Source organism: Octopus sinensis, linkage group LG1 (genome assembly GCF_006345805.1).
Source record: "Octopus sinensis linkage group LG1, ASM634580v1, whole genome shotgun sequence".
NCBI lineage: Eukaryota > Metazoa > Mollusca > Cephalopoda > Octopoda > Octopodidae > Octopus > Octopus sinensis.
In genome coordinates, this window is record NC_042997.1 from 182,699,930 (window position 1) to 182,772,018 (window position 72,089).

Below are 72,089 nucleotides of genomic sequence, written 5' to 3' on the forward strand. Positions count from 1 at the left end.
AATGTGAAAAATATGAAAATATTTAAGCATTTAAAAGTTAAATGGTTATTCAGTGTAGAAAGAAAAAATATTTTTAATGATATATCAGAAATAAGGGGATATGAAAGTGCAGATGGACAATGACAGGGGACAAGCTAATTTGATTAAGATCAACTTAATCTTAACAGACATAACAAATCAAGCAAAATGCAAAAAAAAAACAATTTAAGTTGGGAAAACAAAAGAGATGGAAATAGCAGAATCATTGAAGAGATAGAGAGAACTCATGAGAGAAATAGAGAGTGGGAGTAAAAAAATGGAAGATTCTAAGAGTGAGAAGCAGAGTAAAAGTGGGAGTAGAAGTAAACATGCAAGAGGAAGAGTGAAAGTAATATTAAGATTTAAACATAATAAGGGAGAAGGAGAAGGAAGAATATCAAAATATTGTAAAATTTGAGACATCACTGTGTCTTTAGTTATCTCATTGTCTTATTCTTTCACTCTCTGCATTTGTTTGAAGTGTTTTTGAATTGTATCTTGGTATATAAAATAATGACATGTATAGTCAAAAGCATTATTTCAGTATAAAAATGAAAAAAATTATGAAAGCCTCACTCCATGCAGACTTTTAAGCTAGCTCCTGCAGAGGGCTAATTGGACCTGCAGCTCAAAACTAAAAATAGCTAAATAGCATGACTATAATACGTCTATAATGACTATATCCCCTGGTGGTGTTTGATCAGAGGTTAAGGACGGATGAGAATTAACTGTGTAATGCAATCATTCTATTGTTCCAGTCCTAAGTTGAATCCCAACTATTGGACAATTTATCCCAAGGTTCTTATCTCAAACGTAAACTTAACACAGATTTCATTTATCTCCCCCTTGATCTCTGACAAATGCCAACGAAGATGGCATAAATCAGCCAAGCTTTACCTGCTAGAAATAGCAACCCAAATGCTTTTAAATCAGATCCCAATGCTGGATGTTCAAGAACCAAATGAAGGACAGATTTTCAATCCTGTGATCATCATGATTCCAAAAAGGTATAATATGTCTATGTGGAGCAAATGTAAACTGAGAAACAGGGATCCAATATGGACAGACATAATTTCACCTCTATTAATATAGATATGCATATACATTTATCTAGGTCTGTCTATCTGAAATCAGAACCATGTGATAAGGAAGCAAACTTTTCACCACACAGCCATGCCTGTCATCATCGTTTAACGTCCGTTTTACGTGCTAGTATGGGTTGGACGGTTCGACTGGGGTCTGAGAAGCCAGGAGGCTACACCAGGCTCCAGTCTGATCTGGCAGTGTTTCTACCGCTGGATACCCTTCCTAACGCCAACCACTCTGTGAGTGTAGTGGGTGCTTTTTACGTGCCAGGGGAGGCTAGCAGCGACCATGATCAGTTGGTGCTTTTTACGTGCCAGGGGAGGCTAGCAGCGATCATGATCGGTTAGTGCTTTTTACGTGCCACCAGCACAGAAGCCAGTCAAAGCAGCGCTGGCATCAGCCAAGTTCAGATGGTGCTTTTTACATGCCACCAGCACAGGTATCACAACTACAATTCCCATTTGATATTTATTTTGATGTTGATTCACTTGACTCAATCAGAAATCATATATATATAGAGAGAGATAGAGAGAGTAGGGGGGAGGGAAAGAGAGATAGTGTACATATATATATATTGGGTCATCCCATAAATAATGCAGTGTTTTCATTGCATGAACTAAAAATTGGAGTGGGCAGGATAAACTACCTGCATTAACATGCTATAAAAGCAGATAGTATTTTTACCTTGTCCTTATTCTTAGTGCAAGATTTGAAGAGTGCAGTTCGATTTTAACAGTTATTTTTTCAAAACTATAATGAAAGTAATAAAGGAGCATGTTCAGCATATTTTGCTTTATGGGTTCAATAAAGACAAAAACGCAATGGAAAGTGTGAGGAATATTAATATGTGGAGATTAGACAGTAAGTGTAAATGAGTGTCAACGGCCGTTCCAGAAATTTCGAGTTGAAAACTACAACCTAGAAGATGAGCCTCATCCTGGAAGATCTGTAGAGCTAGATGAGGATGTCCTGCAAACCCTAGTGGAACAAAATCCCATCGTAACTGTTGAAGAACTAGCAGAGAAGCTTGGATTTGGTCATTCAACCATTCATCAACACCTATGTGCCGTCGGAAAAGTCAGCAAATTGGATCAATGGGTTCCTCACAAACTTTCTAAGTCTAATCACACACAGAGAGTGAATGTGTGCTCTTCGTTGCTATAACATCTTGAAAATTAACCTTTTTTGGACTGAATAGTGACTGTTGATGAGAAATGGGTTCTCTATAAAAATGTCAAGTGCCGAAGACAGTGAGTAGGGAAAGGAGAAACACTGGCACCCCAGGCTAAAGAAGGTCATCACCCACATAAGGTATTGTTATCTGTTTGGTAAGATATGAAAGGTTTAGTCCACTTTGAACTTTTAAACCCAAACCAAACAATAACAAAGGAGATCTACTGTGAGCAGCTTGAGCAATTTAAGTCAGTGCTAGAAGAAAATAATCCTCTTTGGTTTCAAAACGAAAGGTGTTCTTCCATCAGGATAATGCCACATACAGCAAGGATGACATTCCAAAGGCTGGAGCAGTTTGAATGGGAAACAATGCCCCACCTACCATATTTGCTGGATATTATCCCATCTGATTATCATTTATTCCACAGTCTTCAAAATCATTTGGACAGAAAAAATATGAATTCTGTAGACAAGATCAGAACTGTATTTTTCATCATGAGCAAGTCAATTTTGGAAGAGGAGCCTTGCAAGTCTACCAGATAGATGGAAGAGCATAAAATGCAAGAGACACACAATCTCATATACTGCATTACTTACCCCAACTGCAAGGAAAATTACATTTGTGATACAAACAATTCCCTCTGCCAACGTGCAAGAATCTACAGACAACACATCCAACAAGAGGAATTGTGAAAGACTCCACTGAGCAAGCATCTAGAAACATGCAGTAAAAGAAAGTTCAAAATCTTTCCCTTTTACAAATGTTCGAGAGTTGACTCAGAATTCTGAAAAGCAAAGGAGCTACAGCTTGTCAAAAAATTCTCTCCAAAATTTAATGTTTGAAAGAGAACCAGAGGAGCTACATTTTTTCAAAAAGATTGGAAAGAGAAAATATATACTTTGGATGGGGCTATGCGAAACTTGTGCAGGGCTGGGGCTATCCTGCACCAGTTTTGCATAGCCCCAGCCCATCCAAAGTACCTTAGATTGCAGAATGACCTGCTGTGCTTACTTTGGATTGTAGGGTGACCTGCTGTGCTTGAGGAGACCTATTGAGTCAAGTACATCAATATCAAAATAAATATCAAATGGAAATTGTAGTTACGATACCTGTGCCAGCGGCACGTAAAAAGTACCATCCGAACGTGGCCGATGCCAGCACCACCTTGACTGGCTTCTGTGCCGGTGGCACATGACCTACTGTGCTTGAGGAGACCTATTGAGTCAAGTACATCAACATCAAAATAAATATTGAATGAAAATTGTAGTTGTGATACCTGTGCTGGTGGCACATAAAAAGCACCATTCGAATGTGGCCAATGCCAGCGCCGCCTTGACTGGCTTTTGTGCCATTGGCACATAATAGGCACCAACCGATCATGGCTGTTGCCAGCCTCCCCTGGCATGTAAAAAGCACCTACTACACTCATGGAGTGGTTGGCATTAGGAAGGGCATCAAGCTGTAGAAACACTGCCAGATCAGACTGGAGCCCGATACAGCCCCCTAGCTTCCCAGACCCCGGTCAAACTGATTTGACTAAGGACTGTGAAACAGATGGCTGCACCAGGCTCCAATCTGATCTGGCAGAGTTTCTACAGCTGGATGCACTTCCTAATGCCAATCACTCCGAGAGTGTAGTAAGTGCTTTTACGTGCCACCGGCATGAGGGTCAGTCAGGCAGTACTGGCAACGGCCACACTCAAATGGTGTTTTTTAAGTGCCATATGCACGGGAGCCAGTCCAGTGGCTCGAATGTTTTTTTCACATGCCACCGGCAAAAGTGCCAGTAAGGCAGCGCTAGTAACAATCATGCTCGAATGGTGCTTTTTACATGCCACCAACATGGAAGCCAATCAGCTGCTCTGGCAATGATCACACTCAGAAGGTGCTCTTAGCATTCCACTAGCAAGGATGCCAGTCCTCAAATTTGATTTCAATTTCAATTTCACTTGCCTCAACAGGTCTTCGCAAGCAGAGTTTAGTGTCCAATGAAAGAAAGGTATGTATAAGTGGGCTAGTTACACCCCTGGCATAGGCCACATGTTATGGTCTTACTTAGCTTGCACAGCATATTTCCAAAGGTCTTGGTCACTAGTCATTGACTTGGTGAGGCCTACTATTCAAAGGTCATGCTTCATCACCTCATCCCAGGTCTTCCTGGGTCTGCCTCTTCCACACATTCCCTCAACCACTAGGGTGTGGCACTTTTTCACACAGCTATCCTCATCCATTCTCACCACATTATCATACCAGTGCAGTCATCTCTCTTGCACACCACATCTAATGCTTCTTAGGTCCAACTTTTCTCTCAAGGTACTTACACTCTGTCAAGTATGCACACTGACATTACACATCCAGTGGATCATACTGGCTTCATTCCTTGCAAGCTTACACATGCCCTCAGCAGTCACGGCCATGTCGCATGGCTGTTCATACACATGCATCATACAGTCTACCTTTTACTCTGAGCAAGAGGCCCTTTGTCACCAGTAGAGGTAAGAGCTCTCTGAACTTTGCCCAGACTATTCTTATTCTAGCAGCTACACTTTCAGTGCACCCTCCCCCGCTACTGACTTGGTCACCTAGGCAACCGAAGCTATCAACTACTTATAGTTTTTCTCCCTGGAATGTGGCAGAAGTTGTTCTCTGCACATTTCCAGTGTTTATTGCTCCTGAGCATCTGCCACATACAAAAATTATCTTCCCAGTTAGCCTTCCTTTGATATTGCTGCACCTTTTATGTGTCCATAGCTTCATACTCTTTTATAGCACCTTTTATGTGTCCCTGTCTTCATACTCTTAATTTCTTTATCTACCAAGGTACTGTCAATTCGGATATATGGTCTCTCTGTTGATATTATATATATATATATATATATACACACACACAGGGGTTGGACAAAATAATGGAAACACCTTAAAATTTCAAACAGTAATTACAGCTTGAATTCTATGAGATAAGGACTCATACAAAGTTTGAATTGTTTCCGAAGGAATTTTTGTCCAATCTTCAGCTAAAACAGTCTCCAGTTCTTGTAGTGATGATGGTGGAGGATATCGACTCATTACTTGTTTTTCTAAAATGTACCATAAATGTTGAATAATATTGAGATCTGGGGACTGTGGTAGCCAGATAAGATGTTCAACTTCACTAGAATGTTCCTCGTGCCATAACTTTAGCTGTGTCAATTGGTTCATTATCATCCTGAAAGATTGCGCTTCCCTCCAGAAACAGTTCCGCAACCATTGAATGAATTTGATCAGATAAAATGCTTAAATAGTCTTGACTATTAATTCTGCCATGAAGGGAAACCATTGAACCAACGGATTTCCAAGAAATAGCCCCACAGATCATCAGAGATCCTCCTCCATGTTTAACAGTTGGAAGAAGGCAGTCCAGATCAAATGCTTCTTTTGTCTGTCTCCACACGTATACTTGGCCAGTGGCCAGAAATATGGTAAAGGATGACTCATCCGAGAAAATAACATTCTTCCACTGCTCTAGGAGCCAATTCTGTAGGTTTTTACTCCACTCTAAATGTTTTGCAATGTTTGTTTTTGAAAGTAGTTGTTTTCTGATTGCAGCCCTCTCGTGAAATCTGGCTTTGTGCAGCTCCCAGCAAACAGTTTTTGTAGAAACTGGGTTCTCAAGGTGATCATTAAGCTCTGCAGTAATTTTGGGAGCTGTACTTTTGTGATCCTTTCTAACAATTCGTGTAAGAGTTTAACGGTCCCTATCTGAAAGTTTTGGTTTGGATCAAAGGAAACATCTAAATCAACTTTTGACAGATTAGTAGAAACAGTGAATTGCCAAAAAGTATCAATGAGATTTTTCCTAAATTTATCAAGAGTGTGATCATCACAGCCTCGAGATATTCCCAATCTATCATCCTGGTATTGGCCAATATCATGGCATTGGAACTTGGATTTAAGTGTTTTTAATATAAACAGACCTACAAGATTGTAGATGTCAGCACTACATCAATACATCAAACAATTCATCTTTATCTGATTTTTTAACCTATGCTGAGCTCTTACAAAACAGAAGTGTTTTTCTCACATGCATAATGTCTAAATCTATGTAGTCTATGTCAACATATGTTTTTGCAAACTCAATTGCCTTCACAGACATCAAGGGATAAAAATCTATAATATCAAACTGTGTAAATCTGGCCCTATGCTTATTCTTTAAATCTTTAAACTGATCCATTACAGTATTGCTATTATCCCATTGCTGTAGCATAGTGGTCTCTCTGATTCTCATTCCTTAGTACTTTTTTGAATACCAACCCCATTTCAGTCCTCACTGGGTTTAACAATCTTTTAGAGTAATGAAAGCTTACTCTTTTGATAAGCATTCTAATCTATCATCAATAGCAGTATTACCCCTGCTCCATGTAGATCTCTCAGATGTTTTGGTAAAGTATTAAATAACCATGTGTCCTTCAATCCCAAGCTACAGCAGATCTTCACTCTAGATTGGACAGCCGAGACCTTTGGATCAGAGCAGTGACATCCAGTTCAGGGGCTGGTATAGTTCTCAATGCTAAAGTTTGGTGCCAACCCCTCCAGGATCTTCCATACGTATATCACAGTATATCTCTCCCATCTTTGCTCTAGGGAGTAGAGTGTAGCTCTTTCAGTCTCTCTCAGTTGTTCAGCTGTTCCATTGATGCAAGTCTTCCTGATGTAGCACTGATGAACTGTCTCAAGTTCTGCCATTAATCTGATACTGTGGGGTGACCACAGTTGAGAGCAGTAGTTGAGATGGCTGAGGACAAATGTCCTTCATAGTTTCCAGTCCCTTGTTCTGAAAGTTCTCAGAATCCATCCAGTCATTAACCTGTACACTGCCACCATCTTGATGATACACACCAGCCTAATATATCATTATGTTGCCTTAATCAGTATTATTAGGGAAGGTTTCAAAAGATCATCTAAATAAATGCATACAGCATAACAATAATGAGTTTCCCTCCATTAAACAGTAGCATACTACTTGTAGAACATACAATACTGTTCCTAACATTCTTTACTTTTACGCTCCTGATAAATTTACATATAGCAGTGAAGTTTTCTAAATTTTTAATATTTAAGCAATGATATATGATTATATAATTTTGATTTAAATCTAGTTGCACAAGTTCCTATTTCCCCTGATTTAATGAATATTTATGAATTATAAATTATGCATTTTCTTAAGCACTGGCTATTCAACATATGGTTTAGATGATTGTTACTACATTGCTGGGTAAGACTATTTCAATTATTAATTATATCATTATTATTATATGAATGCTAAACCCATTTCAACAAACTCTCTTAATTTACAAGCATTGTGTGCCACTATAATTTCAGCCAAATTTCTGGTGGCTGAATATGCTACCTACTAAATAACTTACCATATTTACTTGACAGTGGGAGAAGCTTGGTGAGGCCTTGAAAAATTTACTTTGTATATGTGTGGCTACTTGGGCTCAATATGGAGCATTATATCATGCAACCTTTCATAAGCAAGTCCTTCACTTTCTAGCAGGTAAATATTATAGTTATTATTGCCTCACATATTCCCTGTGTGCATATAACATATAAAATATATATATTTGTATAATGCATAATGTATATATGTGTGTGTGTATATATATGTATATTAAGAGTTATTAAGATGGAACAAGCATCTATACATGGCATTTTATCGGTCATAAAACCTATTACATAAATGTAACCATAGATATATTTAGAGAAGAAAAATAGTCTTTGATATATCTTTACAGCTATTTCAAAAAATCCAGTGATTTGTGAAGGTAGTAATGTGTATTATGCTAACAAGTATATTTGTTTGCATAATAGTATACAGTGAACAGGTAGAATTTATTATTAACACCTATACATGATACATTAATATGATCAAGCTGGAAACACTGAGGTGCCAAATTCTTTTGTTCAGATGGATGAGTGGCAAAAGGCAAAAAGCAGATTTTATAGAAACCTCTATATATGAGTATAGAAACATCAATAAAAAGATAAAGGAAGAGGGGGTTAATGTATCATGTTTATCATTGATTATAATTTCTATTTGTTTGATTCTTTGTAATGTCACTTATGAATAGTACAATGCCATATATACATGTTAGTTCATCTTTTATCACTTTATTATACATTTCTTATAGCCAACTCTTCTGTGGAATTATTTCTACAATTATTAGGTTGGATTTTAAGAACCTGACTATTCTGAGTACTAATCTGGTGTTCATTTACAATACACTTATATTAGCATCTTTTCACCCACTATGTGTGTATGTGTGTGTAGTGAATTGGGGAGAAAGAGATGTATGGAGATGGAGGAGAGATAATTTGGTGGCATACAAGGGTGATCAATATAAAATGTGGGTGGAGAAGACAGTATTAAGAATAAAGATGGATAACAGTGAAATGGTTTGGATAATAAAAGGCTGTAAATGATATCAAAGAAAATCTGAAGTATGTATTCTGCTCACATTTCAGCAGCAGAATATTGTAGTTAGAGGGATCATGGCTGGTGTGAGTGTCTTGAGGAGGGAATTTGGTGAGTAGTGCAGTTGCACACACATACACACACATATTAAAAAATACGTAATCAACTGCAGAAAACTAAAGAATAAAAAATCAAAATACTTCTGCTACATAATAGTTTTTATTGTCTAATTAATGTTCTTGAGCAGAATGCTGATACCATTGAAAGGAATAACATTGTAAGAACATAATCTATGACAATTAGTATCACATATAACAGTTCTTTCTCTGGTATTTAAATGGATCCATTTCTGCTGTTTAACTAGCATAACACCATCAGTTGTGCTATATACACAGTGCATATAATGTTGAATCATTCAGATTACAGCTTCACTTTGAAGGAAAAGAAGGAAAGAAAAACTTTCAAAAACTAAAATAAGCCATTATTTTTAAAATGTTTGAAGGAATAATTTTGTTGTTTCAAAAATAATTGTTCACAACTGAATTTTCTTTTCTTTAATAGTAACCATAATAATTTCATTACTTTTTCTTGTTTTTAGAAAGACTCATTGTTGAAATGATTTCTTTAAATCTTGAAACATCACAATTTTCAAAATTTTTTTGTAAAAATTTTCTTGATTCTCTGTTTGTTTTGAGGTTGGGTTAGCAAATTTTTTACTGTTTTTATTATATTTTTTTTTCAGCAAGTATCAACAAAGAAAAACAAAATATTGAGCTAACCATTCCAGTTATAAGGTAGGGTTTTAAAAAGACATATATTTTGGGCTGAACTTTTCACAACCCCCCAAATGCTCTTTTTTTTTCTTTTAAAATTAAAACACAACCATTTTTTCAGTTTCTTCAATTGGTGCTACAATAAATATTGGTGCCACAATAAATATTGGTGCCATAGTAAATAAACAATAATAATCTAGTTTTAACTAACCAAGTTTTTTTATTTTACCTAAAGGTTATTCAACTTTAACTGATCTTTGTTTTTTGTCTATTATTAATAGAAATCGATAAGAATATATTGTTTTTCTTCACAAAGAAAAGAACTAATTAAAAAAATTTTAGGATTAATAACTGAAAAGAATAACCTTGAAATAATGCTATGTAGAATCTAAAAACAAGACACACAAAAAAAATATATATCTCAATGACAGAAGTAAACTTTAGCATAAAACCCTGAAAATATTAGTCATAAAACATTGGGTATAAAATTACTCAACCCAGAGCTCATAACAAAAAAATATCTTACTTAGTCTCTTCTATCTTGTATACTTTTTTACCCAAGTATCATACTTAGCCAACTTTTTTTTCCGTAATCTAGCCTCTTCATGTCACACACATACCAGTGACATATTTACATTTTTTTTTTCCTCAATGAATTTATCTTTTGTAAGGACACTTTTCCCAATTTAATGGGATTATTACTAATAAACAAAACTTATTCAAATGTTTTCTTTTTGGTATTTCTTCAACCCTTTGTGGTAGTGGTGTTGGAGATGCTGAAGTCTTGGCCTTTCAAAATTAAAACACAAGACCAATGTTTTTCTTTCTTTAGAAAAGAAATTTGATATGCTAATTTTGACATTTTCAAATAGCAAAGCACATATTGAACAACAAAATGAAAATAGTTTCTATGAGCACTACAACTAGACACAAGAAACAGATTTTAATACTAAGGAAAATAGTTTAAGAAACAAAATCTAAGGTGACAAACTAGTAAAATGCTTGCTCTATCCATATTGTATTTTGCTCATTTGCACACAATAATTTGACAGGCAGCAGTAAAGTGTAATGACAAGATGATAGCAAGAAAATCTCTCTGTCAGGATATATTATATTCCAATTTGCAGAGAAATATTCATATATTGCTAATTAATGGATTATCCTCAGTTTTCTCAAATATATACAAACTCGTTTTTGATTTATAAATTGAAGTTATAAAAATCAACACCCTGACAATAAACTTCAAATGTCTAATTATATAAATGCATAAAGTCATGAAACATGGAACCAGTGTTCAATAAATAGTAACAAACAAATTATTTCGACTAGATAGGCACAGCCTGTTGACATCGATTCGTTTGTTGACTTTTATCTGGAGACAGAAGTAGGCTTTCTTCTTGTCTAAGATAAATTTGACCATTAAACATATTTGCCAGCATACAAGCATCACAAGACTTATTCTATGTACAACTTTTTCCAAGAGTATTTTGATAGAAGAGATGTACTTTCTACCTATAGTTACTGGAATAAATAATGTCCCATGTCAAAAAATTTTGAGAGAAACATTTTTTGGAATAAAAATGTGTCTTATATGCTGTCAGATATAGAATCCAGTTTTATTACTGGTACTTGTTTTATCGACTCCAATAAATTGAAAGGCTAAGTCGACATTAACAGGAATCAAACAGTATGATAAGGTGCCAAATTTGGTGCTGTATCAATAAGCACCAACCAATTTTAATTTTAAAAAATTAGTTTCATTTTATATTTTTTCAACGTGCTTTAAAAAATATTTGTTTTAAAATTCAATAACAATGTGATATCTCTAGTAGTTGATCTATAGCAATGGCTAAGGGATATATTAACAGTTAGAAAACTCTTAAAGAGATTTAAATTGTATTATAGTTGTTAAAGAGAGTGAAATTTTAAAATTTAACTGAAATAAAATTGTACCAAATACATATTAAATAAATATTGATAAATATATACTTATGCAGGGACTCTGTAGTGCAATTAGCAATGCAGTAGCCTGGAAACCAATAGATACATGGTTTGAATCCTAATAGTGAACCTGTTTCTATTTTATTTCTTAAATTGGTGTTTATAATATCTAATATCATTCAAATAAATATCTTTTTAGAATTATGAATTTGAATTAAAATTAAAATTTATATAGTCAACTTGAAATAAAAGTGAAATAAATATTTCAGTTAAAGCAAACTTATTTTGCTCATTCTGAACTCTAGGAAAAAACCAAGAGAACTTTGAAAATGAACTAAGAGGACTTCCTAATATATATTGTAAAATTGAGGAAAGAACAGTATATGTTTTAGCTTTACTCTCTGTAAAACCTTTCAAAGTGATTACATTATCAAATAAATAATAAAAAGTATACACTGGATAATTTGTACCACTAATTATCATTGGTTTACAAATATACTGGATATCATAGCCTCGTTGTTTAAAAAATTGCTCTTCTCTATCTCCCTCACTCACTTTCACATCAATATGCATAAATAAATCCACAAATAAATATATTTACATAAGATATTAATCCAATGCATGTTCATACACAAAAACAAAAACATACAATCATAAGATAGAGAAAGGATCATACAAAAAATGCTACAATACAGGATCATTTTACTTGGTGCTTGCATAGAGTCTGAGATGTACAAGTGTCTAAGTAACAAAACATTTCAAATTACATATGTTGGGTTTTTAAAGGGGCATTTAAGAACCTATATCCCACACATGCAGAAAGAAAGGAAAACAATAGAAGTAGGTTGTAGCAAAACTATGTCAGAGTTCAAGTACTGAACTATAGAGTTCAACAACTGAAATGTGTCCTAAGTGTAAATTTTAATACTTTGCATGGATAAAAAAGTTCTTAAAGATTTTTGTTTCTATATGTGTATATTGTATAACTGAATTTGTTCAAAACTACTTCAATGCTTTATTCCCTTCCTTTTCAAAATGTAAAAGTTAAAACAAGGGAAATAATTGAAGCACTTGATTGGAAACAATCAATGCAGTAATAACAAATGTATAGAAAGGTTTGTTTTTTGTTGTATTATTCTTCACAAATAATTATAGCACTAGTGACTTGATACGGAGTATTTTAATGCAAATGGACACAATAATAATTAAATTTATAAAATTGGTTTTTGTTTTTTTCTTTTTTTTTAGGCTTTGAAACCAATTAGAAATTCTACAATATGGATTCATTCTATGTGAAATACTTGTTTTAACTAACAAGCAAGTAGTTTAATAGTTATTTTGTTTGGTAGAGAAGCTATTGACCGTAGGGTTCAATAATAAAATATTGCATTTTGTGTGAAATCATCTCTAACGTATGTGTTTATGAGTGTGAATTTTTTTTCTTCACTTAAATCTTCATGGATGTTATCTGTAAAACGATAAGACAGAAAATTCTTATTGATTAGCTATTTATAAAGAATTTCCAGTCTCTTATTGTGGCCTAAATACTACTGAGTGGTATTTACATCTATTCTAATAATAACAATTTTCATTTTTCAAATCCTACTGAGTACTATTCAACTATTAAAAATTCAAGGTTTAAAACTATAATTTTATCTCTTTTGAATCATTAGACAAGCTCTAATATTTACATACTCATTATCATATTACTAATATTTCTTTGTAATTTGAGGGATAGTTGGTAAAAGAAATAATTTATAATGTTTAGATTATCCTGTTCAGAAAGTATTCAGTACTATTGGGTAGAATACTGCTTCAGTCAGTCTCCATCAAACTGCGTGCGTGAGTTTTTGTGTGCATGCATGTGCATTGTGCATGCATTCATGTGTATGCACAGGTACACAATAATGTACATTTCAATGGGAAGTACACACAATATCAGCTATGAAATGACCTACATCCAACATCCCCTAAATCCATCTATAAAAACCTTTTAGCTAAAGTTATAAACAACACACAGACACTGCTTACCAAATATATAAAAAAAACACCCAGAACTAAAACTATTTTATCAGAAATTCTTTAAACCTCTACTTACCAATCACTAGTTTCGATCTGTATGAACATTTGTAAATTCCCCAAAGGGTCATTCAAGAGAATTCTTCATTGAATTTTTCACACAAATTTTTCAATGAAATTTTATAAAGATGACCACATTATACATAGATGTTGGTTTTGAAATTTTTTAATATATTTTTATATAAGACTAGTGATTCTCACCAAGTTCTTTTCAGCATTATTGAAATAGATTCAGTTGATGCCTTTCTAATATATTTAGATTTTTTCAGTTGCATTCAAAGTAACCTGCTTCACTCCTTTATCTTTCCTGATCAGTTTATATATTAACCACTTGTAATGTTAGCAAGTGTTATATATCATGTGGCTGACAAGTAATTGTCTTCAGTCCAACAGTGGCTGAGGAAGTGAATAATCATCAAAACATCTAGAGGTTCTACAAGATAACTTGTAGTAAATATTCCAAACCTAACTAATGCACTCACTCCTCTTCTCATCAACTGTAGTTTTTGCTTTATTCTTCAAGAGCTGTTATTCTTGCTGTTGTTTATAACCTCAAGACCTATGATCAAAGCCATTCCAGTTGTAAACATTCAGTCTTTCGTTTTTACCTCAGCCACAATGTATCTAAAACTACATTATCCAGTATATGTTGCCTTTTTCTGACACAGCATGGTTTAATTTGATATTGTAGTTACTATTTTTAAAGTTCATGCATGTTCATAGTGACTCCATCTTTAGCATGTTTGTAGAGGTTTTTTCTTTGTGTAACACCAAATCAGCTTTGTAAGAAAATTCATGGTATGCAAGTAGTCAGCCACATAACAAGGTATGTAGGGCAGATATTGCTGGCAATTTGGCTGCAGTTATTAGCAGGTTAGCTGACTGCACAGTGCAACAATTCTCAAATGGTGTGTTGCAGCACCTTGGTGATTTACAAGGATACCTAGGTGCACCAAAGGTTTTTAAAATGAAATTTAAGGCTATAGAAAATCCTTACGAATGCTTGAGTGTTTTGAAAAATTTGTTATAAACAAATTTATAAAACATAGTAAACAATAATTTTCTATATATTTTTCTTTCAAATTTTAAAACTTTAAAACAGTTTTATTAACTTTCCATGGGAAGTGTGCCAGTAAACTTTTGATTTCCAGAGTGTCATGAAATCAAAAAGATGGAAAGTATTTGTGTAAGGGCTCCCTCATTTTTTTTGTGTTTTTGATAAATGTGTATATACATCTACATATATATTGATTATATAGTAACGCTTTTTTTTTTTCTGTGTATCATTTTTTATCCCGACAAAGAGGGTTTATTAAAGATGTATATTAGTCAAAGGAGCAGTTGTTAATAATTCTTTCTATATTCTTTAACACAACTGCAATGCTCTTATTCATATAGTAGCTACACCTATTACTATAAGAACTATCATACATGATATCATTACTATAGGGACTACTTTATTATTTAAGAAAAGACAAACTGTTTGCAAGCTAAAACCTCCAAAAAGTAAAACTGCCAATATTGAAGATATATGCCAGTTTGTGATATGTTTTGGATAATCAATAAGATGTAATAATAGCAGATGCTACATTTGGAATTTACTAACAATCTTGATGTCCTTACAAAAAGGACAGCTGAAATTTCCAGAAGTTATATAATAAAACATTTTGTATGTTTGGTAAAAACACAAATCTAAATGTATACATCAGAAAATTATAATAAATAATCTGTCATGGAAAGTAAACAAACACTTTAGTTACTTCGTTATAATAAATACTTCACCATATTGAATAAACAAACAATTTAACCAATCAGTTATAGTTTATCACAATTAGTAAACAAACACTATAGTCAGTTATAACAAACAGTTGATTAGACACACTGTAATGCTTTAGTCATTTGAAATCAGTGAATGAAATGGCTTTAAGGAATAAGAGGTACACTAAGATCTGTGAGGCTCAGTTTGAGGAAGAGTGGAAAAGGTGTGGAGGTTAGATACTATAAGCACCCCCTATGCACACCTATCTCTGAGCTGAGAAACAGGGAGACACCCTCTCTCTCTGTGTACACTCTCCATCTCTGGTTTGAATAAATAGTTCAAGATTCACAGTAAACACTAGTTATTTAGTTATAAGAAATACGTTGCTATACTCATTAACAAACACTTTGGTTCATTAGTTATAATAAATAAATCATACAATGAGTAAACAAACATTTTACTCAGTTTTAATAAATTATTAATCATACTGAGTAAACAAACGGTTTAGACAGTTATAATTAATAGTTCACTATACTGAGTAAACAAACACATTACTCAGTTATCACAATATAGTCCACCATATTCAGTTAACACACTCTACCCATGTCTGTAGCAATAACTAGTTCCTCATACTCAATAAACACACTAATATGTCAGTAACAATAAATAGTTAACCACACTCAGTAAATACACTCTAGTATGTCAGTAAAAAGTTTGGTCATTAGTTTACCATACACTGTAAATGCACTGTAAAATGTCAGTTCACCATGCTTAGTAAACAAACACTAACATGTCAGCAATAACAGTTAACCATATACTGTAAATAAATAAACACTCATTTGTCAATCATAATACATAGTTAACCATACTCAGTAAATACATACTAGTATGTAAGTGATAACAAATATTTCGTCATACTGACGTCATAGACAGTTAATTGTAATAAACAGTTCACCATACTCAATAAGTACACCCTAGTATGCCAGTAATAATAAATATTTCAGTATACTCAGTAAACACACTGTAATACACCTGTAATAATAAATAGTTCACCCATACTGAGTAAACACATTGTAGCATGCCTATAATAATAAACAGTTTCACCATACTCAGTAAACACACTCTCTAGTATATCAATAATAATAAATAGTTCACACTCAGTAAACACAGACTTGAGTATGTAATAATAAATAGTTCATTATGCTCAGTAAATACACTCTAGTATGCTGGGAAAAATAAATATATTACCATACTCAGTAAATACACACACTAGTTTGCCAATAATAATAATAAGTGGTTCACCCATACTCAAATACGTACTCTAGTATGTAATAATAAATAGTTCACTATATTTAGTAAATACACACTTGGTATGTCAGTAATAAAAAATAGCTCACCATACTCAGTAAATGCACTTTAGTAAGTCAGTAATAATAAGTGGTTCACTACATTGAGTAAACACATTATTCTGCAGTTAGTTGCAGCAGAACATTTAAGATATTTGAGAAACAAACACATCAGTGTAAGTCATCATAAAAAGCCCAAAATGCTCAACAAACACAGTAATGTCAAAATATACAACACAACAGAAAACAGTTCAGTTTGCCCATTATAACAGGTAGTTCATAATAACAATTAGTATACCATGTGTATTCCATTTTTTAAAATTGGTACACCATATTCCTACATGTCATAAGAGGTAATTAGGAGAGTAGGCATCAGGAATTGTATCTGGTCATAAAACACTGCCTTAAAATGTCCCATTCAACCCATGCCAACATAGAAAAGTGGACATAAAAATGGTGATGATGAATATAGGCAAAAGGCTAGATATTTGGTAGTAAGGAGTGTAATCAATCTTATCAACCTCAGTGTTACTTGACTGGTACTTTTTGTGGTCTGGAAGGATGAAAAGCAGTCAACCTCAACAGGATTCACAGCCAGAACACGAAGGGACATAATTCAATACTGTAAGGTATTTTGTCAGTACCTCTACATATTCTACCAAGCCACTACCTTCATTTCACAATAATCATTTAAAATCCAGTCAGACTGTTATAAGTTGTTTACCATTCTCAGTAAAGAATGACATTAATGAGCCAGTTATACAGTTCACCATGCTCTATAAACAAACATTTACATAAACACACACACACACAAAACCCTATGCCTGAAAACCCCATGCATCCACAAGTGAAACTCAGAGTAGCAAGAGAGTGACTTGACCAAAACAGCATGCATGCATACAAACATACATTGAACTTAGCAAATTAAATATTACTCAGTTAAAATAAACTGTTTGCCATACTCAGTACAAACACACAACCTTCTATAAACAGTTCATTCATCTTTGAATAAATACTACAGTTCACTGTATCCAATAAATAAAACCTCAAACATTCATTTCCCCATCCATGCTCTGTATGTGTAGGATGGTGTTCTTCTCTGAAGCTATCTTTATAACTTTCTGAAGCTAATCACAGAACTGTAAAGAAGGAATAAACATGTTGTTAGTCCAGCTTGGGTTCATGCTTAGCTTAAATGTGCAACACAACGGATTTCAAACGGCTCAAACTTATGACGATGTGCCCAATAGCGTAATTGCAAACTTATAGGAGCTCACATGTAGAAACAGTTACAACAAATTGTTTATCATACTCGCTCAACAAATATAACAATCAGTCCATTATAATAAATGGCCCACAATATTCGGTTAATGCACAACACTGTTAGACAGTTCCCCATTCTCGAGAAACAAATAACCCGGTCAATAAATAATTCATTATGCTCAGTACACACACACACACAGACAGACACCAGTTCGATCAGTCATGAAAATTAGTTTACTATATTTGTTTAAAAAATGCCACCGAAGTCTGTCAGTTATGATAAATAGTTTCTCATACTCAGTCTACACATACTATAATAGTCAGTCACTTCATGAATCCCAACAAAGAATGCACCACAGTCAGCCATTTACAATAAACGATCCCCCAATGCTCAGTAAACACATATCACTTAATTAACAGTTCACTAGAGACAGTAAACGACCCTCCGCTACTCAATAAACAATTCACCAACACACGCTCACAATGTACATATCAAGATAAGTTATAGTACTTAGTTCACCAGATTGAGCAACATACACCCCCCTCCCTCGATCAAACAGGATAAATAAACAGTATGTAGTGAACACGTCCAGTGGTCTATTGTAAAGAGCTAGTTTTCATTCTCTTTCTTCTCCTTGTCATCATCTTAATTGTATTTGCTATTTACGCTTTGTCACTTTTTTCCCCATTTTGAAAAGAATTCTTTTTTTTATTATATGCTGCCATTTAGATTTAGCAGTTTTAGTCAATCTCCTTTATCTACTCACACAATACTGTCCAGTTTTCTTAATCAATATCTCATTCACTAGCTTAATCCCAAACCTTCTCAGATCAGTTGCTAAACAGCTTTATAACAGACTCTTCTCACACAGAGAAGCTTGAGAGAGTTATATTTTTCTCTTTTGTTTTTGTGTTTACAATATTGAACAATAAGGAGATGCATATGACGCATATGATGCCATATAGTTCCATCTTCCTTCAGTCTCAGTTTTCCTTGTTTTCTCAGTTTGTGCATGAATTTCATCTTCCCAAACTTCGTCGTATTCTCTCTCGCTAATCTCACTGTCATCATCATCGCTGCTCTCCAGACTCCAGTCAGCAGGATAGGCAAGCATCCTCTCACAAGATGAGGAGGTTGAGGTTATCATTGTATTTCTGCTTCGACCGGCACCGCTGCCACCACCGCCACTGCCGCCGCCACCACCACTACTGCTGCTGCTGCTACAGAAGCTGGCGCCAAGCTGAGAGGCAGAGCTTGGAGAGGTGTAACTCAGAGCTTTCATTCTGGAACTGTGGAATTTGTGGAAATGCTTGCCATCTTGACAGTCCATCAGGTATCCAATGATGGGCAGGGGAAGAGGGGATGCCCATGGATTAGGTTCTGGGATCGCTAGATTCTGCAAAACAAATGAAGTCATAAAACAGTAAATAAATAAATAAATAAATAACAAGGCGGGGTATGAACTCAGAGACATAACTAAATACCTATTTCTTTACTACTCACAAGGGGCTAAACACAGAGAGGACAAACAAGGACAGACAAACGGATTAAGTCGATTATACCGACCCCAGTGCGTAACTGGTACTTAATTTATCAACCCCGAAAGGATGAAAGGCAAAGTCGGCCTTGGCAGAATTTGAACTCAGAACGTAACGGCAGACGAAATACCGCTGAGCATTTCGCCCGGCATGCTAACGATTCTGCCAGCTCGCCGCCTTCTAAATAACTAAATACTGTCAGCTATTTTAACCGATACTCTACTGAAGCTGTCTAATTTTTGGTACATAACAATAAATTAAGGGTGACTGATTCAATCCTTACACTTGACTGATACTTATTTTATTAGCATGGCACTGCAGTGGTTTATTTTTGTATTAACCCTTTCATTACTGTATTTATTTTGAGATGCTCTGTATTTCTTTCAATTACTTTAAATATAACAAAGAATTTAGTAAAATAACTTAGTTATCATTAAACTGGTGTTGGGAACATAAATTGTAACTAAGGTTTGGTGGAAGATTTTAATTCAAAACTTATGAAAACAAGACATTTATACTCAGAGTCAGAGCCAGTTTCAGCCAGGTTGGTAACGAAAGGGTTAAAGAAAAATAAGAAAAATAAAAAGGTACCTGCTTTAATTGGTATTGCAATAGATCAGCCATTGACTTTTGGTTTCTGCGATCTTTGAAAGACAATGGTGAACGACCATCCTGAATGAAAAGAAGATATGAACAGTGTATGATAAATGAATGATGGAAAGAATGATAAAAATAATAAATAATGGCTTCTTAGCCACTGTGTGATTAAGAAGCCATTATTTGCAAAGATGTGGTTTAAGCCCCACTGCATAGTACCTTAGTACCTTCCGAAAGTGTTTTCTATTATAGCCTCAGGCGGACCAATGCCTTTTAAGTGAATTTGGTAGACATAAACTTTGTGGAAGCCTCTGTCTGTGTGTGTGTGTGTGTGTGTGTGTGTGTGTGTGTGCGTGTGTCTTTGTGTCATTGTTTGTCTCCCAATACTGCTTGACAACCAGAGTTGGTTTGTTTAAGCCTCTGTAACTTAGTGGTTTGGCGAATGAGTCCAATAGAATAGATACCAGACTTAAAAAAACAAGTACCGGGGTCAATTAAAACCCTTAAAGACAGTGTGCCAGCAATGCCACAGTTCAATGACTGATACAAGTAAAAGACAAAATGATAAATTTAATAAATAATGAAAAGAATGTTAAAAAAAATTAATAATATTAGACTTTTAGCTGTTAGTAACTGGATTATATATTTTTGCAATATTTTTACTGGATACATCACAGGGCTGTGGCCATGCTGGGGTATTGCCTTTTAAAGAATAGTGGATTATATTGACCCCAATACATTTTTATTAACTGGTTGTTATTTTATTAATACTGGAAGAGTGAGCAGTAAAGATAACCTAGGCAGGATTTGAAATTAGCCAATCAATACATGCATTCACCAATCTATTCATCCATATATACATATCCAACAGGTTTCTGCAAAGTTTTCATCAATCAGATTTTATTCACAAGGTCAACTTGAAGCTATGGTAGAAGACACTTATCCAATGTGACACATAGTGAAATCAAAATTAGAACAATGTGTTTATTAAGCACTCAACTTCTACATTATAGGCCATAAATGTACAGAAATATGCAAACATACATATACACTAGTATATCTAAATTTCTTGTATAAACATGCCCTATTTCTTTATAACAAAATTCTGAATTATTACAATTACAATCTCCTAGATATATTTTTTTTAAACTTTCGAGACTGACTTTTGATAGGAGCTTGTTATAATTAAATAAGATACTACTTATCTTCTTACCAAGCTTATAACAAATTTTGACATTTATATGTCTAAAATTTTCTGGCAAAAGTTTTTTTTTTTTTTTTTTCTAATTACATTATCTAAATTAACATCAATGAAATTACTAACATAGTATCTTTAAATACTCAACTTTAACATTATTGGCTTTCACTTCAGCCATTTTCATTAACCAATTACAAAAACTATCCACTAAAAAACTAACTTCAAATAACTCTCTATGGCATATATTTATTATTTCTTTAAGTTCTGCATAAGAACACTCTCTTAACATTATATATCAACCATAATATTCTTTCTTTATATATAAATCATTAAGTTTATCCCAAATCAATGAAGCATCTTTTCTAACCTTATTTCTGTTCTTAATCCTACGTCCATGGCTATGTTTCCTTCTAATCACTGGTTATGAGAAATATATTCCTCCTGTATCAGTATTACTAGATGTTCCCTACACCTAAAATTTTATCATTAAGGCCTAGAGGGTATCTGCTACATAATACCTTAATCCCAAACCACTCTTCTTCTAAAAGTTTCTGTCTAATATTATCCATACTGCTATTTATTTGACCAATTATTTGAAGCTTATTGTTTTTAAACCCTAAGCTATGCTCTCTAAAGTGTTCATAAATTTTGACAATGTTCTCTTAATTTTTCTCTACCAAATCCATTCATGAAGCTTTGGTCAACCCAGACCTATATTATATTTGGGACTGAACCCAAAACCACATGGTTAGGAATCAAATCTCTTAACTACGTAGCCATGCTTGTATCAGGCCTTATTTTTAAAATTCTAAAAAGACTAATATATTACCTGAAAAGACTAATATATTTACAATTTTTATTTTAAATGGCTTTACATACATTTTTGTTATTCAAAACAAATAAGTTTAATGCCAGGCTTCTAACAAGAAAGATTGTAAAGTTCTTTTGAACTGAATGTTAATCAGAAAAAAAAACATTCTTTTTTGTTCTATAGATTTAGTCTACATTTAAAGTTCCAAATACACATTGAAATGTAAAGGGCAAACATTTTCACAAAACCTCCTTCAATGCTACTCCACCACACAATTGAGGAATCTTGTCTTGCATGTAATTTGGTGACTTTGTTGGTACTAGTGTTGTATAAAAAGCAAACAGTACACTCTGTAAAGTGGTTGGTGTTAGGAAGGGCATCCATCTGTAGAAATCCTGTCAAAGCAGACAGTGAAGCATAAAGTCCTCTGGATTGCCAGCTTCTATCAAACTCTCTAACCTATGCCAGCATTGAAAATGCATGTTAAATGATGATGGTGATGATGAGATTCCTGAGATTCGCCAACACTACACCTGATTTTCTCCCCTCCATACACACGTAAGCATGTATCTGACTCATACACTGTTCACTTCCCAGACGTTTGTACATTACTGCATATGCTTTATATGCACTTTAGACAACTGGTGCACCTGAGCACTGTATACAATAATTTCATTATTATTATTATTATTATTATTATTATATATAATGATGATGAAACACATACCTTATCAACAGTGAACTCAGAACATCCATAATCAATCAATATATTTGACATTTCATTATCTTCAGGCATTCCGTGTGCATAGTGAAGAGCAGTTCGATAAAACTGGCGGGGGAAAAAAAGGAAATTACAATGCAAATACAAAATGAATTTAAAAATAAAATATTGTTAGAAACTGTGATGTGATAAATCCTTCACAAACACAAATATAGGAAGTATATTTGCCACTTAAATGTGGCTAACCACTAAGGGTAGATGCTACTGTAGCTTGTAGCCCCAGGAGAACATCTCCAGCTGGCTATTGACACACTTTCTGTGCCCAGCCAGAAAGTGTGTCAAAAGCCAGCTGGAGATGTTCTCCTGGGGCTACAAGCTACAGTAGCATCTACCCTTAGTGGTTAGCCACATTTAAGTGGCAAATATACTTCACATTGTTGTGCAGCTACTGTTTATACCTCGTTCAGAGATTTATTATTACAAATATAGGAATCAGCTGTAAAGTTTATTAGATATTAAATTATTCACAGCCAGGACAATGTCAATCAATAACTGATAATTGGGTTGAAGATGCAGACTAACTATGTGTTCAAAAGGGAATTTAATTACAAAAGGTATTTTAGAAATTCATAGAGACAAGAGAAAAATGCATTTAGTATATTATTAACTGCTTATGCATTAAAAACTGCTCTGGTCAGATAATTTGAAAGAAAGAGAAAATGGGTAAAAATTAATTAGTAACATACTAAGAAGTATACTAACCTGGTCTCTTAAAGAGTCAAGACTTAGCTTATTTTTATAAACAAGGGTGTGAACTAATGTCCTTACAATTGGGACATAACATCTAAGAACTGCCTTGTGAAGTACAGGTTGACCATCGCCCTAGAGAAAGCAGAAGATTTCATATGGATTATTAATCATCGAGATAAAGAATAAATAAATGTTAAAGGAAAATTATATGACATCATAGAACATATGAACCAATAATTCTAGAGTTCTAAGTGGTTTATGTGCTTCAACACTGCATAAAAACATTTTTGAAGATGATTAGACATACTTCCTTATAAAGAATAAACAAATGTTTCAACATTTTCAGTCACATTCCTTTACACACACACATTTTATTTGCATATAAATTTTAAAAAAAAACCATATATACATACATCGTATGCTTTACATTTAACCTACTCAATCCTACCCTCTCTTTTATTTCATGATTCATGTACTCGTGCTTCATACTTTTTTGTTGTACACGTTTCATGACGTCCTGTGCCCACATATGCATATATACATATATACGTATAAATGTAAGTATGTACACATAGGTATGTATATATGCATATATGTATATTATTTATATTATTTATATATATATATATATACACACACACATATATATATATCACCATCATCATCATTTCAGAACTACAACAATTTACAAGGCATGTTTAGATGAAATTTACACTTCTTTTGTATAATGTGTACATTGTAAATAGTCATGGAGAAAAACAGATATGCAAAATTTGTTGGGCATTGCATTGAAAGAAACTTTGGTTTACCTTGTATCTGGCACCAGCAAGGCAAGGTTCAAATGCAGAAAGTTCTGGGTCATTAGTAATTAAGTTGTTAGTTACTTCCTCCACATTTCCTTCAACAACAGCAGTAACAAATAATTTGATTTTCTCCTGCAATAAATATAATCAGTCACCTGTTAAAGTAGCATTTCTTCACAGTAACATCTATCATGTCTTTTCAAACACACAGGCATGTAATTTTTTTATTTTTACAAATACATAATAATGATATTTTTTGACAAAGCACATGACACAATTTAAAGATGATTATAGATGATTTAGATTCATCATCATCATCGTTTAACGTCTGCTTTTCATGCTAGCATGGGTTGGATGATTTTTGACTGAGGACTGGAGAATTAGATGACTGCACCAGGCTCCAATCTGATCTGACAGTTTCTACAGCTGGATGCCCTTCCTTACGCCAACCACTCTGAGAGTGTAGTGAGTGCTTTTACGTGCCACTGGCATGAGGGCCAGTCAGGCAGTACTGTCAATGGCCATGCTCAAATGGTGTTTTTTATGTGCCACCTGCACAGGAGCCAGTCCAGCGGCACTGGCAACAACCTCGCTCAAATGTTTTTTCACATGCCACCAGCACAAGTGCCAGTAAGGCGATGCTTGTAACGATCACACTCGAATGGTGCTTTTTACGTGCCACCGGCACGAAAGCCAGTTATCTCTCTGGTAACGATCACACCCAGATAATGCTCTTAGCACTCCACCAGCACGGATGCCAGTCATCGAATTTGATTTCGATTTCACTTGCCTCAACAAGTCTTCACAAGCAGAGTTTAGTGTCCAATAAAGGAAAGGTACACATAAGTGGGCTGGTTACACCCATGGCATAGGCCACAAGATTATGGTCTCATTTGGCTTGCCAGGTCTTCTCAAGCACAGCATATTTCCAAAGGTCTGAGTCACTAGTCATTGCCTTGGTGAGGAGTCATTCTCAGAATATTGGTTTCATTTGGCACAAGGCTAGCAAGTTTGGGAAAGTGGGTTTATTACATCAACCCCAGTGCTTACTTGCTACTTATTCTATTGACACTGAAAGGATGAAAGACAAAGTCAACCACGGCAGAATATGAACTCAGAACACAAAGATGGACAAAATTCCACTAAGCTTTTCTGCCTGGTGTACTAATAATTCTGCCGGCACTGTATTAATTGACACAGAATACTTCTTGTACGTATTTTGTCGACCTTGAAACAGAAAAATTATGGATAATTTTCAATATTCAGAAAACTTACCTGATATCTGCTAAAATTTTGAAAGGCTGAGTTATTTGGAGTAGGGGATTTCTGAGAAAGACTAGATGAATCTTCACTTTCTTCTGAAGGATTGTTCTGGAGGAAAAGACATGAATATTCAAGTACATAATACATAATGATAATAATAAAATAATAATAATAATAATAATAATATTAATAATGATAATAATAATAATAATAATTATTATTATTATTATTATTATTAAACTACTGGATTAAAATCAACACTAATCACAAATGTAGCTCTCAGAAAGTATGTGAATATGTATATTAGTATGTACAAATGTGTGTGTTTGTGTGTGTGTGTATCATCATCATCATCGTTTAATGATCACGTTTGAATGGTGCTTTTATGTGCCACTGGTACAGGAAGCCTTCAGGCAGCACTGGCAACTACCCATGTATGAATGGTGCTTATTGTGTGCCACCAGCATGGGAGCCAGTCAGGCAGCAATGGCATTGGCCACAATTACAATTTCCATTTTGGTTTTGATTTGATTGAGATTCTGACTGAGATTTTGATTTTACTTGACTCAATAGGTCTCCATGAGTACGGCATGTCGCCCAATGATTCAAAGGTACTTTTTAAATAGGCCGGTCATGCGACACTGGTATAGGTCACAGCTGTGATCTCACTTTACTTGCAGAGTCCTCTCAATCACTGTTACCTTCCCAGAAGATTTTATACCTATGTGCCTAGCCTGTGAGGACCCTGGCTAAAGCTCCCCTCTTGTATGCAGCATACATCAACACGTCTCCATTCAAGCATCTCTACAATCTCACTAGACCTACCTTTCAATGTGCCTACATTGACATTGCCAACTCTAAAAACTGGGAGAGGAATTTGGGAGGAAACCTGGGAAAGGGAGATGTTATTCAGTGCCTGAAAAGAAGGTTTCCATGTTTGTCTGATATACATGTTACACCTGTTCTCACTTTTGATCTGTCATCATTCAAACATTCAAGCATGTCAATATTGTTGCCCCTACTGGAGGTAGGAGTAAGTGTTAGTGGTGTTGTAAGTATAAGTGTTATGAACATCGTAAATTTAAGCATTACTGGTGCTGCAGATATAAGTATAGATAAATAAAAGCAAATATGAATATCAATATGCCAATGTTAGATTAAGTAGGTGGGCTGCTAAACTAGTTGCATTTGTCCCAGGAGAAAGAGGAGGAGAGGAGGGAGGTGAAATTGCAGACATGGTAGAGGATACTGCCAATGAGGGAAGGGGTTTCCGGTGAGTGAAGAGAGATATCCAGTATTGGTGGTGGGGGTGGAATAGGCAGGTGCACTGTGAACAAGCAAGGGTTATTTAAGAGATAGTACAAAAAACATGTAGCCAACATGGAAACACAGAAGGAAAGGAGAACTAAGGGTATTAGAGAGATTTCATTTGGAAATTACATGAAGAATTAAGGAGAAGACAAAGGCTGAGAGAGAGAGATTAGGAAGTTATATATCGAAGAGTCAATTTAAATAATTAGTTACGAAAGTACATATTAGTAAATAATGCATATTAATAATGAATGAAAGAATGAAACAATCATAAAAACAAGAGAATATCTTAGCTTTGCAGTGCATAACTGGGTACCAATAGATACCAACACTTGAATGAGTTGCATGAAAATCTGAGAGGGGAAACATGTGAGAAAGATATTTTTATATATATGCTACGACCAGAAGTGGACATTATGAATGGGTATTTTCACCTTGGGCAGTAGAGAATAGCAGAGAATAGCACAAGAAGCCATAGTCAAAGGAAGGATTAAGAGATAATACGAAAAATATTTAACAAACACGAAACACAGAGGAGGAAAAAAAATTGGGGGGCAAGGGTTATTTAAGACATAGTATGAAAAAATATGTAACCAACTTAGAAACACAGGAGGAAAGGAGAACTAAGGGTATTAGAGAGATTTCATTTGGAAATTACATGAAGAATTAAGGAGAAAACTAAGGCTGAGAGAGAGAGAGATTAGGAAGTTATATATTGAAGGGTCAATTTAAATAATGTATGCTCAAACAGGTATGTGTATATTAAGATATTTAAGAATAGAGATTAAGTGGTTTTGTAAATTAGGGGAAATCTGCCACAGTAAATATTTTACAGTTGGTTGGCAGGGTTCAGCAATAGACAATACATGAAACAGTTGTTGATTTAGGTAGGGCAAGTGTGTAGTTGGAAACTTTGAAGGACATAAGAATGGATTAGATAAAGTGGGGATATAAATCATAGTTGGACTAATACTTGCAGAGTGTTGGTGAGTAAAAACAGCTTTGTGACCTAGCTAGCTTACAGCTTATTGAAGTGTGTTAAATAATGATGTAAAAACCTACCTCCAATGGCATCACAAAGTAGCGGTAGTCATGTAATGCTAACAACTTGAAGTTGGCATCATTTTTACTTTCGAAACACCACCGAAACACAGTCTGGAAAAATATAAAAATAGGATTGTCTGAAAAAGAGAGAATGCTTTACAAACATCACAAACTGTGGCACTATTTTTAGGTGTCATATTTTGCTTTTGCATCCACTTCTTCTATGTGTCAGGCAAGACTTCTTGAGGCATTGTTCTATGGCATTTCCTGATGCCAACTTTTACTTGTCTTTACATGCTTTTACTGAGGTTTCAAATATATTATGTGGGAAACAAACAACATTGCAGCATCCCAATCAATATTAATGTGAAAACACATGAAAAAACATGCATACATACACATACATATTCTGGACAATTTCCATTTACTGAGTTTCTTTTACAATGCAATAGAAGATATTTATCCAACAGGTCACACATAGGGTATGAAATTTTATAGCAAATACACAGCTTAAGGCAATTATTGGATAGTTTTAAGAACATCTGATGACTAGTTAAGAGACATAAAATTATAAATCATGGAACAGTAGTTAATTACAAAACTGCAACACAGTATATATATACATATACATATAGAAAAATTAAGTTAGAGGTTATGCAACCATCTAAGGGATAAATGTATCCATAGGTTAACAGTAGTTGGTAATTTAAATGGTAAACCGTAGTTTAATATATTCAGATAAAAAAAGAAATAGAGCAACAATTAACAATTATACAAACATATACACACACACAAAAATAAATCTTGGTGGTGGGAATTATCTGTTCAAGGGAACATGGTAAAACCACACAAAATGTATTGCTCAAAGAATTACTACTGAATACAAATATGTTTTGTTAAAAAGAGTATAGGCAACCTTATTTGAATCCAGTGTTGTCATGTTTTAATGAGTCATCTAGAGCTATCTCCCCTGTCACATCATTAATAACCAGGTGGCGCTCTTATCCCGGATCGGAATAAATACTTCATGTACATGAAGTCTTCGAAAATTCTTACGAGTTGTTGTTGTTCCTCACTGGATTAATTCCTACAGCTATTGAAGGATGACCGAACATTATAGTAAATTAGTGGGCTAAAAGCTCTCTAAAAGAGTGAGTCCAACAAAAGATGTTTCATTTCATTCTTGTATGAGACAAATGCCAATATTGCTGGACTCACTGGTTTAATTAAACATATATTGGCTTGTTTCATTTAGCATCTGTTTTCTTATGCTAGCATAGTTCAGAAGCTCTTCTTACTGCCAATTCTTATTTTTATATGATTTTTAAGTAAGGGATTTTTTTTTTTATCTCAGAAGAATTAGAAAGTGCAGAGATAGCAGATAAATTGTTGACAGGAAATGTCAACAATTATCACTGTAATCATAGCTCAGTGTAGTTTGTAAACATTTACACACACACACACGTGTGTGCATCTGAGAATGTGTAGTGTCGTGTTTGTGTGTATGCTTCATGCAAATTAATTCCTAATAAATATGTCTCAGAGTGATACAAGGTTATACAACTGTAGAGAAGAGCTATACTGGATTGAACTGACAATAGTATGTGATTGATACTAATTTTAGTAACTCCTCAAGAATAATATGCAAAGTCATACTCAGAAAGATTTGCCCTCAGGTTGTATTTCAGCGCATGTTCTAAGATTACATAAAAAGAAAAATGGAATATATTTATTTAATTTCAGGACGTAGAAAATATTTCAAAGAAAAATATAATTACCCTATCAATTACTTCAACAACATCTGTAGCGTCACATTCAGCAGCATATTCCCGACTGTTCAGGTTAAACTGAGAAAATATAACAATTACTTCAGTTAAAAAACTACAAATGAAAAATAAGTCATTTTGTATTTTCATTAAAAAGTTAGTATAAAATGTTAACTTAAAACATCCAGTGACTGAAGAATTACCATAAATCATCAAGTATAGTCCGCCCTTGAGTATAATATGCAGGGGATTTTTAGGGGCTGTACCTCTGAAAAACCTAAACCTTGTGTATAATACGCACCCCTTCTCTAACTTAAGTTAAGGAGGTCTATATAACGTCCTCGGTTTGTAAAAATGTATACGGTAATGTCCTTTATTATTATTGTATATATAACAAATGTATATATGCAAACGTGTAGCTTTTTTGTGCATTTTGTTTGCAGAAAATAAAGAAATAACAGTAATAACGTTTAGTAAATGTTGCTAACTGCAAGTTATGGATGATTTAAGTTATTTTCGTGACTGACATCACAAAATGAGTCTGAATAAACATTGCCGGACAGCAAATAGAGACTTGGACATTGCTTAGAAAATAATTTTCATTTTTAACCTTGTATTTAGTACGCACTAGGGATTTTAACTTTCAAATTTTGGGAAAAAAATGCGGATTATACTTGAGGATTTATGGTAGTTACACAACATACTGGCATGGCATTGGTTACGATGACAAGTGTTCCAGTTGATCTGATCAATGGAATAGCCTGAGCATAAGATTAACGTGGAATTGGTTGAGCACTCCATAGACATGCGTAACCTTAACGCAATTCTCAGGGAGATTCAGCATGACACAGAATGGGACAAGGCTGGCTCTTTAGGGCACAATGCACTGCCAGGAATCGAACTCATGAACTTACAATCATGAGCTGAATATCCTAACCACTAAGCCACATGCCTCCACAGTTACGCAACAAGGAACTGGATAAGAGATATGGGTCAGGTATACATGAGTATTTTTCTCAGTCATTCTATGTTCATTCACAAAACTCCTACATACTTCACTAGTCATTCTAAAATCTGCAGTAAAGACTACACAACACTAAAGAGATCCAAATAGATCAAAACAGGTGGAGTTGTCAACATATTGCCAAAGTCACATTCACTTCCCAATTGCATTCCTTATTTAATTAAAATTTCAAGTTTTCTCCCCTGTATTTTTCTTTTTGTGATGGAATTTATGATTCTGAAAATTGTTCTCATCCATCAATTGAGATGAGAATATATTTGATTATTTTATATAATATATATCAAATATATTTGAATATTTAATCAAATATATTATTTGATTTGGTTTGTTCTATAATGTATGTCAATGCCCACTTTACTTTTCAGTTTTCCTGGAGTAGACACTGACAGGTACTTGTTACTACTCATTCATCCATACAGTTTACAACTGCTTAATTTAGGTCTAACAACAAACCTAGGACTATAGTCAACTCCTAAATGAAGACACCTGGTTGTAATTTATATTGAAGTAGGAGTATTGCTTATAGTAAAACATCAGATCTCTGAATATCACTGCATCCAGTTGCTTTATATCAGAACAATATGCAGTTAAGTTCAGAATATTGTGGTTGTTGTTGCTATTCTTAATTGACAAAAATTACCTTATTCTATAAATAACCTGGTTTGATTACTTAAGCATAGAAATTTTTCTTAATTCTTTCATTACCAACCCGGCTGAAACCGGCTCTGGCTTTGAATACAAATGTTTTGTTTTCATAAGGTTTGAATTAAAATCTTCCACCAAACCTTATTCAGAATTTATATTCCTAACACTGGCTGAATGATAACCAAGTTATTTTACTAAATCCTTTGTTATATTTAAAGTAATTGAAAGGAACACAGAGCATCTCTAAATGAATACAGTAATGAAAGGGTTAAATATAAATTCAATAACAAAGATTATTTTCAGGATCTAATTTCCAATTCACAAAGTAGCGTTAATCAAGAAAAGCAGGAAAATAAGGTATGTAGTAGTAAAAGATAATTTTAAAATAAAAAATTATATAAAAAAACTCAAATCCTTTACCTTATTTTTAGCAGTAATTAAGTTGGCACAACCTTTTTTAAGAATCACTTCAACAATCTCCTTTGGCACTAGGTAATCAATACAATGTAAGATCACATTTTGTCCCTGAAAAACAAATACATTAATTTATAACATGGACACAAGGTCACATACATTGGGGAGGTTTATAGTCGATTATATCAATACTTGTACTTCACCGATATGCATTGTATTGACCTCAAAAGGATGAAAGGCAAAGTGGTATCCACTGGGATTTGAACTCAGATCATAAAGAAGCTATGACCAAATACTGTGAGGCATTTTGTTCAATATTTTACTGATTCTGTCAATCCACCACACTCACTCAAGGGCTGCCCTGGGTGACACTCACTCAGGGGCTGCCCTGGATGGCACACACTCAAGGGCTGCCCTGGGTGGCACACACTCTAACTACACCACTGTTGCTTCCACTTTAAATAACAAACACATTCGACAAGATTCTTTCAAAACTTTACTACTTCCCTTTACTTCTCTCATAGCTATGGACATATATGAACTAACTGTCAAAACATCTCTGGGAGCTTCAAAATGTCAAGGTTATCAACCCTGACAATATCTCTTCTATTAGCCTCAAATGTTACACACATGAACCAGTTCCTCCCTCATCAAACTCTGCAGTTTTTCTTTCACAGCAAAAATTCACTCCAATCTCTTGAGGTATATCACAGTCTATCCAACCCCAAGCAGGCCAATCTTTTTGAACTTGCCAATACACTACAATACCTGGTTAATAGATGCTCTATCTTCTCCCTCTGTTTGCTTATTGTGTCACTATTACAACAACCTCTGTTATCTTGAAGTAGCTTGTTTCACATCACCACTACCCAGGCAAATCTAATAGGCCTGTCTCTGCTTCTCTCATCAATCTTATGGAATTCCATTCCCATGTTTTTTTTTCTTGTATTAAGCTTCAAGATGTCTCCAAGCTGAGGGTAACTTCCTCCCTTTATCAAACCAGCTTTGAAGGCCCCAAAAGAGATATGTGCACTGCCATCGTCTTCTGACTAAACAAAAACAAAAATTTCCCTATACGAAAATAATGAGATATTTGTTCCACTTACACGATAGAATAGTTTAGACAAATTTTCAGGTCTATTTGGTATAGTTTTTTCAATCAATTCAGGAGATATAGGAGAAGTAGAGCAGTTCATGAGGACAGCAAAGAGCAGAGGAATATCAAACTGAAAGATAAAGTATTCAAAATAACAGATTAGCACTTCCACCATATTGTTCTTTTGTAAGCACAACTGCAGTAGTTGGTGTTGTTTCACCCCAAGTCAACCCTGGTCAAAGACACTCAGGCTATGATCATCCTATCTTATTTTCAAATACAGTGTATCGAGCAGTCCAGTATTCTATCTATCACTCCTGGTTACTATTTCTAGCAGATCAAATAACTACATTGCCTAAAAGGTCAATAGTTGTTTCTAGGCTGCAAGTCAGAACAGATTTATGATTGAGCAAAATTCCAGAGTGGTCACTGCTAGAATGCCTTTGAATGTCAAAAACATTTCTTATTCCACTGGTCTTCATATATAATGGAAATGCTGATCTATGGGTCATATGTTTTTTTGTTCAAACTGTGACAATATGAAGACACACACATATACATGACAGGCTTCCATATAGTTTCCATCTACTTGATTTCACTTATAAGGCACTGATCAGCTAGGAGTTAGAGTAGAAAACATTTGCCCAAAGTGCCATGCAGTTTGATGGAACCCAAAACCACTTGGTTGCAAAGCAGGCTTCTTAACCACATAGCCATGCCTGTGCCTTATACTCATCACCATCATCGTCTAACGTCCGCTTTCCATGCTGGCATGGGTTGGATGAGTTGACTGAGGTCTGGCGAACCAGATGGTTGCACCAGTCTCCAATCTAATCTGGCAGAGTTTCTACAGCTGGATGCCCTTCCTAATGCCAACCACTCTGAGAATGTAGAGGGTGCTTTTATGTGTCACTGGCACGAGGGCCAGTCAGGTGGTACTGGCAACAGCCACGTTCAAATGGTGCTTTTTATGTGCCACCTGCACAGGAGCCAGTTCAGTGGTACTGGCAATGACCAGGCTCGAACTAATTATTATTGCTGATAGAGAAAGTAAATGGTCACTAACTGTACTGTTTTATACTATACACTTATGCTTCAGTGTTCTTTGTTTATATCATGTCAGAGTCAAAAGAATATGTAAATATGTGATCAATTATATCAGCTATCTATAAATAGTCCTCTTAATTCATATGTTCCGTTTTCATACTCCTCACACTTAGAAAGTCTGATGAGTATGAAATTTGAAAAGAATAGATGAATTTTGATGTCTTCTTGTATACATATACGAAACTACTATTTTGTTCTACAAGAAAAGAAAAATTTGACAGATATGAATCATGAAGACTGCCTGTACTCTCCCCAAATAAATTTTGTTTTGTCCTTAGACAAGAGAAGTCATATTTTATGACTAGTATTATCTGGATCTAGATTTTATATTTAATTTTACTTTTATTGTATCAACAAATAAAGAAAGGAAAGATTCATGATCTTTTTACAGGACTGCTAACATTTATGGGGAAAAGAAAGAAGGAAGCACAATGTGTGAGTTTCAAGACCAGTGGATGATTTGTTGACAGGAAAAATGACATCTTTGCTTGTAGTTTAGCAACTTTTGAAGAAATACAAATGTAAACAAACACAGATACACATACATGTGTGTACCGTAAATCCTCGAGTATAGTCTGCCCTTGAGTATAATACGCAGGGGATTTTTAGGGGGCTGTACCTCTGAAAAACCTAAACCTTGGGTATAACATGCACTCCTTCTCTAACTTGAGTCAAGGAGGTCTATATAACATCCTTGGTTTGTAAAAATGTATACAGTAACGTCCTTTATTATTATTGTATATATATCACAATGCAAATGTGTAGCTTTTTTGTGCATTTGGTTTGCAGAAAATAAAGAAATATTTGCTGGACAGCAAATAGAGACGTGGACATTGCTTGGGAAATAATTTTCATTTTTAACCTCGTATATAGTATGCACTAGGGATTTTGACCTTTAAATTTTGGGGAAAAATGCGGATTATACTCAAGGATTTACGGTATATCATCATCATCATCATTCAATGCCTGTTTTTCATGCTGGTATGGGTTGGCCAGTTCAAGAGGAGACAATAAACCAGGGGACTGCACCAAGCTCCAATGTTTGTTTTGGCATGGTTTTTTTTTTTTCATGATAATGGCACTAGTGAGGTCACCAAGTAACTTGCAAGGCAAGGCCTCTCAAATGATTGCAGGTTTAGTATAAAGAAAGGTGAAAATATGACAGAGAGACAGGAACAGGTATCTTGCTGAGGAGGAGATACATGGTTTTCCAAGATGAAAAATAAAGAGAGGTACAAAGTGAGTATAAGAGCACAAGAGTATGAAAGGAGTGTGACAGATGGTTAGAGATGGAGATTGAGGTGGATACAGTGAATGGTGTACGTGGTTGGAAGTATGGTCAATGGTGAATATCAATTTTGCCAGGGGTGGGGATGAGGCAGAAGTGAAGGATATAGGAGTGGGTCAGAGAAGAGGTGACAAAGAACAGAAATGGAGAGGTGATGTGAAGTGTCAGGAGAGAAATGGTATCATTTACAGTTTCTAAGCGAGTAGTTCCATAGTGAATTATGGGGTAAGGCTTGACAAGTTTCTTTCAGTTTCCATCTACTAAATCCACCCATAAGGCTTTGGTTCACCCAGTAAACACTTGCCCAAGATGCTACGCAGTGTAACTGAACATGAACCTATGTGATTGCAAAGCAAACTATCTGAATCACACATTTATGCCTGCATCCTTACACATACACACACATGTATATATGCATGTGTGTATGTAGATGTGCAATTGTCATATGTAAAAGATGAGAGCACTGAATGCTAGTCTGGTACAGTTTATTGTAATATAAATATTATAAATATAATATGATTGCCAAGATATGCTACAAATTGCTTCATGATGTTATGTCATATTTGTGAAATATATTATTCAGGTGTACAAACAGCCAACAATATAATATAAACAGGAATAAATACATACATCATCTCCATCACACAAACTGGTATCTAGGCGTGCTCCATGAGCAATAAGAAGATCTGTCATTTTGGAATTGTTATTACACAGTGCATAATAGAGTGGAGTAGCTCCTCGGTCACCCTGGCAGAAATAAGGAGGAAATTACAGTTAGAAAATCAAATTTGAAGAATGGAAAAAAAAAGCACATGATTTTTTAAAGATATGAAGATTCAGATAAAACAGGAAGCTGTGATGCTCAAATCTTGTCAATGGCATTAAGCAGTTTCAAGTGTAAATCAAAACAGAATCATGGACTCAGTTCATGAAGGACTTGGTCTAGATCATGATACTTGTTGAACTCATTCACTCACTACACATATGCCAATACATACTCTTATACATACATGGACACATTCAAGCAACTCACACAAATACTAGCATATAGCTAAACACTGAAACACACACCTGTAGAAAGACAGTAAGTGAAATGTGTAGGTGAAGATACTTTTGAAACAAAAGTCACACTGTACAGACACCAAAATGTGTTATCAAAAAAGATATAAACTTAACATTCACTTTTTCTCAACTAATAAAAGATTCAAGTTCATGTGACTTATGAAGTAAAAAAAAATGCTTAAAATTCAAGTTACAAGGATGGAAAACAACATGTAATTTGCAAATATATTTTAAATCCAGTGAATTGGCAAAGAAAAAAATAAGTAAGGAAAGAATCATCTTCAAACTTTATCAAACTTCAACCTTTTTTTGATTTACAGAAGTGCATCCTATATCTAAATAATAAAGTTGTAGCAGGAAATGGTAGGAGGAACAGTGCATAAGAATAGTTCAAAATTCAATAATTTACTCTTTTGAAGGTTCATAGGACAACAAAATAGATTCTGTTTAAAAAAGCATAATTATTGGGATTAAAAAAAAATTTTTTTAACATTAAAAAAATGTTCAGTCTTTAATTCAAACTGACCACCATAATATTTATTAGAATCTTTTCTTAAGTTATGTCCAAACACCAACTTAATATACCAATAACTGAAATAGATATTTTAGTAAATCATTCCAAATTCTTGGTTATTTTCAAAATTTATTGAAGCACATAGGTAGTGTCTCTCATATGGTAACTAAAGGGTTAAAGAGGTGCTCAGTATTCTAACGTAGTCACTAACATCACAGCTTTAGTGGGAGGAATCTTTCCAACTAGTGTGGTTGAGATCAGAACATTCTGACATGAAGCACTTACTTTTAAGATTGCAAAAGTATTCAATTCACACCAGCAGAGGAAACATCAGTGTAATAAAAAAAAAAGAAGAGTATATAAATAAACAAGAAAAAATACCTGCCTGCCCACAGATAATATTTTCAGAAATGACAACATTATTCCCTCTCAGGACTTACGCTCATAGATCTATGCAGAATTGCACCCAAGGACTTATGCTCTGGTTTCTATAACTTCAGAAAGTTGAACTATGAACTTTTAAGCTTCTTTTTTCTTCTCTCTTTCCATCTCCTTATTCTTTTACTCCCTTCCTCTATGTTGTCATATTATGAATATATACCATTCTCATTTTCCATACCCCCCCCCAATTTGTCTCTGATGATGGAATATCCCATACTCAAGGATATCCCAGAAACAGCTGTAAGATTTTGAATTTCTTCCTGTAATAATATTGTATATGATTTGAGATGTTTGCCTTGCCTTAATGCTTGATGTCCTGTTTAACAATTATATATATATACCATTCTGGAGGCGCAATGGCCCAGTGGTTAGGGCAGCGGACTTGCGGTCGCAGGATCGCGGTTTCGATTCCCAGATGGGGCGTTGTGAGTGTTTATTGAGCGGAAACACCTAAAGCTCCATGAACTCCAGCAGAGGGTGGTGGCGATCCCTGCTGTACTCTTTCACCACAACTTTCTCTCTCACTCTTTCTTCTGTTGGCCTGCTTGCTTAGCCAGTGGGGTGGGGTCATTTGAAGGCTAAAACAATGTGAAGCGCATTGTGACCAGCGATGTGTAGCAACATCTGATAGCCTGGTCGGTCACGGTGATCACGGTGATATATATATATATATACTTATTTATATATATACATACACATACATTAAACATAAACAAATTACATAGACAAATATAGTAATTTGTAACATAAAAAGATAAATGTATTTATCTTTTATTTGTTTCAATCATTAGACTGTGGCCATGGTTGGGTTCTATCCTGAAGAATTTTAGTCGAATGAATCGACCCTAGTACTTAGTTTGTTTTTATTTAAGCCTGGTACTTATTCTATCAATCTCTTTTACCAGACTGCTAAGTTATGGGGGACATAAACACACCATCACCGGTTATCAAGTGGTGGTGGGGGACAAACAGATATAAAGACACACACACACACACATATACATCAGGTTACTTTCAGTTTCCATCTACCAAATCTACTCAAAAGCTTTGATCATCCCAAGGCTATAGTAGAAGACATTTGCCCAAGGTGCCATACAGTGAGACTGAATCTGGAACTAGATTCTTCTCTCCACATAGCCACACCTCGTATAAAATATTAAGATGTTTATGAAAAATAATTCAGAAATTCATAGCAAAGTATAATAATTCTTACCCCATTTCGAAAATTCATATTCACTGGTTTTTTGGATTCAATAACTTCACTGACAAGAATTATGTCATCAGCAAGCACACCATGGGCCAAATCCTAAAATATAAAATGAAAAATAACTGAATTGATTCTTTAGCAACATCAGTGTAATAAAAAATATCACAGGGGCTTGGAAAAGACAAGAATAAACAACAGCAAGCAAGACCAATCTTCGAAGAATTAAGAGGCAAAAATTTGTCTGAAAGGTGCCAAATCTTTTATCAAATGAACTCAAATGGAAACAACTTTTCAGTGTCTCTTTTCCATATTAGTTTGGACAAAAGGGATTTAAATCTCCATTTATCTCAGCCCAGTGTCATTTCATCTAACAGAAAATATTCTCAGAAATAACATCGTTCCCTACCATGAATCCATGTTGACCAATTTCTAATAATCTCTTATTAATGTGTTTTGGATCAGGTTAGTTATTTTTCATAGTTATCCTTTTGAGTACCAATTACAGATAGAGGGCACATTTTACAGATAGTGACAACTATAGCTTGCAACCTCTCTACTTAAAAAAAAAAGAAAAAGAGAAATATGCTTACAGTAAATCCTCGAGTATAGTCTGCCCTTGAGTATAATACGCAGGGGATTTTTATAGGGCTGTACCTCTGAAAAACCTAAACTTTGTGTATAATACGCACCCCTTCTCTAACTTGAGTCAAGGAGGTCTATATAACATCCCTGGTTTGTAAAAATGTATACGGTAATGTCCTTTATCATTATTGTATATATAACATAATGCAAACATGTGGCTTTTTTGTGCATTTTGTTTGCAGAAAATAAAGAAATAACAGTAATAACGTTTATAAATAGTTGCTTACTGCAAGTTATGGATGATTCTTTCATGACTTCATTGCTTTCAGGATTAGCTTAAGGTATTTTCGCACCCGATATCACAAAATGCGTCTGAATAAACATTGCCGGACAGCATATAGAGACTCGGACATTGCTTAGAAAATAATTTTCATTTTTAACCTCGTATATAGTACGCACTAGGGATTTTGACCTTTAAATTTTGGGAAAAAAACGTGGCTTATACTCGAGGATTTACGGTAAATAAGAAAAAGAAATAAGAAGATATCATTTAAAAACATACCATAGATGGATTTATTTCACTAACTAAACGATCCATATTTTCAACACCATGCTCAATAGCAAGTTGTACCAAAGTTTTTCCATTCTGTAATTAATAAAAAAAAAAACCTCAGTTTGAAATTCAGTATCTTCTAGAATAATGTATTTTTTAAAGCGAGGAAACAATCAGAATTATAAGCAATTTGCTGTACTTTCTCCCTACCTTCTCTATATCAGTTCTGCACCACTGATTAACTAAACGTCGCACACTCATCAAATCATCATTTTCAACAGCATTCCACATCCCAGGCTGTAAACAGAGAAAAACAACTATGCAAAAAATTTAACAAGTTCATGAATTTTTATAGAATACCAATTACATCTTACACAAGCCAAAACAGTCAAATTTACAAAAGATATTTTTGAGATATTCATGCTTTCTCCTTCAAATATTAGAATTTGAAATGGAATGTTTTCATCTGTATATTACATCTGTGTCATCTAAAGACTTCCAGAAGTTCTATTGGACTTTGACATTCAGATAGATAGAATAAATAGACACTGTAGACCAGATATATAAATGACATGGAGGAAAAAGAACAGTTCATAATAGATGTGGTAATTCCTCTAGACAATGCAAACAAAAGTGAGAAAAGATCTCAAAATATGCTGAATTAAAAGAAGAAATATCAAGAATGTGGAGTTGGTCAACAACAAAAATGGAAGTCATACCACTTTTGTCCCACCTAGAATGGTTGGACATGTGAATGACAAATCTGGTATGCATTGCTGATGATGTTTAACAACACAGAAATGCAGTAACCAATGATTTGATGATGTCAATGGTGTAATGTGTCTTTACATGTTGTCAAAGAGGAAAAATTTCTTGTGAGACTATTTGTGCAGTGAAAGGTCTTCCCAAGTTTCAGTGTGCACAATTATGCTAAATATTATTATATGTGCATATATTTTACTTAATGTTGTTCAGTGCAACAACATTAATGAAATAATTTGAACAAGCTTTATGCAATGCCTTCCTGAAATGAGAATGCACGGACAGTTTGAAAGGAATACACAAGATGTTAAGGATAAATCAGCATCATAGGCATGGCTTGAGCAAGGTAATTTGAAGTGTACCATCGAAAGCCTGATCATTGCTGCACAAGACTAGTATCCCGCTACCAATTCAGTGAAGTATAACATCTGTAAAACTTCTGACACCCAGAAATGCAGACTCTGTGGAAAGAATGTGGAAAATGTGACCCACTTGGTAAGTGAATGTGAGAGCTTTGCACAAAACGAATACAAGTGCTGCCACGATAAAGTGTATGTGTATCTTCATTGGCTCTTATGCCGTAAATACTGATATGAAGTAGCAGAGAACTGGTATTACATGTTCCGAGTAAAGTTATGCAGGATGATGGATAATTAACGATACTCTGGGACTATGATTTTCAGACGTGTAATCGAACACCGTCAGCCAGATAATGTCATATTGAATAAGAGAGACAAATACTGTCAGATCGTTGATGTAGCCATACCAAATGACATGAATGTTGTCAGTAAAGAGGTTGAAAAAAATCACCAAACTGAAAATGGAAATGGCAAGACTGTATGGAAATGGCAAGACTGTATGGAATATGAGAGGGTAATGTAAAAGTGATACCAGTGGTGATTGGAGTGTTGTGCTCAATTCCATTGAAACTTCAAAACTTTTTAAGGCAACTGGAAATCCCATGCAAGATTGATGTCTTACAAAAAGCAGCCTTATTGGGTACAGCACACATCTTAATGAAAGTATTATCTGTCTGAGGTCCTTGTTGTGACTTGGCAGATGACTAAAGACTCCAGTGCATTTTTACCTACACTGAGTTATGAAGGAATAGTAGTAGTAGTAGTAGTAGTAGTAGTAGTAGTAGTAGTAGTAGTAGCAGCAGCAGCAGCAGCAGTAGTAGTAGTAGTAGTAATGCTAACAACAATGCTCTGTTTTATCAAGAGGGGAAAATTTGTAGGAAGTTCAACAATTGAAAAAAAATGTGCCCAGTTTGTTAGTATATTACTAGTACTTACTTTATCCATCCTGGAGGGATAAAAGGCTAAGTGAACATTGGTAATATTTGAACTTAGGATATAACAGGACAGCATTAAACATTGTATGCTAACTAATCCAGTATGCCACTGGGGCTGAATCAACTGCAGTATATAACTGGTATTTATCCTTTTAACCCATAAGGGAGGATAAGCAAAATTAAACATTGCAGTACCTGAATTTAGCAAAATGTAACTAAATATTGCAAAACAAGAGACCCCAAATAGAAAATAGAAGATAGCAAATATAGTACAGAAAAATCATATTACAAACCATGTATTTTTCAAATACATTTTTGACATTGTTTTGCAATGTAGATTTTCTTCTTGTGAGTTCATCAAGGACATTGATACCCGCCTGAAAATATATTTCATTGATAAAACATGAATTTAGACTTTAATAACAGGTAAAGAGTTATAGTTGTAAGGCATTCACAAAAATCTAATATTTAATTAGTCAATACCATCAATTCTGATGCTTGACAGATACTTTCTTAATTGCCTTCAGTGGGAAGAAAGATAAAGCTGACCTCAACAGAACTTGAACTCAGAATATAAAGAGTTGGAAAGCATTTTCATTAACAATTCTGCCAGTTCACTGCCTTACACAGTTTCTGATTTAGACACAAAAGAAATCTGAGGGCTGAGGTACTCGCCAGGTACTTTATTTTATCAACAGCAGAGGTATGAAAGGTAAAGCTGACTTTAGTGAAATTCAAACCCTGAACATAAGGAGCCAGGACAAATATCACAAGGTAGTTTGCATGTCACTTTAATGAGAGTCTGCCACCCACAACCTTAATAATCCTTTCTACTATAGGCATAAGGCCTGGAATTTTTGGGTGTGTGGGGTGGAGTTGATTACATTGATACCAGTGCTTAACTGGTATGTATTTAATTGACCCTGAAAGGATGAAAAGCAAAGTTGCCTCTGATGACATTTGAACTCAGGACATAAAAATCCTGGGGAAATGCTGCAAAGCATCTTGTTTGATATGCTAACAATTCTGATAGCTCATGGCCTTAACAACAACAACAACAACACATAGCAACAACAACAACTAACCTGATTAACAGCATACACGTCTGCATTACACCGCAACAAGGCCTCAACAAAAGTGGCATCAATTTCTTTCCCATTTTGCAGGTATGTCAAAAGTGGAATGGATCCATCCTAACCGAGTTATAATAGAACAGAGTTTAGAAAAAATATATAAAAATAGATCTAAAGACTTCATAAATACAAGCAAGAAATCAAATATATATATACATACATACATATATACATACATACATATATATATATGTATATATAACAAAATAATAAGTAAAACATATGCATATATACATACATATATGTACGTACCTACATCTATATGTATATATATACAAATAGATGTAGGTATGTATATATATGTATGCATATATGCATATGTTTTATTTATTATTTTGTTATTATATGATGGAACGCCACGCATCCTCTTCCAAGTAAGTTTTATATATATATATATATATACTGACATATGCATATGAGTATACACAAGCACACATACATATATATAAACATATGCACACACACATACACATATATAGGAGAAAGAAGACAAAACTGGCAGAAATTATTAGCAACAATCAAAGAAAAGTGGAGATAATTTTTAAAGAATTAAGACTGGTTTTTGCAAAAATATTAATTTACTTGTTCTTCCTTGTTATAGCATACATCTAATCCCTAATACGCATGTTCAGTTAGCATCTCTTTTACCCTTTTACAAAAAAGAGAAGTAAGGAATAGGTTAAGTCATGTGAACTGTGATCCCTACAGTGGCTGGTTGAAAGATGCTTAGGATTCCAGTCACTCACCTTTATTGTCACACAGCATGGCTTCTTTTATGGTTTTCTCTTGTAGTCATTTATTCAAACATGAGCCTACACCATAAGAAAAGTGTTATTTAATCTGTTAACCCCAAATTAGCCCTGATCAAAGAGATCAATGATCAAAGATATTCTAGCCATGACCATCACAATTCTATCTTTTGAAATACCAAGATATACATTATCCAATGGCTTCTTTCTTTAACATGGTAGGTTGTGATTTGAGAGAAATCTGACTACTGTTTCTAGCAGATCAAGTAACTATATAGAGGCTTCCTCATTAACCTTTAACCTTAGTGTAGTAATTTAATTATGTTAATTAAGTACGGTAAGCCATTTCACACTCTAAGGCATGGCATATTGATTTCAAATTTTGGCACAAGGCCAACAGTTTTGAGGGAGAGTCCAAGACAATTAAATTGCCCCCAGTTCTCAAATGGTACTTATTTTACCAACCCTGAAAGGATGAAAGGCAAAGTGAACCTTGGCAGAATTTGAACTCAGAACACAGAGATGGATGAAACGCCACTAAGCATCTTGCCCAGTATGCTAATGATTCTGCCAGCTTGCTGCTTTAACCTGAGGTACTACATATTGGTATTTGATATAACACTGAAAGATAATGTCACTTTAGCAATGGCATTCTGTTGCTGGTAGAATAACAGACAGAAACGGTCCATTTCCTCATCATTGTTGTCATTATGTGGAGCATCATTGCCAAAGTAATAATCTAAACTGCCTAAAACGGCTTAAGAAAATTTTAGTCATGATAATGAAAATGATGATTAATTTTCTTCAGGACATTACAATATACATAGTTAAATATGGCACTTACTTTTGTATTTGGGTGATTGATATTCAGACCTGCATTCCGTAAGAGGTAGACAAGTTTAGTGGCTTCAGCTACACCACTTGGTTTCTCAACCAATCCATTGATGAGAGTATCAAAAAGGTCATCCTAGAATTAAAAGGAAACACATGTAAAGGGATATTCCTCGAATACTTATAATTTATTAAATATTTAAAACAAATTTTGTATTATGAAATGAGGACATTTTTAGAATAATAAATATTTCTTTTTTTAATACTCTTGTTCTGAGGTTTATATCATAGCAGTTGCAAACATTATAATGCATCCTAAATGGGCGAAACCTGTCCAAATCTTAGCAGGTATGTGACAATGTACTTTTAGGAAGGTGGAAATACTATATTAATGAAAATTTCAAAACAATATATAGAGACCCAAGAACAGTGAGAAATAATTCTACAATCGTCCTTGGAATAACAGGTGCAAATCAGAAAGAGACAGGAATAAGACAGAGAGGTGGAGAGGGGCAGAGAGAATGACAGAAAGGGGAGAGAAAGATACATTCATAAGATCTTTTGGATTTTTACACTTTCATTTGTGTGTGTGTGTGTGTGTGTGTGTGTGTGTGAGAGAGAGAGAGAGAGAGAGAGAGAGAGAGAGAGAGAGAGAGAGAAAAGATAATTGATGACTTATAAGACTTAATAATAATAATAATAATAATAATAATAATAATATAATAATAATAATAATAAGTTAATAATTAACTCTTTGAAAGCAGAAATTGGATATATCTGCTTGAAATTTTATTACTGTTAATTGTGGAAAGTGGTTTTACCTTCAGGTCTGACTACAGCCAATTTCTTCCATAAGGAGAGAGACAGGCAGACAGACAGAAAGAAAAAGAGGGAGGGAATGAGGACAATTGATTCTATATTGAACTAGTACTTTATTTATTCCCTAAAACAATGAAAGGAAAATTTGATCTAGATGAGTGCACAGAGCCAGAACAAATACCTATTTCTTTACTACCCACAAGGGGCCAAACACAGAGAGGACAAACAAGGACAGACACACAGATTAAGTCGATTACATCGATCCCAGTGTGTAACTGGTACTTATTTAATCAACCCCGAAAGGATGAAAGGCAAAGTCGACCTCGGAATTTGAACTCAGAATGTAGCAGCAGACAAAATACCGCTGAGCATTTCGCCTGGCATGCTAACGATTCTGCCAGCTCGCTGCCAGAACAAATACCATAAAACAACTTATCTGATGCTGTAACGATTCAGTTAATTCACCACCTATACGAGTTGCTTATCAAAGTAATGAATGCATGATATGGTCTAGCAATTTATCCCATCATATCAGTAGTAATTATTTCATCAAGTGAGAAAAGAATTTAGTTTGAGTGAACTTGATAGGATTTGAACTCAAAATTTTAAACTATAGTCGGTAGAGCATCAGACTTTTGATCGCTAAGTTAGCAAGTGATCTGGGGGGCGTGGGTTCGAGTCCCCCCTGTGGGTGAATGCTTTTATTTTAAATGGCGGTGCATCAGCATGGCCGCAGCTCTGAGCTGAAACTAGAGAGAAAAAAAAAAGGACCAGGAGATGGGGCAATTTGCTGTACTTAATAAGACACTTCAAGTTAAATAAAATTGCTGTCTTCCACACACACAAGCTTGTCCTTTCAGGTGCTTGTGCTACATCAACACACCTGTGCCAGTGCTATGTTAGCACACCCATGCTAGTGCTACGTAACTGCACTTGTCCCAATGGCACATAGAAAACACTCAGCACACTCTGTTCAGCGGTTGGCATTAGGAAGGACATCTAACCATAGAAACCATGCTACAACAGACAGTTGGAGCCTGGACAGCTACCTGCTAGCCAGCTCCATGTCAACCGTCCAACCCATGCCAGCATAGAAAGTGAACATTAAACAATGATCATCATCATTATCATCGTTTAACATCCGCTTTCCATGCTAGCATGGGTTGGATGATTTTGACTGAGGGCTGGCGAACCAGATGACTGCACCAGGCTCCAATCTTGATTTGGCAGAGTTTCTACAGCTGGATGCCCTTCCTAACGCCAACCACTCCGAGAGTGTAGTGGGTGCTTTTTACGTGCCACTGGCACGGGGGCCAGTCAGGTAGTACTGGCAATGACCTCACCCGAATCCTTTTACACATGCCACCAGCACAGGTGCCAGTTGGTAACGACCACGCTCGAGGCGACGTTGGTAATAGTAATATATTATAGAACTGGTCCACTGTTTGTCTTTAAACTTAGCAGTTATATACTAGGTTTAGTTATATACCATCAATCCTTTAACATTTAAACCAGCCATATTAGGCCCAAATATTCTACCTGGTTTATGGTCAAACCAACTAGATCTGACCTCTCACACCTACCCAACAATATCATTCTATAAATAATCACACCTTTAAAATCTTAAAACTGTGAGATAATGCATGATTAATTCAAAACAATATGAATAAATAAACATTAGCCTGAAAGTTAAAGAGTTAATTAATACAACTTATTTTGTACTTATTAGAATTAGGATGCATAGTAGATGTTTGTGTTACAATAATGCTAAGACCATTACTGACCCCTTGAAATGTCTCCTCATTGACTAGTTTTCCACACAAAATATTTTATAGCTGGATGCTTTTACTTACTGTCAAACATTATTTAACTTTAAGGTAACTTATTGCATTCTAATATATTTCTAATGATTGCATCACAATACTGTATTTTATATTTCTGCTTCTTGAATGTATGCTGATTGTAATTGTAAAAATGACTTCTAACCATGGTTACAGTTATGATGAGACAGAGCCATCTAACCCATGAAAGTGGAAAATCAAACATTGAATGAAATCATGGATGATGAAAACCATGATGATGACAACAATGATGATGATGGTGATTATGATAACTAAATATGGCAAAACAAAAGACCCCCAAATAGAAAATAGAAGATAGCAAATATAGTACAGAAAAATCATATTATAAACCATATATTTTTCAAATACATTTTTGACAATGGCAATGATAGCAACTAAGATAGCAGCTAACAATTCAATGTTAGTTTTTTTTTTTTTTATAAAAGCGTCGTAAATTACATATTATTAATGACTTACTTGCTGTTCTGATATCAGCGTTTCTCCATAGAGAATATCCTTGGAATTGTCTGGGTTCAGCTGTCTCACATACTCATACAGTTCCTAAAATAAAAAGATAAATAATCATTAATAGCACTGTGTATGTGTGTATGTATATATATATATATATATATATATATATATATATATATATATATATATGGTGGCTGCCTCCTCGTTATCGAGTATGGCCATTGCACAAAGCTTAATCAATGTTGTTATCGTGCAATGCCTGTGCAAGAAGATTTTTTTTTAAAGTGGGGAAAGGCTGTGCACTGAGTCAACCCCACTCACTAAGCAACAGCAGCCATAATCCGAAAAGAAGAACAAGTCAACATCATCGGTAACCACAGAGCCGCAGGTTTTATATTGGAGTTATCCCAGTTACCTGAGTTACCTTCTCCTAGAAGGATGCCCTAACAAAGGCTAGGAGTCCTTCACTCCCAATGGTTTAACTGCGCGATCGGATATTCAGTCTGATTATTTCTATGTCCCCGTGCATGATCCAGCCTTAAGACATTTATTGGATGGCCGTTGACTCTCAAGAGTTCCTCTGCCCTTTGACGGGTTTTGTTTTTCATCCCGCAGGGTGTCCAATAAACACCCTCCTCACCAAGCTCGCGAGCTTGGTGAGGTTGCCAGTTTAGTCACCGACGACCCGACCATGTAACAGGTTGTACTGGGTTACATGTTACCAGTAGCACTCGAAAGTGACCTGACACTAATATACACACACACACACACACACACACATATACACACATATATATATATATATATATATATACAATTCAATAAAGAAAGATGTTATTCACACCATATAGAAAACATATGCTATAAAAAACCTTATTTTAAAAATCAATAAAGTACAATAAATAGTAAATAGTAGTAAAAATTTGAAACCAATATATATATATATGTATTGGTTTCAAATTTTGGCACAATGCCAGAAAGTTCAGGGAAAGGGATATGTTGATTACATTGATCCTACTGCTCGATTGTTACTTATTTTATCAACCCCAAAAGGATGAAATGTGAAGTCAACCATGGTAGAATGTGAACTGAAAACATCATGATAAATGAAATGCCACCAAGCATTTTGCCAGGTATGGTAAAAATTCTGCCAGCTCACCATCTTATACATATTTATTAATTACAATATTAGCATCTCATAGAAAGATAGATAAAGACACAAACACATATGCACAGCAAATGTCACCTGTTAGCATTGCTTGTGATTCTCAAATAAATTATGAAGAGAAATGACAATGGTTTAGGATCCTTAACCCTTTTGTTACTGTATTTATTTTGAGATGCTCTGTGTTTCTTTCAATTAGTTTTAAATATAGCAAATGATTTAGTAAAATAACTTAGTTATCATTAAGCTAGTGTTAGGAACATAAATTGTGACTAAGGTTTGGTGGAAGATTTTTATTCAAAATTTATGAAAACAAGACATTTGTACTACAGAGCCAGAGCTGGTTTCAGCCGGGTTGTTAATGAAAGGGTTAATGTCTGATGTATTAGTCTAGTGGATAATGGCCTGAAACATAAATCAAGTCAAAATCATAACTGAACAGAAAACCATTTATTACAGTGGAAATCTGTCTGTCTGTCAGTCTGTCTCTGCTCAACAGTTGAAAATTAGTATATGTTCCTGTTGGCAGAAAGGTTAGAGATTCTCCTGTTATGTATGAGCTTGACAATATTTTACACTTCCTATCATCAACCACTTTACAGCATTGCTAGGGTGCACTATTGATGCCACCAGCAGTATAGAGGTTGATTTCCAGGATTACAGTGTTTTCTTCACACTCAGTTTTTATTCAGAGTAGCTGCTCCCTTTGATGGATTGCTTGGAGAGGACACTTTCATCTTGAAAGACAACATCTATAGTGCTGGTGACAAAAAAAAAAAAAAATGCACCTAGTCCATGCTGTAAAATGATTGTGATTGAAAAGGTATCCAACCCAGAAAACAATAACAAACTCTAAGATTTTTCAATTCTATTTTACTATTATCGACATTTGCTGTTTCATTAAATTATGCTACCCAAATCACAAAAGAATATTTTTCTCCCTCGTGTTTTGACCACCCTAACTCTGGAACCCCTCTCTCTCTGTGCCTCACTCTGTTTCTCTCACTTGGCCTCACTCTGTCTGTCTGTCTCTCTTTCGATTACCACTTGCTTCGCCAAGATTTCCTCCACCAACCCCGCCCCCATGCTATATAAACTAGAGCACACACTCAGATTCCCCTACTCAATTTTTAATACCTCCACCAAAAGAATACGTATTCAGAAGATGCACTCATCTAAATTTTCTAGTTCACAGTATGCCCGCCCTCCCACCCCTCCACCTGTACCGGAAGTTCCTATCCCCTGTCATCCTGTGATTGTCTCCCATGAACACTTCTAAAGGCTTTATGCCATCCCCACCCCTACTTAGGGTTTATCTCCTATGTAAGGTAGTGATCATATAGTGCATAAATATGATGGTGTAGTGTATGCAGGTTGAATTGAAGGCTATTGTTTGTTTTTGAATTCTTCCAAATGCGAGCTTTCTTTTCAGGTACATGATGCTGTTGTCCCCCGTCCCAGGGTCTCATGAGCCCACACCTCCCACATCCTCAGGGTTGGCACTCTCAACGTCGGCACACTGAAAGGTAGGTCTGGTGAGATTGTTGAGATGCTTGAATGGAGATGTGTCGATTTGTGCTGCCTCTAAGAAGTAAGGTGGAGAGGAGGTTTGCCTAGGTTCTTCACAGGTAAAGAACATAGGTACAAGATTTTCTGGGCAGGGAACACTGACGGGGTTGGGGGTGTGGGTTTACGTCTTGCAGAGAAATGGGTTGATAAAGTAATTAAGGTAGTCAGTGTATGTGACAGAATACTTAAGATTAGATTAGTGCTTCATCATGGGTTAGCAACCATTATCTCAGCCTATGCCCCTCAGCCGGGGTTACCTGATAGACAGAAAGACCGATTTTATGACTACATCATTGATGAATGACAGGGACCTTCTCTTTGTGGCTGGTGACTTTAATGGACATGTTGGACAATATACAGGGGGCTTCCATGGCGTACATGGAGGCTGCGGTTTTGGTTCCCGCAATAAGGAGGGAACCAGGCTGCTGGAGTTCTGTGGTGCAAATGATCTTAGGATTTGCAATACTAACTTCAGGAAACCTGCAAGTCACCTAGTCACCCACTGTTCTGGCAGACACACTAGCCAAATTGACTACATCCTTGCCAGAAAAAGGGAAAACCAGCTGCTTATAAATGCCAAAACCTTCCCAGGTGAAGAATGTATCCCACAACATAGACTAGTAGTTAACAACTTCAGGATCAGGGCTAAATGGATGCCCAGAAGACGATCAGCATGAAGAAGAAGGGTCTGGAAGCTTAAAGATCCTGTGAATGGACAGAGATTTAGAGAAGCCTTTGATGAAATAGAAGGGGATATAGCTTCACACAATGTGGAAGACAACAGGAGGTTTTTATGAGACAACCTGCTGAGGGCCACTGACCAGATCTGTGGATGGTGCAAAGTCCTCTCTCGACCCAAAATAACATGGTGGTGGAACAATGTTGATGACAGGGCTATTAGAGTAAAGAAACTGGCTTGGAAGGACTGGAAGAACAGTGATAGCAGGGAATTGTATCAGACTGCCAGGAGGGAAGCTAGGAGACAGGTTTATTTAGCCAGAGGGGAAGCAGATAACAAAAAATTTGCCAATGTTCTGTACCGTGAGGACCAGAGTCTTGAGGTACTTCGTGTTGCAAGACAGTGTGTGAGAAAGAATCATGATATTGTAGGAGAGAAATATGTCCACATGGATGATGGTTCTCTTGCACTAAATGAGGCTGCAAAGAGAGAGGTTTGGAGACACCACTCTGAAAGTTTGCTCAATAAAGAGAATGAATGGAAGAAAGAGAGTTTGCCAAATGTCAACCCAACAAAGGGACCAGCTATCTGAGTTGACAGTACCTTGGTAGATAAAGCAATTAAGAGTATGAAGACAGGGAAAGGCCCCAGCCCATCAGGAATCACTGCAGAGATGCTCAAAATATCTGGCAGTGTTGGCTATAGCCTAGTCACCTGTATAGTTAACCAGGTGATACACGAAGAGTCATACCCAATGACTGGTGTAGCAGCACCATAGTCAACTGCTACAAAGGTAAAAGTGATGCTTTAGATAGAAATAATTACAGAAGTATCAAGGGAGAAAAACTAGAAGTAGTTGATAGCTTCCGTTACCTGGGTGACCAAGTCAGTAGCAGGGGTGGGTGCACTGAAAGTGTAGCTGCTAGAATAAGAATAGCCTGGGAAAAGTTCAGAGAGCTCTTACCTCTGCTGGTGACAAAGGGCCTCTTGCTCAGAGTAAAAGGTAGACTGTATTACGCAAGTGTATGAACAGCCACACTACATGGCAGTGAAACATGAGCCATGACTGCTGAGGACATGCATAAGCTTGCAAGGAATGAAACCAGTATGCTCCACTGGATGTGTAATGCCTGTGTGCATACTCGACAGAAAAAAGTTGGACCTAAGAAGCATCAAATGTGGTGTGCAAGAGAGATGACTGCACTAGTATGGACATGTGGCGAGAATGGATGAGGATAGCTATGTGAAAATGTACCACACCCTAGCGGTTGAGGGAACCTGTGGAAGAGGTAGACCCAGGAAGACCTGGGATGAGGTGGTGAAGCATGACCTTCAAACATTAGGCTTCACCAAGGCAATGACTAGTGACTGAGACCTTTGGAAATATGCTGTGCTTGAGAAAACCCGGCAAGCCAAGTGAGATCATAACTCATGTCCTATGCCAGGGGTATAACCAGCCCACTTATGCGTACCTTTCCTTCATTGGACACTAAACTCTACTTGCGAAGATCTGTTGAAATCAAATTCGATGACTGGCATCTGTGCAAGTGGAGCGCTAAGAGCACCATCCAAGCGTGATCGTTGCCAGAGCAGCTGACTGGCTTCCATGCCGGTGGCACGTAAAAAGCACCATTCGAGCGTGATCATTACCAGTGACGCCTTACTGGCACGTGATAAAAATATTTGACGAAGGTCGTTGCCAGTGCCGCTAGATTGGCTCCTGTACAGGTGGCATGTAAAAAACACCATGGAGAGTGACCATTGCCAGTACCACCTGACTGGCACGTAAAAGCACCCACTACACTCTCGGAGTGGTTGGCGTCAGGAAGGGCATCCAGCTGTAGAAACTCTGCCAGATCAAGACTGGAGCCTGGTGCAGCCATCTGGTTCGCCAATCCTCAGTCAAATTGTCCAACCCATACCAGCATGAAAGCGGATGTTAAACAATGATGATGATATATATATATATATATACACACATATATACATACACATATATACATATATATACACACATATATTTATACACATACATATATATATATATATATATATATATAATATATATATATATATATATATATATCATCATCATCATCATCGTTTAATGTCCCCTTTCCATGCTGGCATGAGTTGGACAATTTGACTGAGGGCTGGCAAGCAAGATGGCTGCACCAGGCTCCAATCTGATCTGGCAGAGTTTCTACAGCTGGATACCCTTCCTAATGCCAACCACTCCGAGAGTGTAGTGGGTGCTTTTATGTGCTACCAGCATGAGGGCTAGTCAGGCAGTGCTGGTGACAGCAATGCTCAAATGGTGTTTTTTATGTGCCACCTGCACAGGAGCCAGTCCAACAGCACTAGCAACGACCTCGCTTGAATGCTTTTCATGTGCCTGCGTCACAAGTGCCAGTAAGGTGATGCTAGTAACAATCACACTCGAATAGTGCTTTTTATGTGCCACCGACATGGGAGCCAGTCAGCATCTCTGGCAACGATCACGCTTGGATGGTGCTTTTAACATTCCAGTGGCACAGGTGCCAGTCATGCGGTGCTGTCATCGACCATGTCAGTGAATTTGATTTTAATTGTGATTTCACTTGCCTCAACAGGTCTTCACAAGCAAAGTTTAGTGTCCAACGAAAGAAAGATATGCATAAGTAGGCATGGGTTATGGTATCACTTGGCTTGCTGGGTCTTCTCAAGCACAGCATATTTCCAAATGATTTATAATAATATATATGTGTGTGTGTGCATGTGTGTGCACGCACACCCATGCATATAGATATATATATGCATATGTATATCCATAACATTGTCTTGGTGAGGCCTAATGTTCGACGGTTGTGCTTCACCACCTCATCCCAGGTCTTCCTGGGTCTACCGCTTCCACAGATTCCCTCAACTGCTAGGGTGTGACACTTTTTCACACAGCTGTCCTCATCCATTCGCACCACATGACCATATGAGCGCAGTCATCTCTCTTGCACACCACATCTGATGCTTCTTAGGTCCAATTTTTCTCTCAAGGTACTTACACTCTGTCGAGTATGCACATTGACATTAATCATCCAGCAGAGCATACTAGCTTCATTCCTTGCAAGCTTATGCATGTTCTCAACAGTCACAGCCCATGTTTCACTGCCATGTAGCATGGCTGTTCACACACATGCGTCATACAGTCTACCTTTTACTCTGAGCGAAAGGCCCTTTGTCACCAGCAGAGGTAAGAGCTCTCTGAACTTTGTCCGGGCTATTCTTATTCTAGCAGCTACACTTTCAGAGCATCCATCCCCGCACCTAGGTAATAGAAGCTGTCAACTATTTCTAGTTTTTCTCCATGGAATGTGTCAGAAGTTGTTCTCTGCACATTTCCAGTGTTTATTGTTTCTGAGCATCTGTCACATACAAAAATTATCTTCCCAGTTAGCCTTCCTTTGATATTGCTGCACCTTTTATGTGTCCAAACATACACACACATACATATACAAACATGTTTATAAAAACATAGTAAAACTAATGGAAATGAAAATAATATACATATATATATATACACACACATTGTGAAAGTAATTGAAATTGAAACCATATAACAGTGAAAGTATATAACATTACAATAGAAGTGTTATCGTTTCACTTTTGACATGTAATACCAAAACAGTGTAAGAGATAAGAGATTGTTCCGGGCTTGCTTTAGGCAAGAAGTTGAAAATTTCTTCAGCCCATGATACTACATTAACCCTAAGTAAGGCATGTGTAAAATTTAAATGAAATCGGTCAGGTAAATCTCGAGTTTTAGTGATGCACACATACAGACACAAACACACACATTCTTAGTTTTATATTTATAGATGGTATTTAATATACTTGTAGTTTGTCTGCGTTATTCATATACATGTCGCTGACAACTTTGAGTCATTTGCCTTAGCTTATTGTAACTTCATTTATGCAAATTACCTAAGCTATAAATGTCTTACATTTTTTTTGTGTATGTCTATTCCCTTGGTTGCTGAAGATACAGTGGGACTATTGTCATGCTGATGATGCCTATTGTACAAGAAACACATGTCCATGACTGTCTTATTTCTAGATAAGCCTGTGCTTTTCTTAAATGGCATATCAGAGAGAATGCTTGATACTTCAGATGATTTCCCTTTCTCATATGGTAATTGTGACCCCCTCCTATAGGAGCAGAGAAAATTTCAATAAATAAAGAATATATATTTTATGGTATTTGATATACCTGTATTTGTCTATGTTGTTCATATACCTGCCACTTGCCATGCTGAGGTATTTCTCTTAGCTCAACCCCCTTCAGGTTGATGGCCCTGCTAGATTTGTAGAAAATGAGTGGGTAGACACTCCATATGATGTACCTGGTGTAAGCTATAGACACATAAAAGGTGCAGCAATATCAAAGGAAGGCTAACCAGGAAAATAGTTTTTGTGTGTAGCAGATGCACTGGGGCAATAAACACTGAAGATGTACAGAAAACAGATTCCATCACTTGCTAGTGGGAGAAACTAGAAGTAGTTAATGGCTTCCGCTACCTAGTCTGTAGTGGGGGAAGTTGCTCTGAGAGTGTAATGACTAGAGTAAGAATAGCCTGGGCAAAGTTCAGGGAGCTCCTACCTCTGCTGGCAATTAAGAGCCTCTTGCTCAGGGTGAAAGGCAGACTGTATGATGCATGTGTGCAGTGAAACATGGGCTATGAATGCTGAGGACATGTATAGGCTTGAAAGAAATGATGCTAAATGTCAGTGTGCATACATGATAGAGAGTAAGCACCCTGAGAGAAAAGTTGGGCATAAAAAGCATCAAATGTGGTGTGCAAGAAAGGCAACTGCGCTGGTATGGCCATATGTATCATATGAAGACAGCTGTGTGAGGAAGTGCCACTCCCTAACTGTAGAAGGAACCTGTGGAAGAGGTAGACCCAGGAAGACATAGGTTAAGGTGGGGAAGCATGACCTTTGAACATTGGGCTTCACAGAGGCAATGACAGGAGACTGGGACCTTTGGAGATATGCTGTGATTGAGAAGACCCAGCAATTAAAGTAAGATCGCAGCTACGCATATCCAACCTTGATGCATTGGGCGATATCATATGCTTGAGAAGACTTGTTGAGTCACGTAATACATCAACATCAAAATAAAAATTAAATGGAAATTGTAGTTGTGATACCCGTGCCGGTGGCACATAAAAAGCACCATCCGAATGTGGCTGATATCAGCGAAGCCTTGACTGGCTTCCGTGCCGGTGGTACGTAAAAAGCACCAACCGATCGTGGCCGTTGCCAGCCTCCCCTGGCACCTGTGCCGGTGGCACATAAAAAGCACCCACTACACTCACGGAGTGGTTGGCATTAGGAAGGGCATCCAGCTGTAGAACCACTGCCAGATCAGACTGGAGCCTGGTACAGCCTCCTGGTTTCCCAGACCCCGGTCAAACCGTCCAACCCATGCTAGCATGGAAAACGCACATTAAACGATAATGATGATGATGATGATATATATATATATAAATCATCATCATCATCAGTTGTTCATGCTGGTATGGGTTGGGATAAAGATAGTTATGGCTGGTCTATGAGGTTACCCAGGGTTTCATGTCTATAAAGCACTTAACTTTACATTGTCTCTTCAGACAGTCATTAGGGTCTGAGAGAGATGCTGTAAAGCCAAGCGCTTTATGGACATGAAACCATGGGTAACTCCATAGAGCACCCATAACCATCTTTATCTAATTACTCTACTGTTTTATCTAATTACTCTACTGTTCTGTAACTTAGAATGTGCTTCTCTTTTGGATTTATGATTTACTGATATGTGTGTATGTGTGCATCTGTATATCCATAACAAAACAAGAAATTGGAAAATTTATTGCTATTATTTATTCACTATTGCACATGTTTCATTTGCTAATAAGAATTATTATAGAGTTTTACATGTTAGATAAGTGGAGGCGTGTGGCTTAGTGGTTAGGGTGTCAGCATCATGATCGTAAGATTGTGGTTTCGATTCCTGGACTGGGCAAAGCGTTGTTCTTGAGCAAAACACTTCATTTGACATTACTCCAGTCCACTCAGCTGGCAAAAATGAGCAACGCTGTGATGGACTGGCGTCCCATCCAGCTGGGGAACACACATGCCATTGAAACCGGGCCCATGAGCTTGGCTAGGCTTTAAAAGGGCGCATTTATTATTTTTTTTACATGTTAGATAGACATGTAAGGAACTTCCTATTAGAAATTCTTCAGACAAAGAAATTAAATAATATAAATTTTATAGTTAGCTGAAGTATTTATATTTAGAAATCAGGAGCCATATAGACAGTTATGAGTGAGGAAGGAAGAGCAAATTTGATATTACAGAAGAGAAAAGAGAGGGAGTCACACACATTTATACATGTAATAGGGATGTATACAAAACCATACGCATGCAGGCATGGCTGTGTGGTAAGAAGATTGCTTCCCAACCCCATGGTTCTGGGTTCAGTCCCACTGTATGGCACCTTTGCAAATGTCTTTTATTATACCCTCGGGCTGCAAGATGTCACGCAGTAGGACTGAACTCAAAACCACGTGATTGAGTAGCAAACCTCTTACTACATAATCACACCTGCACCTATATAATATAAAACACACACACATACACACCCGCCCCCATACATTAACGTTAATCTTGAACACATTAAAATATTTTTTAAGTGACTGAGTACTATGTATCTCCTGCACTAGTCTTACGGCTGTGTATGTGTGGCTAGAGAAGGAGACATACAGACAGATTATATCTCCTGTAATAGAAACCATAAATCACTTCAGTTTTTATATTTTCATTTGTTTTATAATCGAACTTATTGTAATAATCATTTATATTTCTTAATAAGACACATGTATCTTCATATTGATATTACATCACGTACATGACATTTTCACTTTCGGAAGCCGAGCTATTGTGATATTAGGAAAATGTCAACCTTTATTACTTTTGATATCGGAATATTCATTAGTGGATGGAAATTATTTTCAATGTAAAAGATTTAGTAAAATCTCAACTTGCTTTAGATGAGCAATTTGCGAGCGATATTTGGTTATTATTCATTTTATCAGAAATTACGGGGTTCATTATCGTGACTTTGATGCTGTTTGGAATTAATTGCAATATTGGTGTGTTGAAATTAACCCTAAGTTCTCCGCGTACCTTCATCATTATTCGTAATACTTCGATATTCTATCCCCTCACTCCATTTTTAGAAAAAAATAATTTATAACCAATTTAAATTTTTGGTATTATTTTAAAATCTAAACGGCAGCGAGAAATAGAAAATACTGAGAGAAAAAAAAAATTAAAATCATAGGTGGAAATTAAAAAAAAAACAAGCAATAGGAATATAAACCATCGTTGATAATCAACTGTCATTTATGAACCAACAGGATCAATTTCTGTTTATTAATATTAATTAAAATATAAAGATATATATATATTAAAGATGTATAAATAGCTAATTCATAATTTCGTAATGAAAAGGGACATTTTCGTTTTCTTTTTTTTTCTTCTTCAAACAATCTTTGATCTGGTTGAGAAAAATTTTAGAATGCTATCAATTTAAAAGACTACATTAAGATTCTTAACCATTTTATTATTATGAAGCAAGCGACACGGACAGCTGTATTCGTCTTAATTTTCTAGCGGTAGGAAAGAGAAAGTACGCTGCCTCTGTATACAATACTAAATTATTAGCAGGTGTAGGAGTAACGCCCAATCTATGAAAATCGAAATCACCTGTATACGTTACAATGGATGAATGGTACGAGAATTATTTTAACAGACTGCTTTTACATATATATATATATATATATATATATATATATAAGAACGTTGTGCCATTTGTGTAAATATATATATATATACGGTTATAAATACACGCTAAGAGAAAGATTGCTTCATCATACTAACCTCCATTCTATCAACAGAATATTTTAGCAGACATAATCAGATGTTTGTTGTTTTCTTTCTTTCACACCCTCTTCTTTTCACTTTACATTTGCTTCTCGATGGCTCTCCATTTAGACAAGCACTCACGCATACCGTTCTTACAAAGTTAGCTCCCTTGGTATTTCCGTATCACAACAGCTTGTTGACATATGTACATGTTCGTGTATACATACATACCTAAATATGTGTGTGTATGTATGTGTACATACATACCTAAATATGTGTGTGTGTATATGTGTGTATAGTTGTAGGCGTGTGACTGTGTGTGTGTTGGGATATGCTCTTTAGAATTTTTTTTTTTCGTTAATATTAACTAATTTTAATTTATATTAATTGATATACGTATCCAAACATTAAAATCTGAAAGATCAAAATAATAATTATGTGCTGACTAAAGGCGTAAACAAATCGTGCATCGTCTGCTGAATAAACGTCAAACCGACAAGGGTGCCTCTGTTGTTATGGTAAGGGGAACCATTATAGTTCCGAGGTCGAATGCAAATGAATATGAATATATTGGGGCGCATAATTTCAGTGAAAAATAAAGAAATAATCTCTACTGAGAAAAATAACCTTGTTTTAAAAATTATACAAATTCATGTGTATGTAACTCATATTAAATTACTTGACGTCTGAACTGTTTATTTTTATCCATTTTTTTTTCCCGCATGAATTTTTTTTTTTTTTTTAGGAATAATTCATCAACGGTGGGTTTCGATTTGGAATGTCGCTGAAATTTCCTCCGAGAACGAGGGATCCCCCTGTCTTGTCCTACATAGTCGCTCGACCAACTAGAAATAGTGGCCAATTGTCTATAGAATCTACTCAGCCGACTTTATAACGGGAGGACACATTGGATAGCAGCTGATGTTCGATAGAGAAATGATGGAATGTTGACGATAGGAAATCGCTTGCTCATAGATTTGCTTGATCAGGGCAAGCATGAGGAATTAATAACAAGTGAACGATGTACTAACCATTACACACACTCACTCACAAACACACACAGACAAGATAGATAGATAGATAGATAGATAGCGAGAGAGAGAGAGAGAGAGAGAGAGTATACTGAATATATGTAGAAGAGTTTATTGGAAGCTAGTATTTCACTTCATTGTCACTCATTCCCATTCCATTTTCTTTTTCCTCGGATTATATTTTATGGGTTTAAATGTATAAATGAAATTAGATTCATTAAAAAAAAAAACAAGAAAAACGTCAAAACGTGCGGGAGAATATATTCGTTCAGAGTTAAAGCGTTTCTCCGGAGCTACACTGAAATGGCCATTGTTTGACCGATGAAACTTTAGGGTCCTCGGTAGGTCTTAATTTCATTGGCCAGTTGTTATGTTGATTGTTTGATGTAATTTGATAAATGGTATTTCGTCTGCCGTTACGTTCTGAGTTCATATTCTGCCGAGGTCGACTTTGCCTTTCATCCTTTCGGGGTCGATTAAATAAGTACCAGTTATGCACTGAGGTCGATATAATCGACTTAATCCGTTTGTTTGTCCTCTCTGTGTTTAGCCCCTTGTGGGTAGTAAAGAAATAGGTTTTCATCACTAGTTTGGGTAATTACAATCTTATTAAAAATTTATTTCAGACATTTAAAAAGAAAAATTAACATTTTCAAAATTTTATGAAAAAACTTTATTTGAAATTGAATAAAATGTTGGAATGTAGCAAATTGTTTAATATTTGAAATAAGAATCAACAAAAAATAAACCATAACTGCATTCTCCACCTACCCGACCTTCTAAAAAAAAAATTGAAAGAAAGGAAAATTCTGTAGAACTTGTTTCCCAATCTTTTTAATCATGGAAAACTCTTGAAATATATTCCGCATCTCGGAGAACACCTATGTAAAAATTATTATGTCTTTAATTTCACTCCACTTCATCCTAAAATTAAATTTCGTTTTTTATTTTTTTTTATCGCAGAAGTAATTGCTATTTTCAAGTAAGTCGAAGGATTGCATATATATACCTTTCTGCGTACCTTCAGTGCTAAAGGGACCATGCGCTTCTGGCCAGCATGTTTGAAGAGTCTTCAATTATTGTGTAGCGGTAATATTCGGCGCGAAACTGTTGGTAAAATTTCGTACCACTGATATGCCATAAGTAATAATATATTGCTTGGTGATATATATATATATATATATATATATACAAGATAAGAAAATGGAGAAATACATCTAAATCAAATATCAATTACCAGTTGGGTACTTCACTAGCAGTATATTGGATATATGTTATCCCATGGAGGATTGCATTTACAACCCCATCTCAATTTGTACATATATATATATATATATATATGCATATATACATACATGTATGTACATACCTACGTATATATGTACGTATACATGCATATATGGGTATAGGACGTAAAAAAAACGTGAACAAAATAAAAACGAGGACATAAAAAACAAAATCATGGAAAACGAACTTTTTTTCAAACAACGAAAGAAACAAATAGAGAAACGAGACAGGCAATATAAAGAACGATCCCTTCATCAGTTGTCCCCTGTTTTATCTTCTCCGCGTATTGAACCTTAGGACAAGACGCGACTCCGTTAAAACAGTCGTTTCCGCAAAGCAAATTAAATAAAATTTGGGATTTACGGAGGGTCAACGTGGTAACAAAAACAGGACAGTAAGAAGAAAACAGTAAAAACAAACGGTGAGGGCTGTTAAGCCATAACGAGGTGAAGTGCTGAACGCTGGAGAAACGAGCTTTGACAGGAGACAGGCAAAAGTGTGTCTTGTCTTTTTTTAAGGCAAGGGGAAAAAAGAAATATAGCCGCTAGTCACGTGTGAACAACGAGAGTGTCAAGGAGGAAGAGTGAGGGGGAGAAAACAGAAAGAAAGAAGAATAAGAGAGGGAGAGTAGAGATAGTTGTAGAGTGCGCATCAGAATTATTCAGATAAAACTTACTTGCGTGGCCTTCGCTCATATAATAATATAAATTATATATATATATATATATATATATATATATATATATATATATATATATATATATATATGTGTGTCGTCTCTGTGGTGTTTCATGTTCTTGTCCATGTCTGTAATTATTTTTACTGTTTACCTATATAATCGGCGGCTACGTATCCACAATTGACCTTATACGATAAGTATATTTTTTCTCTAGCATTGATACGACTCTTAATCTGTCTCTTTTTCTCTCTCTCTCTCCTCCCTTATTCCCCTTCCTTTCTTTCCCTCTCCATCCGTCTCCCCCCCCCCCTTCTACGTTTCTCTATCTCTCTCACCTCCAGCCCCCTCGATCTGTCTCTTTCTTCTCCTCCCTCGTCCACCTTCTCTCTCTTTTCATCTGTCCCTTTCTCCTGTCTTCTGTTCTCACGTGACAGCTAGCCGCCGTTGAGCGCTCTTTTCGTTTTCAGCAGCCGCAGAAGCAACACGTATTTGTTCGTCTCCCCGTGGCCATTAGGCACAACTTCACAAGCCAGCCCCATACTCAACTCGTCCTGTCGAAAGACCCTTGTCCCACGTCCTGGTTTTGTTTTGTTGTTTATTCTTTATTTTTATTTTTACCGTTATTGTTTTTACGTTTTTGTATTCTTATTGGTGTCACGTATTCTGTTTTTGTTTATGTACTTCGTTCGTTTTCCGTCCTCGCGTTGTATACATTCGAAGCTTTCTTCCAGGGGATCTAATGCGCTTGGCTTAGATTCCCTTGGCTGGCTGGCCATATCGGAGCAATCTCAAGATTAATCAGCCGAAATTGCTAAGATGATCTGGTTCTTGACTGATGACTGAGGGCTTCGAATGTCCCGTCCTGTGGTTCTTGTGTCGTCCTGTGTGGTTTCATGTTCTTGTCCATGTCTGTAATTATTTTTACTGTTTACCTATATATATATATATATATATATATATCCTATATATATATATATATATATATATATATGCATTTATACATAAATATATATATGCATATGTACAAACATGTATGTATATATACATACATGCATATATACATACATATATTTAATACCTACATATATATGTATATATACATACATATATGGGTATAGGACCTTCAAAAACCGTGAACAAAATGAAAAACGAGAACATAAAAAGCAGAAACATGGAAAATGAACTTTTTTTCGAACAGTGAAAGAAACAAATAGAGAAATGAGACAGGCAACTTAAAGAACAGTCCCTTCATCTGTTATCCCCTGTTTTATCTACTCCGCGTTTCGAACGTTGGGACAAGACGCGACTTCGTAAAACAGTCCTTTGAACAAGGTAATGTAATCCGATGGTTAAAAGAATTCCACAAATTAGGTACCCCAAAGTCAGTCAGAAGGACGGGGTCGTGTGAGCGTGCGGTATATAGTAAATCCCAAGAAAGAAGAACAAGCACAAAAGAACAAAAACGCGAGGACGTGGTACATGTAAAGTATTAGCAGACACTCAGTGAAGGAAAGAAAGATGGTTTAACGTTTCGAGCAAAGCTGTTCTTCAGAAACAGAGGAAAGTTCAATAATCATCGTTGGCGATTTTCTTCCTCCGTCTTCCTTTCTCTTGGACTTTCCTCTGTTTCTGAAGAAGAGTGTTGCTCGAAACGTTAAACCATCTTTTTTTCTTCTATGAGCATCTGCTAATACTTTACATGTACCACGCCCTCGCGTTGTTTTTTGTGTGTTTCTTCTTCTTCTTATAGATTTACTATATATATATATATATATATATATATATATATATAATATATATATATATATATATAGTAATATTCCTGATGATTTGGGATGGCTATTCCTTTAAATTCGTTTAGCGTAAAACAATTTTCATTAATTATGTATCTCAATTATGTAATAATAGAATTATAGAATTAATTATGTCTATGAAATTTATGCTTTACTGCATTTACTCTAAATATGCGTTGCTCTTAAGGATCGTTTAGCCAATTATGTGTATACATGCAAACTTCTACTGAATTCATTCCCATTGATTTGGCTATCCCCCAGTCGAAATATAGTTTAGAGAGTTCTTTGACCCAGATTTTGAGGTTGTTCGAGGTTGGTTACAGATCAGCCATAGTAGACAAGAAGAACAACTTTTCCTAGCCAGTTCTCCACATTTCCCTCTAGGATTACATTTTATTAGATATGTCTGTCAAAGAAAATGTCGTGCAGAAAAGGAAATCGCCGGATAAATCGCTTAATAAGTGAGATGTGGGAAACGTGTGAATATAGCAGTGACTGACGTGAATTTAATTACCAGCAGGTTAGGTTTCCCAATCGCAAAAAACCACGAGTAAAGCCTATGCTTGCATGTAAAAGTCCCTATGCTTGCATGTAAGAAACAATTTGCATGAAAAATGATTGTCTATTTTTGGTGGGTGATATGTAACAATAGGCTTTTCTTTCCATCTGAGGCTTTTCTTTCCATTTTTTAATCGATATTCCCTAAAGTTATGAGAAATCTCTTCAGTAGAACACGGCATGTTCTTGTCCATCTGTAGATTATCTTAAATACATACATACATACATACATACATACATACATACATACATACATACATACAAAAATACATACATACATACACGCACATAGATAGACAGACAGGAAAGAAAACAAATCAGGAAAAATTATCTGTAAAATATTTAATTAGATCATTTTACACGTAGTTCCTTTTAAAAAATGATTATCAGTTATAAATGATATAATTGTAATCGCGCCGACAACACTATCACTAAATCCAGTAAAATTACGAATAAAAGTTACGCGTTTCTGTAGATTTGACAATGCAATTTACAGTATACTAGCAGTATCGCCCGGCGTTGCTCAGGTTTGTAAGGGAAATAACTATATAAGTATTTTTAGAGAGTTATAGCGGAAAAAAAATGATGGTAAATTTTTTTTGAGAGTTAAAAAAGGTCGAGTTGCGTCCCCTAGACAGTCTGTGGTTTGTGTTTCTGATTCTCGACCCCATGTCGAATTTATCGATTTTTTTTCAGAAGTGGGGGAACTTTTCAAAATTTTCGCTGCGTTAGTTTTGAATTATGACATTGGGCTATGTGTGTGTCAAGTTTCATCAGAATCGGTTGAAAGCAGTGGTCAGGATGAGGGTACAACCAAACAGACACACAGAAACACACACAGACAAACTGCCGTTTATATAGAGAGAGATAACTGATGATAGTTCTATGTAAGTGAAAGGCGCGTAGGATGATATAACTAAATATTTATAAACACAGACTCTTGTTTTGTTTTGCTTTCTATATGTACTCTGTCACATACCCAACTGCAGATTCTAACCAAATCATACGGTTTCCTTTCAGAAATACAGGAATACACACGGTGTCCTAAATGTTGGTTATATTTCGTACAATTTAAACTTTAAATCGAACTGTATATATATATTATCAAATGTAAATACTTTCCTATTGCCATACCTTTCTTACACTGCAAATATTTCCTATTACACTTCCTGTCCCAACCAAATAATCTATCAACTTCTTTCTTTAATTCCACTGGAAATTACATACTCTACTCTTTTACTCTTAATTGTTTCAGTCATTTGACTGCGGTCAAGCTGGAGCACCGCCTTTAGTCGAGTAAATCGCCCCCCAGGACATATTCTTTGTAAGCCTAGTACTTATTCTATCGGTCTCTTCTGCCGAACCGCTAAGTTACGGGGACTTAATCACACCAGCATCGGTTGTCAAACGATGTTGGAGGGACAAACACAGACACACAAACATATACACACACATACATACATACATACCTAGATTATATATATATATATATATATATAGTATATATATATATATATATATATATATATATATATATATATATATATATATGTGGATTAACTGTTGAAGTGGACGGACGTCTATTTGTTTCTCTCCCAAGTCAGTAGCAAGCTACACAGCTTCAAAACTAACTGACCTTAAATATATATATATTTGTAACCACGTGTTTGCCTACAAACCCGTAAGTACGTTTTCATTTAACTACAAATTGTTATATACAACTGTTTTTCTTTTAATATCCTCAAACAACCAAATAATCAAAAACTCACACCCTTAAGAGAGAACATTTATATATAATACACTTCTTTAACTCCCAAGAAAGAATATATATTTTCAAAAATCAAAAGGAAAACAAACAAAAGAAAAAAACATGACTAACTTGCAGGCCTGCAACAGACGAAATTGGTCTGATAACGAAATTGATGTTTTAATAAACACATGGCTCTCTCTTTCCCAAACAGAAAATCTAAATGTCTTGTGTTTGAATGAGATTGCCGAAAAAACATCACAAGTGGTCAACACACGATCCGTCAAACAGATTCGTAGCAAGTTGAAACGTATCGAAGTATGTTTCAAACTGATAAGAGGCCATTATGAAAAGCTTCTACATATTTTCACAGTTCAAGAACAACAACAGCTAGAAAATCAGCAGCCACAACAACAACAACAACAGAATGAGCCACTCCTGGTTCCCAGCACAATGGCTGACCCTGACATCGGTCAGGCACAACAACAACAACAACAGCCACTCCTCAACTCTAGCTTACTAGACGATTCACTAAATGTCAGTATCTTTTCACCGCTCTCACAGCAACCACCACAATTATCATCATCATCATCACCACCGCTGCCACCATCGTCTTCTATCACCAAAAATACCGACAGAAAACCAATAAGAAACCACTGCCCTCCTCTTCCCCCACATCACCACCTCAATACTACTGCAGTAGTAACAAAAACTTAAAGAAACATAGGAAGCAGAATGCGCCCCCCACGGCACAAACAAGAAATCCCCAAATATGCCGCTATTCACTGCGCCAGAGACTCTGCACAAATAGTGACTGCATCTTCACGCATCTACCCGGCACTAGACGCACTACCGGCCAAGGCCAAAGCACGCATCCCACAATAACATCAACACCACCAAATAGTAAATCGAAATTCAAAACACACACAACTCGGAGTCCCAAAATCTGCCGGTATTCCCAACGTGAGAGAACATGTCTACTGAGTGACTGTCCCTTCACTCATCTTCCAGGGACCCGACGCACAAACAGAAACGGGGCCTCAAGCCAACACACAAACTGAATAACAATAAAAATAGAAACACACCATGCTGCAGTAATGCTGGTCCAGTCTTTTCAGGAAGACACAAAAACAACAACAACAAAAGTGGAAACTACAACCCTATCCAACAGTGCAACCACACCTCCACCAAAAACTGCTCCCTAAGCAGGAAAATTCTTTTTTAGCCATGTTGAACATGGCAAAAGAGATACACAAAAACATTCTAGCCATCACTCAACACCATCCTATGCTATTACCCCAGTGCACCAATTCCCCACATTGCTGCCACTAACACACACAAAAAATCCAAGCCCCCTGCAACAGTCAAAACCAGCCACTACACTAACCTCCACATTCCTACTCAATGCACAAGGTGTCAGCCCTTCCATCAATGCACAAAAATGGAAGGTCCAATTCATTGAAGACTGGGTTGGTAACCATTCACACCACATCCCTTTCTTCATTCTCACTGAGACCTACCTTGACAACTCCCACTTGGAAGCCGAAGTGAGAGTGAAGAATTTCACAACCATCCGCGCGGATCGTATCGGCAGGAGGAAGGGTGGAACTGCCATTTTCCTGCATGATTCATTTACGGCAGATGGAAATAGTATATTCTCCAACGGCTACTGTGAATCAGTCACCGTGCACAACAAAGCCAATGACCTGACAGTAATTGGGCTCTATAGGCCGCCCCAAACACCCATACTGTGCTTTAAAGAATGCCTCAACAGCATTAAGTGCTTTATTCAACAGTGCCATTCTAGCAACATACTCATGATGGGAGACTTCAATCTACCCTGTGTTGACTGGACTACAAACTGTTTGAAACCAAGCACTCCCGCCTCAACCGCTGACAAAGAAGCAGCAGAGTCACTTTTCGACTTTACGAATGAGTTTTTCTTGTCCCAACTTGTCCTTGCACCAACAAGACATCAGAACATTTTGGACCTAGTGTTTAGTAACCACACTAACACTATACATAACGTTACAGTGGAAAAACCCTTCTTTCAGACCATGACATGGTTCTCTGTAACATGAAATTCCACCAGCCGAAAGCTAATCCTAGTGACCTTCCTCCAGCCCACCCATTTGACAACATGGATCTCCATAAAGCCAACTGGGATGCAATCAGGAACGAGCTATCAAATGTTGACTGGTCCTTTACACATACACACATCTCCACCAACCATAAAACATCTTGGCAGATCTTTGTAGACACCGTCACAGACATATGTGCAAAACACTCCCCACCAAGACCTGTGAACAAAAAGTGCAGAATCCCCCAAAACAGAAAAACCATTATCAGAAAAATAAAGAACAAACAAAAAATTAACAAACTAAAGTACTGCCAACAGCAACACACACATTCGACGGCTATCGCACTGCTTGAATCCAAAAAATATAACCTCCAACAATGCATGAAGACCCTCATCAATAACCAAAGATCAGCTGAGGAGAAGTGGGCCATTGAAAAAATCAAACTCAACCCCAAAGTGTTCTTTTCATTTGCGAGGAAACGCAGGGTCACTGTCTCCACTGTAGGCCCTCTAATTGACGAAACTGGCACTCTCCAAGATAATGCCAAATCCATGGCCGAGATACTGCAGAAACAATACTGCTCTGTTTTCAGCAATCCTGATATGGCCGATCTGGGCTGTATCAGTGATGTCAACCCCAACACACTATATCGGACATAACGTTTAGTGCCCCTGATGTCTTAGCGGCGATAAACGAAATAAAACACAATTCAGCAGTAGGCCCCGATAGGTTCCCTGCTTGTGTCCTGAAGGTGTGTCGACACCAACTTGCATCTCCCCTTGCTAATCTGTGGAGAAACTCACTGGATGCTGGCTATATTCCAAAAACCTTCTGTCCCAGTCTGTTGTCCCAGTTTTCAAAAAGGGAAACAAGTCCCTTGCAGTGAATTACCGTCCGATCTCACTCACCTCTCATATCATCAAGGTATTTGAGAGGGTGGTGAGATCTCGAATAACCCAATTTCTGGAAAGCAACAGACGGCTGATCTCCAACCAACATGGGTTCCGTAATGGAAGGGACTGCCTAACGCAGCTCCTGCATCACTTTGAGGACATTTTGAGAGCTTTGGGAGAGGGCTCCAACACCGATGTCATCTACCTTGATTTCAGTAAGGCCTTCGACAGGGTCGATCACAAGATCCTATTGAAAAAACTATCCAACATTGGTGTCTCTGGAAAGTTACTGAAATGGATTAAGTGTTTCCTGACAGACAGATCTCAACATGTTGTAGTTGAAGGGGTAAAATCAAGCCCAGCCAAAGTCAGTAGTGGCGTTCCGCAAGGCACTGTGCTGGGCCCACTTCTTTTCATCATTTACATTAATGACATTAATGACATCATCAAGCACAGCAACATAAAAATCTTTGCAGATGACTCCAAGCTACAGAAGGTCATAAATGAGGCGAGTGACCGGACATGCCTTCAGTCAGATCTACTGGCTGTTATCCAATGGGCAGAAAAAAACAATATATGCTGCTGAACGAGGATAAATTTGAGCTAATCCACTTTGGAAAAGAGGATGCCCTGAAACTCCCATACTCCCTTCCTTCAGGTGAAACTCTCGGGCGTCCAACAACATCAGAGACTTGGGAGTAATTGTGGACAACAACGTAAGCTGGGCCACTCATATAAACACCAAAGTTGACATGGCCCGCAGAATGTGTTCCTGGATTCTCAGAACTTTCCAGTCGAGAGATATCCACACCATTCCTTCTCTTCTCCACTTTTGCCCGACCCCACCTTGAATACTGTTGTCCACTGTGGTCTCCCCACACAATACAAGGTATCATAAAAGTTGAAGCACCTCAAAGGGCAATCACAAAAAAGATAGATGGCATGACAGGCCTCGACTATTGGGGTCGGCTAGAAAAGCTAAAACTCTATTCTCTCCAACGTCGTCGTGAGCGCTACATCATCTGCATGATGTGGAAATATTCATCAGCATTGCCCCAAATGATGTGGCATCACCTTTAAGGTACATCCAAGGCTTGGCCCCGTGCCATCCGCCCAAAACAAAAATCGCACTCTCATCTCATAAAACAATACGGCACAATTATTTCACCTCAATTGGCCCCCGCTCTCTTTAACATTACACCAAAACACATTAAAACAGAAATGACCCTATAGGGTTCAAGAAGTCTTTGGACAGATTCCTTCAAGAAATCCCGGATAAACCCCCTACACCCGGATATGTCTCTGTAAACAATAACTCTCTACTTGAGTGGGCCATAGTGCCCAAATTCTGACTTGAAAGACTTCACCAGGTGGTGCTATTAAGTTAGACATGGCCTGGGCCAATAATGGCCGAAACCTATCAAAGTATATATATATAATATATATAATATATATATATAATATATATATATATATATATATATAATATATATATATATATATATATACGTTTATATATGTTGTGCAAGATTCTATGTGAAGTCGTGTGTTGAAACAGATATGTTATATTTCGGAATGGTCATTTTGCCAGTTTAGCCAATAAAAACACACGCACTATATATTTGGTGTTATTTTGCTTCAGTGTTATTTATTTTTTACATTAAATCTTATCTTATTTCGGCCAGAGTTCTTTCGTCACACTCCTGTAACCGCATCAGTGGTCTTTTGTTTTCTTTTCTTAAGGAGAGACACAAATAAGAAAGAAGAACAAAGGACCCTGATGCGGTCACAGGAGTGTGACGAAAGAACTCTTGGCCGAAATAAGATTAAGATTAAGTAAAAAATAAATAACACTGAAGCAAAATAACACCAAATATATAGTGCGTGTTTTTATGGTCTAACTGGCAAAATGACCATTCCGAAAGATAACAATATATATATATATAGATATATATATATATATATATATATATATATATATATATATATATATATATATATATATATATATAACCATATACGACGGGCTTCTACCAATCCACTCACAAGGCTTTGTCAGCCCGGAATCATGTGGTGGTAAGCAACCTATTTACCACACAACCCACTCCTGCGCCATGAAAAAGCCTTAGTCAGAAACGTCAACATTTTCCATATCTCACAGGCTGACGCACAACAAATTCTCAAGGATTTACAATTATTATTGTTGCTGACATAAAACCCTCGCAAATTTCGACTGATTCTGGATTTTTCCCCAAACTCAATCATAATTTGATTCAGGCAATATGGGATAAGTAGTGTATATTGTGTGCGTGTGTGTGTGTGTGTGTGTGTGTGTGTGTGTATGTTTGGGTTTGGGTTTGGGTTTTATGGTGTGCATGTGCACATGCGCACAGAATCAAGTTGCAAGGTACGCTGATCCACCTCCCTGAAAAACCGAGCTTTTGTGCCTATGTTACATCATCTGATTCTCATCAAAGATTGATGGAAGTTTTTTTTTCGCATTTGGGAGGAATGCGAAAAATTTCTCTGACGAATTTTAAAGTACCAACATCAAAAGAAACTGATGCAAATAATAAATAAATAAATAAACAAATAAACAAAAGCAATTAAAACTGCAAGGAAAAGGATCAAATACCTTCATCTGCAATATTACAATGATTTTAGGTGAACGGACTCCCAGAAATAACACCAGCAATAACAACTGTAACAAATTCATGGTCGGGTTATTGCGACTACACCAGCTAACCCACCAACCCTGCTTGGTGCGAGAACACTCTACGGAATGAAAAAATATCTGTCAAAAGGTGAATTAACTCAGGAGAGTCCACGGTCATCTAATATTATGCATATATATCTGTTTAAGATGCATGTAAAAATTGGATTTTCGGTAGATTGTGCAGAGAAGAGCGAATGGTAAAATTTCAACAAGCAAAAAGGCGATGTTCGGCAATGCCGCTGTGTGATATGAACCTCAGAGCACAGTAAGACACATGAAATGCACTGGTCAACTTACTACATCTCTGATACATCCTCTGTCATCTCGGCCATGCATTCCATTGAATCAAGAATTCAAGGAAGGATGAAGTTAATTCTCCAGCGCAACACAATTGTCACAATAATCCAAATCTTGCGCA

General features: G+C 36.0%; 1 protein-coding gene and 1 long non-coding RNA gene across 2 annotated transcripts; one reads left to right on the forward strand and one right to left on the reverse strand.

Annotated features, from left to right (window-relative positions):
• Positions 1-18,525: 18,525 nt before the first annotated feature.
• On the reverse strand, positions 18,526-59,115 carry LOC115211270. Its single transcript, XM_029780103.2, has 19 exons — positions 58,902-59,115; positions 47,536-47,619; positions 44,412-44,534; positions 42,771-42,878; positions 41,979-42,062; positions 39,840-39,926; positions 39,639-39,722; positions 38,501-38,593; positions 35,901-36,017; positions 32,886-33,005; positions 31,786-31,890; positions 29,709-29,777; positions 27,949-28,041; positions 25,588-25,683; positions 24,319-24,444; positions 23,522-23,641; positions 22,766-22,867; positions 20,024-20,104; positions 18,526-19,290 (listed from the first exon to the last, which is right to left on the reverse strand). The coding sequence occupies exons 1-19, from the start codon at positions 58,905-58,907 to the stop codon at positions 18,808-18,810; spliced, it is 2,181 nt and encodes a 726-aa protein (XP_029635963.1). The 5' UTR covers positions 58,908-59,115; the 3' UTR covers positions 18,526-18,807.
• On the forward strand, positions 35,130-48,434 carry LOC118765405. Its single transcript, XR_005001268.1, has 3 exons — positions 35,130-35,187; positions 41,712-41,716; positions 48,424-48,434. It is a non-coding gene; the product is annotated as an uncharacterized LOC118765405 (long non-coding RNA).
• Positions 59,116-72,089: the final 12,974 nt, after the last annotated feature.

Bases quoted from the DNA above. Each gene is read 5' to 3' on its own strand.
- LOC115211270 (XM_029780103.2), bottom strand. The intron at 33,006-35,900 runs GTATGTATTTAT...TTTATCTTTCAG, and splicing joins GTTTGTGTGATGGAGATGAT to TTTGATATTCCTCTGCTCTT. The intron at 24,445-25,587 runs GTAAGTTTTCTG...TATTTATTGCAG, and splicing joins AAAATTTTAGCAGATATCAG to GAGAAAATCAAATTATTTGT.